Source organism: Hibiscus syriacus, unplaced genomic scaffold, assembly GCF_006381635.1.
Source record: "Hibiscus syriacus cultivar Baekdansim isolate YM2019G1 unplaced genomic scaffold, ASM638163v2 tig00110926_pilon, whole genome shotgun sequence".
In the NCBI taxonomy this organism is placed as follows: Eukaryota; Viridiplantae; Streptophyta; class Magnoliopsida; order Malvales; family Malvaceae; genus Hibiscus; species Hibiscus syriacus.
Window position 1 is genome coordinate 153948 of NW_024062913.1, and position 72089 is coordinate 226036.

The 72089-nt window shown below is 33.7% G+C and overlaps 1 protein-coding gene, 3 non-coding genes and 1 pseudogene across 5 annotated transcripts; all 5 read left to right on the top strand.

The window, feature by feature from the left end:
• The first annotated feature begins 21693 nt into the window (after positions 1 to 21693).
• LOC120146452 (small ubiquitin-related modifier 1-like) lies at positions 21694 to 38059 on the top strand. 2 transcript variants are annotated; one of them, XM_039160002.1, is made up of 6 exons: positions 21694 to 21698; positions 22918 to 22920; positions 36082 to 36159; positions 37522 to 37671; positions 37780 to 37868; positions 37903 to 38059. In XM_039160002.1, exons 3-5 carry the CDS (start codon positions 36082 to 36084, stop codon positions 37864 to 37866), a joined length of 315 nt encoding a protein of 104 aa, XP_039015933.1. In that variant the 5' UTR covers positions 21694 to 21698; positions 22918 to 22920; the 3' UTR covers positions 37867 to 37868; positions 37903 to 38059. The 2 variants fall into 2 exon arrangements, with proteins under 2 accessions (XP_039015933.1, XP_039015932.1); XM_039160001.1 differs by lacking the exons at positions 21694 to 21698; positions 22918 to 22920 and having other exon boundaries at positions 36013 to 36159.
• Positions 38060 to 39306: 1247 nt separating this feature from the next.
• Positions 39307 to 39371, top strand: LOC120146470. Its single transcript, XR_005518227.1, has one exon. It is a non-coding gene; the product is annotated as a small nucleolar RNA U49 (small nucleolar RNA).
• A 197-nt stretch (positions 39372 to 39568) lies between these two features.
• LOC120146469 lies at positions 39569 to 39715 on the top strand. The gene has a single exon (XR_005518226.1). It is a non-coding gene; the product is annotated as a small nucleolar RNA snoR2/U65 (small nucleolar RNA).
• Positions 39716 to 39734: 19 nt separating this feature from the next.
• Positions 39735 to 39825, top strand: LOC120146467. The gene has a single exon (XR_005518225.1). It is a non-coding gene; the product is annotated as a small nucleolar RNA snoR77Y (small nucleolar RNA).
• Positions 39826 to 45979: 6154 nt separating this feature from the next.
• Positions 45980 to 53078, top strand: LOC120146437 (annotated as a pseudogene).
• Positions 53079 to 72089: the final 19011 nt, after the last annotated feature.

A 72089-nucleotide genomic window follows, 5' to 3' on the forward strand; every position in this document is an offset into this window, starting at 1 on the left:
AAATAATAAATAGACAGGTTGGACTTTAATATCAAATTTATGTCAGGTTTGATTATATTATTGACATAAGAAAAAATGTTAATTTTAAAACATTTTTTTGAAAAGTTTTTTATACAGAAGTAACTTATTTTATTCAAAATATGAAATATCTCAAATTACAATAAAGATTTATAATCACAATCGTAAATTAAGCACATAATTAGGAAATTATTTCCTCTAATCATTTAAACAAACTAGCAATTTAAGATCACATAAGGACCATACAAGGAAATATTAAATCTAACCAAGAAATTCGAAAAATATAGATACAAATAGATCTAATCGTATTAACAAACGAACCACAAAAAGATATCAAGCTATTGAAAGACCACCTACAAACTACAAATTATACTCGAGCGACGTGAAAAACTATCCACTAATACAAATCAGGTATCCAAATCCAATATGATAGTCCAAAGCAGGGAAGATCAACAAAATATCATATAAACACCATATTAATCAATCATGGCGATACTAAATTAACCCTTAGAAAAATAATAAATAAAAAAATGATCAAAGAACCAAAAAAAAACATAAGAACATGTGTCATAAATGCAGATGAAAACATGTAACATAAACAAATTTATTGAAAATAAAAAAATAAAAGAAAATCAACATTAAAGTTGACGACGCCGTCGATCAACAAAGACGAAAAAGAAAAGAGATGAGTCGCACACTAATGAAAGAAAACTATGTTATTATCCAGAGTTTTTTTTAAATTTTTTGAAAATTTATTTTAAAACAATTAATCATAACATAATAAACAATTATATAAATTTAAAATTAAAATAAAAGGGAGTAAACAATGGAGTTTTTATCAAAATATCACCCTTAGACCCAATAATTACCTATCAGACACCTTCTCCCCAAATATTATTGATCTAGCATCCTTTCTGACACGATGCCAATAAAGCATGGATGACGTGGGATTATATCCAAGCTAGCGCCACGTAAGGTTTTGACACGTCATGATCCGCGTCTTCCGTTATGCATGTTGAATTAATAGTACTCCATTATTATCTGAGCCTGAAAACTTGGCTTTTAAACGCTCCCCCTCTCCTATAAATAACAACCCCTCTAAATGCAAACATCACCACACCAAAAGTACTTGCTTATTCTCACTTCTATCAATTCTTTATATCAAGCTAAGTAGATTTTGTTATTGTTTTTATAAGGTGAAATTTATTTTTTATTATATCATATTTATTTTATATTTAATTATTTGGACAAATTTTATTGTACTAATTATTTTATATTATTTTTTGCGGTTGTAAAATTGGAAAGCGAGATCATACCTTGATACATTTTGCCGATACAATAATAATATGAAATTGTGTTATTTAAATTATTGTGAAATTTTTTAAATTATTTTTTTGGATTAGTTTATATTTTAATTCATATATTATTTATTTATTTAGGCGTATTTCAACCATTAGTTTTGCAGATATAAGACTCTCAATCTTTCAAACTCTCAAAATGACGCATATTTCAACTATTGTTTAGTATGATGGAGAAATTCGAGAAGATGAAATCGATGTCATCTTCGCATCAAATCATTCTGTCATAATATCCTACAAGAGAAACATCACTCTTGAGGAGTTGATCACTAAAATTACAATTAAGGTTCATGTTGAAAGTACTAGAAGACTGTCCTCACTTGAGTACATATTTCTAACTGCAATATTTCTGTTAACTTATACATCGTTCGAACTCTCCAACGATGACGATGTTGTTATGATGGTTGATTCTCGAAATCAATATTCAGACACCGATACACAGATGTATGTGACATTTGTTGAAGTGTCTGTGGTTCGCGGTATGTCATTATGCTCACACACTCTCATGTCATAACAACTTGCTCTCATACCCGTAGGTTTTTTCAAGCTATGAAATATCCATGCTCCCATGTTATAACAGCATGCTCTCATATCCGTCAAGACTGTAATCGTTTTGTGGATCTTGTATACCGACTTTCAAAAGTATTTCAAAAGTATTTAAGGTATATGAATTTGAGTTCCCCCCATAAGTAATGAGAAAGACCCTGATGATGTTCAGAATTAATTTCCGATTGTATCAGATCCGTCCTTATTAAGGGAGCCTGGTCGTCCAAAATTCACTCGAATTCATTGTGATATGGATATTCGGGAGATGTCCAGAGAAAACAAAAGATGTGGGCATTGTAGAAACATAGGACACAATAGGAAAAAATGTCCATCTCTTTTGTCATCATGTAACTGTTGATGTTGTGATGATGTAATAGTTGTTTATGAAATCTAAATTTGTGTTATTTAATTAAAATTTACTTTTAATTAATGTCATTTGAGCATCACCGAGTAATGGGTTACTCAAGTGAAAATTAAATAAAAACATTACAAACTAAATATAAGAAAATGATACAATTCGAACAATTAAATAATAAAAATATTAATAAACAAAATAAATAAAAAGTCCATAATTAAATAAAAACTTTACAATAGTTGGTAAACAAACAAAAATTGAATGAAAACATTACAAACTAAACAATTCTATCGATGCATGCATCTTGAATGTGTTCCGTAGGGCGGTGGCTGTCTGTGTAGATGATGATTTCTTCGTATAACTTGTTCTTCCTCCTCACTCTCATCATCATCATCAGAAGCAACTACATTTTGTTGATGAGGGACGGATGACGATGTAGCACCTCCATAGAATAAGGACCCTGGAGATGTATGGCTGACTATCCCACTGCTCATAGAAAACTGTGAAAACTGCGAAAACACCGACATCAATGAGTGCGAAAGCTGCGTCGGAGGTGTATGTGTATGTAGTGCACCTTCACCCGCCAAATAAGCAGCACATGAACGCCACACTAGATCTACAAGCATGGAAGTATAATATCCGCCAGGAGGGATCATAAAACCCTACGGGGTGGCATCTGAATCAGCTGCGGTGTCATTTAACCCAGTTGCGGTGCCATATGAAACAAATATGGAATGTACACTGTTGTAGACGGTGGTTGTTGTGATGATTTCAGTATTGCTCAAATGACATTAATTGAAAGTAAAATACGCGTGTGTTTAAAATGACGAAATCTAAGTAACCGTTGATGTTGCTCAAATGACACGTAAATTTAAACAACATATATTCTTTGTTTAAATTAAATTAAGTGTGTTTAAAATTATTTAAAAATTAATTTAATAATAATTCATAAAAAATATAAGAAATAAATAGCATTGCTACTAAACATAAGACTAGAAACTAAATAACCAGAACTCCGCCGTATAACTGGAATCCTATGTATATCATGATAGCTTAATAATTGTGTTTGTGTTGGGGGAGGTTGACACCACATCTAAATTTGGGTAAATATTGTTTGAATAATTCATTTTTATTATTTACATAGATAGTACTTAAAAAATATTTAATAAAGTAACACCCTTTTTGATATATGGATAAAGGCCTGCTAATCTGTTATGTCCAGTTGTAATAATTTGGTCAATATTGCATGGTAAGAGTCAAAATGAAATCAATGTGAAAAATAGAGGTAAAAATATAGAATATATATATAAATATAGACATACACGGTTAGATGCCAAACGCACAAACATGAATACAAGTTAAATAATAGCAACAACAACAATTTTGTATAAGTAGTGTCTTCCATCATTATATAAATATTTACTTAAAAATATATATTAAACACTTAAAATTTTTTATATCTATATAATGTAATGTTTGAGAATCTTATGACAAAATTTACTAATATTGAGTTGTTAAAGATGATTCATAAACATGATTAAACCTGCATCAATACAAAAGTAAAAGATAATTATGAATATTGAGATTTCGAATATTTTCAATGCAACAATTGTCTTTGATACTTGTATACTGACACGAGTCTCAACAAATTCAGGACATTTATTTAACAATTTAAAATTATTAAGTTTGATTATGAGATTCTCAAAGTCTATATTATTTAGATATGTGTGTTTTAAGTATTTCAATATAATATTTTAACTATACATTGATTAAATGATTGAAGATAATGTCTATAGACACACATCATCCTTCTCGTCTTATGACCTAATGCTATGTGCTTGAATTTGTACAATTGTTTTTATAGTTTAGTTTTTTTTTCTCATTTTGTTCATTGGATTTCTTTGCGAATTTCTTTTTACGTTAGCAATGATGTGTCTTCTGAAAATGAGACTGACATGATGAATCTTATAAAAAATATTATTTTTTAAAAATTTCTAAATAATTTTTTTTGATAAAATTATAGTAAATTTGTGGAGTTAATAAAGAGTTAAGGTTGGAATTACGTGGAATTTGATGAAAGTAAAACCACGCTTCTTAATACAAGTAAAAATGAAACAAATAAACATACACAATTAAGGAAAAGGTGGTAAGATTTTTTAGCTTTACTATTGGAATATATTAGGTAACATGACTTGTTTTTTTTTTTTTTTTGTTGAAAGAGGGTACTTTGATTAAGTATATCAAGGTACACTACCCCAAGGACCTCATTAAAAAATCTCTCAAAACATATATAGAAGAAAAAGAGTAAACCTTGGGGTAGAAAGAAGGGTAACCAAAATCACCGGAGTCTTTGGAACGAAAAACCGATAACACAAACCACATTACAAACTACAAAACAACAACATGAACAACGCTCATCTAAACCTAGTGAAGAACCATGTAACAGTCCTCTAGCATAATACCGAGAAGCAAATGCTTGAGAAAGGTAGTAGACAAAAGCCAGAATACCACTCCAATAGTATAAGAAACTGCATCCACAACCCAGCTCCACTATGCGAGTCCCGGCTCAGCAATCACAGCAGAAAAACACAACAATAACCAGCGAATATATGCAGAACAATCTAAGCAGCAAGAATGAGACAATGGTGTAAACCTCAATGGCAAGACAGAACAATCAAGTCATGAAAGGACCATAATACCGGCCAAGGATCCAATAATAAACCAGAACCAAATCGCAGAAACAGAGAATCATAAACATAATTACAAACTGGAATGGCTATAGCTAGTGCCCGTAATAATACTGCACCAGTATTCTCCATTAGCGCACACCTCGAATGATAGCTTCCGGAATACGAATAAAATCCGACACCACTGGTAAAATATTCAGCCACAAGTAATTCACCCATATTCCTATCTGTAACATAGCTTTGAAGAAAATCTGATCCACCGAGAAAGCAGCATTGCTAAATCTGCAGTTATTTCTACAAATCCAAATAACCCAAATCAGACCAAAAAAACCGACACACCAAATCGGCCTTACTCTCCTCCTAACACTTTGCGAAAACCAGACCTCTAACAATTGATTAAAATACTTCAGAAACACAAAACTAACATTCCACACCGAGCACCATCTTTGCCAAACTTCCCAAACGACAGTGCAATGACATAAAACATGATTAATTGCTTCCGGTTCCAAATTAAAAAATAAACATCAAACTTGATCTATGCAATTAATGCCCCTTTTTATTAGCTCGACCATAACCGACAGCCTAAGGTGTACTGCTTTCCACACAAAAGCGGAGACTTTAGGAGGGACAAATTTAAGCCAAACTAGCCTCCACACAAGGTCTGCTGATAGACCTTCACAAGCCACTTTAGAGCAGAAAGCTTTAGGACTATAATTGTCGTCCCTCGATCCTGACCAAATTACCCTGTCAAGACCTTCAACAACACTCACCGCTCTGCTTAAAACCTGGCCGAATTCACTCCAAATAGGCTTTTCCCATTCAAAAAAATATCTTCTCAAATCAATCCTCCAATCCCATCTACCATTAACCCAACAACCAAACTCATTGATTTTACCGGATTTTTTAATTGCTAAGCTGAAAATTCTCGGAAAAGAATTTTTTAAAGAAATCTTTTCTGTCCAAAAATCAGTCCAGAAATATATGCTATTCCCATTACCCATAACACATCTCCAATCAGCAAGGACTTCAGACTCTAATGAGCGAGTAGGATTCACAATACTACGCCAAACCCAACAAGAAATTCTATTGTTTACAGCTTTAGGAATGATTGCGTCAAAATCATAATTATACTTAGCAATAATAATTTTCCTCCATAAGCTATCATTCTCCACACTAAACCTCCAGATCCATTTATTAAGCAAGGAACGATTTCTAATTTTCACATCAAAAATGCCCAACCCCCATGAGATTTAGGCTTACAAATACTATCCCATTTAATCCAGTGAATACTCCTGTCCGACTTTGAAGTCCAAATGAAATTAACTATGCATCGATTAATCTTATCAGCAATAGAATTTGGAATTGGGAAAATTGACATGTAATAAACAGGCAAGTTAGCTAGAACGGATTTGATAAGTGTAATCCTATCACCCAAAGAGAGCATTTTACCTTTCCAACTTTGAAGCCGATTAGAGACTTTGTCCATAATTTGATTCCAAATCGATTTTGAATTCTTCCTATGTCCTAGTGGCAAGCCCAAACATCGACGGAAGTTTTGCTCGGCAACAGTGAAAAAAATCAGCCCATCTCCTAACTCGACTTTCTTCCAAATTGATGCCAAATAACAAAGTTTTATTCTTGTTGAGTTTCAAGCCAGCTGCCACTTCAAAGATTTTTAGAATCCAGAAAAATTGGAAATAGACATTTCATTCGAATCCGAGAAAATGATCAAGTCATCTGCAAATTGGATGTGTGAAAGAGCAAAACCACCAGACCCAACATCCGCTCCACGATAAAATCCCAAGTCTGTTGCCTTCTTAATCATACCACTAAACGCCTCACCAACGATATTAAAGAGCACCGGCGACAACGGACAACCTTGCCTAAGACCCCTCTTGATTGAGAAACTATGAGACGGACATCCATTAACTAAAACTGCAATTGAAGGAGTAGAAATACAGAAGTTTACCCATTTTCTCCATCTTTTTCTGAACCCCATTTTCTTTCAAATTAAATTCAAAAACTGCCAATCAACCGTATCAAAAGCTTTGCTAAAATATGCCTTTACCAACACTGCTTGTCTCTTGCTTTTATATAACCCGTCAATCACTTCATTTGCAATCAAAATGCAGTCAGAAATTTGTTTACCAGCAATGAAAGCAAACTGATGCTCTCCAATCACCTCAGAGAGACAACTACCTAACCTCCTAGCCAATAAACGAGAAATAATCTTGTACATTCTGCCCACTAAGGAGATTGGTCTGAAATCATCAGGGGAGATAGCCTCTAATTTCTTCGAAATAAGCACAATGAAGGAATTGTTAAATGAGAGATTATTCACTTTGCCCCAATAGAAATCCTCCATAAAATTCATAAATTCCCCTTTAATATACTTCCAAAATCTCTTAAAAAAATCTAAGTTGAAACCATCCGGCCCTGGCGCCCTTGAGCCATCAAACGACTTCACTGTAAGCCATACCTCCTCTTCCAAAAAAGGACTCTCAATGAACCTTCTGGAAGCAGAGTTAATTCTCTTTAGAGGGATGTCAAATCTCTTCAGAGGAATTGTTTTCACCTCGTTATAGCCAACAGAAAAATAATTAACAAACACATGCTTAATTCCGACCTGATTCTTGAAAATTACATTTTGAAACTGCAGTTTATCAATCTGATTTTTCTGACCCCTTGAAACAGATAAGAGATGAAAGAATTTTGTATTTTCCCCCTCTTTAAACCACCTGAGTCTTGACTTTTGTAACCAATCGCGCTCCGCCTTCTTCGCAACAGCCCACATTCTAACCTTTAAGGAAGAAATCTCATGTTGCAATTGAAGATTACAAGGATCCGCCAACCACCTATCATCTAATGAATCAATCATTTTACCTATCACTTCCACAGAATCTGAATTCGATTCTCTAACTTCTCTCTCACGAAACTTAGTCACATTCTTAGCCAACAACAAAAATTTATTTATACCTATACCTTTATTCAACCGACTTAGATCACTGATTTTCTCTACCAGTATGGGGTCATCAGCCCAATGGTTAAACCATTTAAAAGGTCTAACAATTTTATTTGACTTCTTTGCTTTCAAAATAATCGATTTGTGATCAGATAAGCCCCTAGGCAAAGAGCATTACACCAACTCTGGGCACTGACTGAGAATATCAGAAGATAATAAGAATCTGTCGAGCCTACTAGCAATCACATTTCCACCACCTCTGAACCATGTGAACAAACTACCTTGGTTGGACACTTCAAGCAAATTACAATAAAAAATAAAATCTTCAAAAATCCTCGATGCGGTCACTTGAACCTGAGCTCCGGTTCTTTCGAAATTCCACCTGACACAATTAAAATCACCCCAACAATCACAGGAAAACTCAAATTTGAGATAAAAGATTTCAATTGATCGAAAAACTCTTAGACTTTTAAAGCATTTCTTTATACTAAAGTGATAATAAACTAAAGTGATAATAAAATAGTATATGTTTTAAACATTATCAACCATTTGACAATAAACGCGTAGTCACTCTTACTTTCTTTAATACCTAATAACTTAAGTATTATATTAAAAATATTTTTATCATAGAAAACTATAAGAAATACTTTAAAAGTCTAAGACATCTTGTTTTATTAAGTTTTGCATTGTCAAATATTATAGACTAAACAAATTATAAATCTTCAAGTTATCCGATTCAACTTCAATCTTTCAAAAATCCGAAATCCACACATACTTCAACTCATTATACAATGTCTAAAGTTTATAAAATGACGAACACACTCTCAAACTTCTCGAGAAATCAAAGATCTATTCACCTCGAGCAAGTAGATATAAATTTTTATATGATATTTAAACCAGATATAAACTCCTAAATCACAAGTTAATACAAACTTAAATACGTTTATTTTTATAAATTTTAAAATATTATAATAATAACTTGTAGGATTAAAATTTATAATTATGGGCACATATTTATAATATATATTGTTATTATAAAATATGACATAAATTAAGTGACCAATTATGTTATAAAATCATAAGGCATTAGAAGTGATTTGGAAATAAAAGTACAGATTCTATTAAAGTTGTATTTAGAATTTAATTAGGGCACAATTATAAGTACAAATAACAACTGATTTTTAAATAAGCTATATAAATGGGTTATGGTTCTTAAGAAATAGACAATCTCATATTTTCTCTTATCCTATCAGAGAGTTTATACTCAAGAGAATTTCATCTTCTTGGAAGATCACAACTAAATAAAGATTCAAGGATTTTAACATATCAATTAATTCAGGTATATTTCCATATCTAGTATTTTATTCTTGATGATTTGACATGATTAGATCCTGATTTGATTTCATAATTATTATGGTTTGGTTCTATCAAGTGGTATCATCGTCTCATTATGTTTAATCCTTGAGAATCAATTGGTATTAAGGTTTACAATTTTAAGGATTATCAAATTTAGGATTTAAGAAATTAGTTGTAATCGAATTTGATATTATATTCAAGGTATAAACCCTTAATTTTTGTGTTTCAATAATACTTTGTTGTGAGGGAGTACAATATGGATATGTTTCATATTGCTTCAAGACTTAAGGCATTTAAGATTGTGTTTTTCTGAAGAATTAGTTGTTCTTGTGATTTTCAATATTGCTTCATATGGAGTTTAATCAATTCAAAAAGAGAAATGAACTCTAACTAAGCTCATTTCTCATTATGTACAAGAGGAAGAAAGGTTTAAGCATAATAAGTTTGAAAGTACTCACTTGAAAAGTGCATATAAAGATAAAGGAAAAAAACAAAAATCAGAATGTAGTTGTTAGGGTCCAACTCAAAAGAGATAGCAATATGTTACAAAGGGTTGCTCTCTTTTGAGATAAGTTAGGACCTATGAGGAGAAATTGGATTCTAAAACATTGAGCAACTACTTTGGTTATTCTGAGCAATCTAGAGGCTATAAATTTTATGACCTCATAAATAGGAATATTTTTAAAATGAGATCTATAACAATATTTTTGAGGATGTCGAGTTTGGAGGGAAAAATAAGGTCTAAGGAATTACTTTTGAAGGGGAATTGAATTATAATTCAATTTCTATTATCACTTTTGATGATATCCATGTGTTCATATATGTCGTTAATCAAGAAGTGAATCTAAAACCTTAACAAGATGATATTGAACAACTCTCCATTTAAGAAGAACAAACTCAACAACCTCAAAGAACAAGTGTCATTAAGAAGATCCACGAGATGAGAGATATATTATTTTAGATTATTATGTTTTTACAAGAAATAAATATGATAGTGGAATGATGAAAGATGATCTAATCAACTTTTATCTTGTTATAAAACTTCTGACTCTTAAAAGTGGATTAATGTAATGTAAGAAGAGTATAAGTTCTATACAAAATAATAAAGTTCAAGCACTTATCTCATTACCTGAAGTTGCAAAGCTTATAGTTGCAAATAAATATTTAAAACCAAGATGAATGCAAATGGTGATGTTGATAGGTATAAGGTGTGTCTTGTATCTAAAGGATATACTCAAAAAGAATGTGTAACACCCCAACCCTATCCGACCCGAATACGAGTCTGAGATGTCATATTGACTTTTTGAAATAATATTCTCGTAATATAGCATATCATTTGAACTTATATTAAGAAAATACAATAAAATACTATTAAATTATGATTCATTATAAAAATTTGAAAAATATGTATTTATGAACAATATTATACAGTATGAACAATACCGTGACCAGTGAAAAATTTCGAATATAAATTGTGTATCGATGCACTACTACAGTGCATCGGCGCACTACTACAGTAACTTCGGCAAAATACGTATAAATTCATAAAAATCTAAGTTTTCATTCGTATAAAATTATCATTTACATATACACATTCAAACCATTACAAAACTCAATCATATGATTTTACAAAACAGATTAGAACATATCGGATTTAAACCTTTATTTACATGCCAACCACTATCTTTATTACAAAATACATTAAGTCGTTGACTTAATGAGGCATGAAAACATATGGTATTACTTTACTCATATCAATGCATAAATAATTAATACTATCATATCATATAAAAGTATATACCCTTAATAGTACTTATTAGTACTCATATTACTATCACTAATTCCTTTATATCATGTAAGCATATATTGAACCATTCTATACTTACCATCGGGCATCCATGTCATTTCATAACATAGCACACATAGTATCATATCAGGTAATTTATTATCTTTAAAGATCATGTATTAGCCCATGTATACTTTTGAGAACTTAAGGTATGTGAGTACATTGAGGTTGTGCACCACTATGCTGTCACCACAGCTCGTATAAATGTCCCAAATGACCAGTCCATATATTCCGAAGAACCTAGGTAATCAGTCCATATGTCCCAAAGAACATAGGTAAACAATTCATATATCCCGAAGAACATAGGTAAACAGTCCATATGTCCCGAAGAACATAGGTAAACAGTCCATAAGTCCCGAATAACATAGGTAAACAGTCCATATGTCCCGAAGAACATAGGTAAACCCTCAACCCTTGGCATGCCAACTATACCTCTAGCTCTCATATCACATAACATGAGCATTATCATTTATAACAGTTCACATATTTGTAGACACACTTGTTGTGATTGAAATAAACATATATTTATATATTGCATAAATATTATTATTTTATTAACACGTTTTACATTTTGTATCAGGCCCAACAACGCCTAATGGTCCAGACCCACAACAGGTTAGGGTTTCCATAAACCCTAGCCCACTCCACTCTTTTCCCAGCCACCAACAATGGAAACCGTTGGATCAAGGTGTGATCCAACGGTCCACAACACACAAAGGTTTCCAGAAACCCTAGCTTTCCATCCGGTTCTCACCCCAGCGCCGCATCACACGCTGAAGACTCCTCCGCGCCGAAGACCCCTTGTTCTTCACGTTTCCCTCGGCCGCATTTTACGCCAACTATCTCAAAGCAGTTGCAACACCAATCTCACCAAACAACCTACGAAGATAGCAAATAATCAATGTTGTAATCATGTTAGGACTCTAAAAATAGGTTATTTTTTTATAGTATAAATAGATGTAATCAGAACCCATTATAACACTACGGATTTTCATACTGAATACAAGCAAAAATTACTAGCAAATCACAACCAAACATTTAGAGTCATTTTGAAGGTTTCTTGAAAATATTTCGAAAAGAAAGGTAAAAAGTTCTTACCTTTGCGTGTTGTTCTTTCTTGTCTTGTGTCTTTGTTGTACTTTGGTTCGAAAGAAACCCAAAGAGAGCGTTTTTAGCATATGAACGGAGGGGCTTGGTCGGGATCTTCTTTTGTAGATTTAGCCCCCGAGGCTCATTTTCTATAAAAAAATATTTTTATTTTTGAAAACTAGATTTAAAAAGCTTTGGAAAACAAAGAAAAAAAATAGGGTTTTATTGCCGATTAACGGCGGCCGTCACCGTTCAACGGCGGCGGTGGTGAGGCAGCACAAGGAGGCCAACGGTCGGTTTCTAGAAAATGTCGCATGTGTTCTTCGTTTATGAAGAACAAGGCGGAGAGAAATGGGATAACATGAGAGGCTCTCGTGTAAATGAGAGAGCAAATGAAGTTTTTAAACAAAATTTAAGTTAAATACTCGACCCATAATACCCATTGGATCCGCGTGTTAGCCCGACTCGAGGCTCTGACACACGCATTTTCTATTTAAATAGGGTTAATACTCATTTCAGTCCCTTTGATTTTTAAAACGCGCATTATCCTCTTAATTTCTCATTCTGCCCTTCGTTTGACTTCGAATTTGACCTTACAATCTGGTTTTCCTTCCAATTTGGTCTCGTTATGATTATTTTTACTTTTTTGTTATTTTATATTTTTATTTATTTATTCATCCATATTTATTTTTACTACAACTATTATTATTACTATTTTTAATATTATTATTTCCTTGTTATATATTATATATATATATATATATATATATATATATATATATATATATATATATATATGTTAGCCCTAGTGTTTATTATATCGATGTATATATATTTTTTTTTTACATAATATATATATATATATATATATATATATATATATATATATATATATATATATATATATATATATATATTTACTATTTTTTCACCTATTTTGTTAAGTATTATATCTTACTATAGGTAAATTGCTTATATTCTTTTTTATTTTTTTTCCTTTTACATTTTTTGTTTACGTTTCTTTTCTATTTTCTCCTTGTTTTATTTGTTTTATTCTCATTTTATTTCACGTTTTTTTTATTTTTCTATTTCATTCGTTTTCCTCATATTCATGTTATTATCATTTTCATTTTTTTTTTGTTTATTATTTGTTTTTTCTTATCTTAATTCAATTCAGCTTTTTGTTTCTAACTTAATATTTGAGTCTTTTTAAGGGTCTACGTTCAATCAATCAGAGGTAAGTAATTCGGATCGCTATTTTACATTTCAATTTAAAGTTACATTTTTCTTAACTAAAGACAACTGGAAATTATATAGTACCGAAAGGGCAGTTCAAGGGTGCTAACCCTTCCTTGACTGTAATCGACTCCCGAATCCGACACATCACTGGCAAGACGCAGATCAGGTAAGAAATAAGGTATCCGATCTACCCATTTATCTTAAAATAAAAGATCGGTAGCGACTCCAATTTATTTAATCCAAGTCGAAGCCCAATTCAAGGCCCAACCGAAAGACGATTCCGACAGCTTGGCGACTCTGCGGGGGACACAGGTAACTGAGTCAGGCTAAGGTAATTTCCAATTGTCTTTTTAACGAAAAGGGTAACTTTAAATTTTAAGGTAACATTTCGATCCTTTTGACTTACTTTTGATTATATTTTCGAGTAAATAGTTGTACTAATCGTTTTCTCATGATTTCAGCCTTCAAAACTTTTTTCCCTTAAGGCTCTAAACCCGAGCTCCAAACCCATTTTAAGTGGGGGTGAAAGTGACACCTTCGTGTGAATTTATTCACCGTATGGGCCTATCAAGTAGCCTTCGGGATTCATATACCTTATGTCTTCGTGTGAATTTATTCTCCGTATGGGCATAAGGGAATGTGTCCTCTCGAGTTTAACTTAGTCCACACAAGCCTGTGATGAGTTTAGGACTAAGGGTTTGGCAAGCCCAAGGGGGCACCGGCAAGGAGAACTCGGGTACCATTTTTTAGAACCTAAACTGGGAGACTATGGAGAAATAGAGCCTACCCCAAAACCACATTTCAAACCCTAGGACATTTTTACCCTAACCATGTTTTTGTTCATTCTTACTCTTCTTATTTTTCTTTCTTCATTTCTTATTTATTTATATATGTTCATTTTACTAATGTTTTTGCCTTTGTGTTTGTTTTCTAGTATTTGCATCATTACAAGAGGCTATTGATCCCTAAAAAGAATTTTGTATACACAAAATAATTTGAATTAATGGACAAAGGTGTTGTAATGCAAGAGATTAAAAACCCTGAGGTACGACTATGGTCCGAGAAGACCCAGAAGGAAAAGGGAGACAGTCTTCAAGGAAGCTATGTGTCAGAGCTGGTTAATTATGCCACTATCAGCCTAAAACAGAACAATGTTCAAGAGCTTCGAGATATCTGGGACAGTTGGAAGAATGATTGAAAACAGAAGTTCAGCCAACGGTACGATGACATTGCACTTTTACTCCAGGTTAAGACTGATGAGCCCTTAATCAGAGCCTTGGTTCAGTTCTGGAACCCGGGATATAATTGTTTCACTTTTAACCGGGAGGACATGGTGCCCACCATTGAAGAATACACTACACTACTACATTGTGAAAACATCAGACTAGAGTGAGCCTACATTAAACACATTAAAAGTCAGCCTTTTAAGAATACATTAGCCAGGGTTGCAGGAGTAGACGAGAAATGGGTAATTGATCGGACTCAGCGCAGAGGCAACAGAGAAGAAATTGAATGGTTCCATATAAAGCAACTAATGAAAAACCACCCTAATGAGTGGAAGACTATAGACTTGTTTGCATTGGGTCTGTATAGTTTGGTTATCTTTTCGAAAGCCTTGGGGTGCATTGATGCATCCGTGGTGGAGCTGTTTGAACAACTTCCGAAACGAGTTAACCCAGCATCGACCATATTAGCTGAGACCTTTCGGTCTCTTAATCATTGTCGAAGATCTGGCGGAGGAAGGTTCATTGGGTGTGTTCAGCTCCTTCAAGTCTAGATTCACAGCCACTTTTAGAATACTAACAGGGTTTTCTACCACCGATTTAGCACCACATATTCACCTTTGGGAGAGTTCATCACAATGAAATGGCATGAAGGTGCTTCAAAGGAAAAGTGGATGAAAGTTTTTACACATCTTCAGGATCGGGATATTACCTGGAGAGCCCATTGGTTATTCCTCAGTGACGTTCTTTTCCGGTGTGGGGATTCTGATACTATGACTTTACTTGGACTTTGGGGTGCAGTTGGGTATGCTTTTTTGTTGGCACTGAGGCAGTATGGGGTACGTCAGTTTGTCCCCGTAACATACGAACTAATTAAATCAGAGTTTGTGTATAGCGGTGACAGTTATAAGAAGATGATCAAGAAAGCATTCGATTCATGGAAGAAAGTATTCTAGATGGTTGTTGTAGCTGCTAGATACATGCTTACTCCAAATTATATGGAGTGGCGAAGATTGAGAAAGAATGATAATGTCCCGGTGCCTGACTATGAAGACACCTGGACTATGGAAGAACATCTCAGGCATGTCTCTTCTGGACTTAAAATAGCCAAGGTAGAGTTTGAAGCTGTGAATAACGACCTGAAGCAGAGGATTAAGGAACTTAAAACTGAACGTTATCAATGGAAGCTAGATACCGACTATCAGAGAGACAGAGCAGACAAACTGGAAAGAGAACAGAAAAGAGTCTGTTTTGAGCTCGAAGACTTGAGAAAGGAGTATCAAGATAAAGTCAAGGATAACTCCAAGTTGAAAGTAACCTCTGAATACTGGAAAGATGAAGCTCACAGTCTGAAGAGGAAATTCGAGGGGCCTAATGAAAGAGCTTGGAAGGAACAGCTGAAGACTGCCGAAAGACGCTTGGCATACAGTCAACATCAGAACCAACGCTTGAGAATATGGATGGCTGACTTAGAGAAACAACATGAGAAAGATGGAAATACAATAGTTGAGTTAGAAGCTATTGTAGATGGGTTCAATAGGCAAGCAAACGAGCTTCAGATAGTGTCATTCGACGGAGAATTACAGTGACGTTTCCGTTGGGAGCAAGCACAACGAAGGGTGAGGGTCAGAGACGCAACCATCTGAGATTTCTTAGATCAAGTACAAAAAGTAGTCTGTCATCTTCACGGCCTGGCAAGGGAAGCTGGAGTGATTCGACAAGGCAGTCAACCAGTGACAGATGAAGGCCGAAGACTTGTTAACCTACTAGAAGCTGTTAGGGGTCTCAAGGATCTAGTCCGAATGTACCTCTAATTTTTTTATGTCTCTTAAAAGATAAAACATTTTTGTCTGAATAAGGATTATTTATAATAATGAACACTTTTCTGGATGAATGCCTCCAAATTATACATTATATATTGCATAATTTACATTTTATATTTCATTCTTGTTTTTTTATTTTTTATTTTCCATGTTTTTACATTCGTATTAACTAACAGAACATGTCTCAGACACCAAGATTACCACCGCAAGCATTAGATACACATCACCCTCACAACACTCGTGCAAAAAAAAAACAAATGGAGGCCAGAATCGAGAAGATCGAAGAGAACATGGCGAGGCTGCAGAAAAAATTAGAGGACAAAATGGCTCAGAATAGTCAAAGTACCATGGAGTCCATGAAGAAAAGCCAAGAATCTTTAGTTGACCAAATCATGGCTAAGTTGTTTGGTTTACAACCACAAGCAAGTGCACCTGGAGTAGGTGTTTCTGAGGGGGTAACCATTTCTCCGACCCCATAGCTGGTTATTTCACCCGGAATCTTGCCCGGACTGCAAGAAAACTCTTCCGCTACCAAAGGGAAAACATCATCTGCTGCGAAGGTGCAAACTTCCACAACCTGTCCTGACAACCATCCGGACGAGTACAATGTCCCGGATATCGATGAAGAGGACAAATCAAAGAAAATGGAAGAAAATATTAAGTTATTGGAAGACCAGATGAAGATGGTCCAAGAAAACCATGATTATTATGGAGTGGACGCAATGGAACTAAGCCTAGTTCCAGATTTGGTGCTTCCACCAAAGTTTAAGGTCCCTGAGTTTGAGAAGTTCAATGGGAATAGCTGCCCCTCAGCCCACATCACTATGTTCTGTCGGAAGATGACGGGATATGGGGGAAATGACCAACTCCTGATCCATTGCTTTCAGGAGAGCATGTCCGATTCAGCTATCCGGTGGTACAACCAGCTCTGCCGAACTCATATCAAGACGTGGAAAGACTTAGCCAAGTCTTTCTTAGAGCAGTACAAACATATCAATGACATGAGACCAAACCGAGTTATGCTGCAGAGTCTGGAAAAGAAGCATAACGAAAGTTTCTGATAGTACGCACAGAGATGGAGGGATTTATTTGTGCAAATTCATCCACCCTTGGATGAAAAAGAAACAAGGAAGCTGTTTGTACAGACCCTGAAGACACCTTACTTCGGGCACCTGGTGGCAATCACATCGGGAAGTTTCTTAGATCTGGTTATGGCTGGTGAGATGGTTGAACTGGCCATAAAGCAAGGAAAGATTGAGGGATGTGACTATAGTAGAAAGCCTCCCGTGAAGAGCAAGGACCGCGAGATCAACAATGTCAACACCTACAACGCTAGCAAATCTAAAGTTTAAAAACAACTATAGTTGTACCATCCGGTACTTCTAACCAAACTCAGAGAGAACCAAGAAGGGAAAGGGAACAATTCGATCCCATTCCCATGACATATAAAGAGTTATATCAACAACTCTTCGACACTCACGCGGTATCACCCTATCATATGGATCCGATAAAGCCCCCTATTTGAAATGGTTTGACGAGAACGCCCACTGTGAATATCATGGAGGTGTGCAGGGGCATTCAATTGAAAATTGTCTCGCATTCAAGAGAGTGGTACAATGAATGCGGAACAAAAATTGGATCCATTTCAACTCCGGAGCACCAAACGTTGCCCAGAATCCCTTGCCTAATCATCATGAGACATGAATCAACGCTATCACCACCGAGAATGGCAAGAGAGTCAAAACTTATGTTTCGGAAGTTAAAGCTCCTTTGGCTTGGATATGGAGCCAAATGGTAAAAGCGGGGCTTCTTGCACCCTAATCACGTACAACAAGGATTGAAGATGGTAACCATTGTTGTTACCACAATAAAGAAGGGCATAATGTGCAAGATTACCCCGAATTCAAGTCATTAGTCCATCTCATGATGGACCGGAAAGAGCTGGAGTTTTATGAGGAAATTCAAGATTCTTTAGAAGCAGAAGTTTGTGCTACCGGAGAATCGTCTGACAAAAAGTACGGCAGGAGTAGTCCTTTGATAATTACCCCTAAGGCAAATATGACAACAACAACACCAGCCAAGGTGGTGATCACAACACCTCGACTTTTTTAATACAAGGATAATCAGCAAGTGCCATGAAAGTACGAATGTCAGGTGAGTACTTCCAAAGAATGTGATAGCAAAGTGGGGAAAAGACCACTTGAGCCATTCAAAGAAGATGTGCTAGTTGTCAATGAACCTATAAGGGAGGAAGAAGCTAAAGAGTTCCTCAAAATCTTGAAGCAAAGTGAGTACAACATTGAAGAACAGCTCCACAGCTTACCCATGCGTACTTCAATGCTAGCACTATTTTTAAACTCAGAAGCACACTGAGAAGCACTGTTGAAGGTCCTTAATCAAACGTTCATGCCACAAGACATACCAGTCAGCAAGATAGATCGACTGGTGAACAATATTCAAGCTGATAATCTCATCTCGTTTTCAGATGATGAGATTCCATCCGGATGAAGAGGCCGAACAAAGGCACTGCCTATTACTACATATTACAAAGGGTACGCTTTACCGAGCGTATTGATTGACAACGGCTCGGCCCTGAATGTAATGCCTTTGGTGACATTGAAGAGGCTACCAATAGATACCTCTCATATGAGAGCCTGTCAGAACGTGGTCCGAGCATTTAACGGGACCAAACGAGATGTAGTCGGTAAGATCGAGGTACCTTTGACCATCGGACCAGTCACCTATGATGTTGAGTTCCTTGCGATGGATATCAATGCCATCCTATAGTTGTCTTTTGGGAAGGCCATGGATTCATCAAGCAGGTGCAATACCCTCCACACTGCACCAAAAAGTTAAGTTTGTTGGAAAGTGTGACCACAGAGGCCCCATACATCGAAGTAGATGAGGAAGCAGTGGAGTGCTCATTCCGCTCCTTAGAATTCGTGAATGCCACATTCGTGGCAGAAGGAAGAAAGATTCCTCAACCCCGACTCTCCCAGTGCACCAAGATGGAAATCAAGCAAACATTGGGACGAGACGCCAAGACCGGAAAAAGATTTGGGAAGTTGCTACAAGGAATGATCAATCCAGTCCTTCATATTTTGAAATTAGATCAGTTTGGGCTCGGTTTTCAGCCCAGTTACCATGAAAAGAGGAAGGAAGTCCAGAAGAACCGAGAAATGAGACTAGCCAGGTTAACTGGAGTTGAACTTCAACGGGAACCCATGGCATTCCCGCCTCTTTACCAAACATTCAAGTCAAGTGGTTATGTGTTTGAAACCACCATATCTGAATTAGAAGCGGCTCTAGAAGATCTAAGCATCAATACCGTGACCATAGAAGATGTTGACAACGAAGATAGATTCAGGATATGCCCCCTACCACCTGGGTTCGTGCCTAGCAGTTGGTCAATGGAAGAACTACATGTGGTTTACAAGAACCTTTCAGAGTAATATTCAAACTATCCCTATTTACCTATACCCGGGGCAATATGTGATCTTTTGTAAGAGTGAATAAATATTTGTTTAATTTCAATAAAAGATGCATTTTTTTCATATGTCCATGGCAAACAAATTTTATTTCTTTTTGGATTCATTGTCTATTTTCTACATTTCGGCCCTTCATTTATATTTTTCTTTCGAATTTGATTCTTGACTATTTTGTGTGGGATATTTCCTCTCACACACACATATCTTCTTTGTTCCTTCAGGACCCCAGATAACGATAATGTAGGCATTGATGATCTTGATCCGAAAGCGGATTTTGAATCAGCCATTTATCTCGAGGAATTTGATGAATGCGACACTGAAGAGGAGTGTAACTTGCCTACCGAATTATAGAGAATGGTAGAAAGAGAAGAGAAGCAAATACTACCACATGAGGAGGCGATCGAAATCTTGAATCTGGGCACTGAAGATGACTGAAAGGAGGTTAAAATCGGCACAACTCTCTCGGCTGAAGCAAGATAAAACCTGATAGTCTTACTTCAGGGGTATAGAGATGTGTTCGTCTGGTCATACCAAGACATGCCGGGACTAGACACAGATATGGTAGTTCATAAGCTACCAATTAAGCCAGAGTGCAAACACGTGCAACAGAAATTGAGAATGATGCAACCTGAGATGCTCCTTAGAATTAAAGAAGAAGTCAAGAAGTAATTCGATGCCGGTTTCCTTCAAGTGGCCAAGTATCCAGAGTGGGTGGCCAACATAGTACCAATATCGAAGAAAGACGGGAAGGTTCGCATGTGCGTCAATTACTGGTATCTTAACAAGGCGAGCCCTAAAGACAATTTTCCTCTACCTCACATTGACACGTTGGTGGACAATACAGTCGGGAATGCTTTCTTTTTATTCATGGATGGATTTTCAAGATATAATCAGATCAAGATACATACCGAAGACATGGAGAAGACCACGTTCGTCACAATGTGGGGAACTTTCTGCTACAAAGTAATGCCCTTCGGATTGAAGAATGATGGGGCAACATATCAGAGAGCTATGGTGACCCTGTTCCACGACCAAAATCTGTCTCCCCCACGAATACAGAAGGAGGTTCAAGGTTTTCTAGGTAGATTGAATTACATAGCACGATTTATATCTTAGTTAACCGACAAATGTGATCCAATCTTTCGTCTTCTCCGAAAGAACAACCCTAGAACGTGGGATGAAAAATGCCAAATTGCATTTGAGAAAGTGAAGGAGTATTTATCTCACTCTCCTGTCCTGATGTCCCCTATCCTGGGAAAACCTCTGTTCTTGTATCTTTCCATATTCGAGAACTCCATGGGGTGTGTCCTAGGTCAACATGACGAATCCGGGAAGAAGGAAAGATCCATATACTATTTAAGCAAGAAGTTCACCGATTGCGAGGTCAGATATCCTCCTATCAAGAAAGTTTGTTGTGTTTTAGTCTGGGCTACAAAAAAACTCCGACAATACATGTTGTATCATACCACTTGGCTGATTTCCAAGTTAGATCCCCTGAAGTACATTATGGGTGTACCTGCCCTATCTGGAAGGTTAGCCCGATAACATATGCTCTTGTCTGAATTTGACATCGAGTACTTAAGCCAAAAAGCAATCAAAGGAAGTGCCATATCGGAGTTCTTGGCAAGTAGAACCGATGAGAATTATGAGCCTTTGGACTTTGACTTCCCAGACGAAGAATTGATGGCTATATTCTTAGAAGAAGCGAGTACTTCAATGGATAGTTCCTGGAAAATGCATTTCGATGGTGCATCAAATGCATTAGGACATGTCATCGGGTCCTGATCTCTCCAGAAGGGAATCACTACCCATTTACCAGTAGACTGAACTTCGATTGCACCAATAACATGGCAGAGTATGAAGCCTGTGTCTTGGGAATCCGAGCTGCACTAGGGCAAAGCATAAAGACCTTGCGGATATACGAGGATTCAACGTTAGTAATCTATCAGCTTCGCGGAGAATGGGAAACCAAGGATACAAAGCTGATGGAATATCAGAGGCTAATATTGGATCTGCTTGAAGAATTCGATGAAGTCACCTTCCACTACGTGCCTAGAGAAGAAAATCAAATGGTTGACGCTTTAGCTACCTTGTCAGCCGCATTCAAGGCTGGCGGGGAGTCTGAAATGATATCAATCAACATGCAGTCGTATGAGTACCCGGCTCATTGTTACCAAATTGAAGAAGTGAAAGACACTAAGCCTTGGTACTATGATATTCTGCAGTATATTAAGCATCAGAGTTATCCAGAAGAAGCCACCGAAACTGATAAGAGAACCCTTCGAATGATGGCAGCTGGATACGTCCTTGACGGAGAGGTCTTATACAAGAATAGCCATAATCAAGTCCTGTTAAGGTACGCCGATGCTGAAGAGGCAAAAATGATAGTGGAAGAAGTACATGATGGAGTTTGTGGAGCACATGCAAATGGACATATGATGTCAAGACAAATAATGAGATACGGATATTTTTTGTCCATGCTGGAAAGTGATTGCATCAACTATGCTAGAAGATGTCATAAATGTCAGATTTATGGAGATAAAATCAATGTTCCACCTCATCCATTTCATGTAATGACGTCGCCCTGGTCTTTCTCAGTGTGGGGCATGGACGTTATCGGGCAAATTCATCCGAAGGCTTCGAATCATCACCGTTTCATTCTCGTAGCGATTGACTATTTCACGAAATGGGTAGAGGCTGCATAATATGCCAGTGTCACTCAATCCACTATTTACAAGTTCCTGAAAAAAGAAATCATATGTCGGTATGGTCTACCTGAAAGGATCATCACCGATAACGCTACAAACTTGAATAACAAAATGATGAATGCTGCTTATGAACTGTTCAACATAAAAAATCACAATTCCACTGCTTACAAACCAAAGATAAATGGAGCAGTAGAAGCAGCAAACAAAAACATTAAGAAGATAGTGGAGAAAATGACTGAAACTTACAAAGACTGGCATGAGAAGTTATCTTTTGCTTTGTTCGCTTATCGAACCTCGGTACAAACCTCAACTGGGGTAACTCCATTTTCACTAGCTTATGGAATGGAAGCAGTGCTACCCATTGAAGTAGAGATTCCGTCGCTCCGGGTCTTGACAGAGGTCAAACTGGATGATGCAGAATGGGTACAATCCAGATATGATCAGCTTAACCTGATAGATGAAAAGAGACTGAAAGTCATTCATCATGGTCAAATCTATCAGAAACGAATGATCCGAGCACATGACAAAATGGTGCGCTCGAGAATATTCCGCAAAGGAGATCTGGTACTAAAAAAAATTGGTCAGTCCAGAAAGATTTTCGAGGAAAATGGATGCCAAATTGGGAATGACCTTATGTCGTGAAAAAGGCCTTCTCCAGGGGAGCCCTTATACTGGTTGAAATGGACGTACCTGAACTGTCACATCCTATCAACTCGGATGCAGTCAAAAAGTACTTCGCTTAGGATGAAAACCCGAGATGACGACCTAAGTTAAAAAAAAAGAAAAAAAGAAAAAAGAAAAAAAGAAAAAAGAGAAAAAGAACAAAAGAAAAAGAAAAGAAAAATAAGGTGAGTTCAAGATGAAAACCCACAAAGGGCGTCTTGCAACCAAGGATGGATCCAAATTGAAAACCCGAAAGGGCGATTTGGATATCAGTTCAAGAAATCCAGACAGTGGAAGCATCCCGGCATCTGAATCTCCTACAAACTCAACAAGTCGGAGAAAGGTTGCACTCTCTAGAACGTTGTCGCATTTTCAAAGATCCCTTGGCAAAGGCTGTGTTCAAAGTCACCTGGCGGCTTTTCAGCTCAGAAGTGCCCACATTATCGAGATTTTATACTTCATCATGTATTCGTTTTCCAAAATGATTGTCATGTATTATTTGTTCTTTTTCTCCCTTATTAATAAAGACAATCTTTTTCTCTAAATCAATTCCTTTCGAGCATCTTGAATTGAACGTAAACTCAATGATTTATCTACTTATGCAACAGATAATCGCATATTACTGTACAAAGATTCATTGAAAAGTACAGGTACCCAGAAGCCGATCAAGGCTCATGCATATACTTGAGATGCTCGAGAAGTATTTCCCGGATCAAGGATAAAAAAACAAAATCTACACATCAGATTTTAACATTTGAAGAATTCAAGACCAGGGATCAGAATTTCAAGATTCCAGAATTAAGATTCCAGACAGGCAACTGGAGATTGAGATTTCTCTCCAGAGCCCCAAGATAACATATGTTGCATATGCATTTTGGGCACACCTAAGAACATTGCATTCATAGCATCACATATATGCATAACTTTTTCAGGTTTTATCTAGAGCCAATTTCAACTTCGCAGCGAAGGATATTGGACTCGAAACGACACAATTTGCTAGAGAGTAGATTTCAACTTCACGAAGAATGATATCTAGCTCGAAGTCAAACTTCACAATAAAGGGGTCATCCACGGTTTTAAATTCACGGCGAAGGGAATCATGTCCACCCGCAACATACAATACTTGGATTTCAACTTCACGACGAAGGATATCCAAGTCAAGGCTCAACTTCACGACGAAGGGGCCATCCGCGATTTCAACTCCACGATGGAGGATATCGTACCCACACATCCACGATTTCAACTCCACGACGGAGGATATCGTGCCATTCGGGGCTCAACTTCACGACGAATGGGCTTCATAATTTCAGAGCCAATTTCAACTTCATAACGAAGGGCAGCTGTAGACACACTTGTTGTGACTGAAATAAACATATATTTATATAGTACATAAATATTATTATTTTATTAACACATTTTACATTTTGTATCAGGCCCAACAACGCCTAATGGTCTAAACCCACAACAAGTTAGGGTTTCTAGAAACCCTAGCCCACTCCACTCTTTTCCCAGCCCCCAACAATGGAAATCGTTGGATCAAGGTGTGATCTAACGGTCCACAACACGCAAAGGTTTCCAAAAACCCTAGCTTTTCATTCGGTTCTCACCCCAATGCCACATCACACGCTGAAGACTCCTCCACACTGAATACCCCTTGTCCTTCACGTTTCCCTCGGCCGCATTTCACGCCAACTATCTAAAAGCAGTTGCAACACCAATCTCACCAAACAACCCACGAAGATAGAGAATAATCAGTGTTGTAATCATGTTAGGACTCTAAAAATAGGTTATTTTTTTAGAGTATAAATAGATGTAATCAGAACCCATTATAACACTACGGATTTTCATACTGAATACAAGAAAAATTACTAGCAAATCACAACCAAACATTCAGAGTCATTTAGAAGGTTTCTTGCAAATATTTCGAAAAGAAAGGTAAAAAGTTCATAACTTTGCATGTTGTTCTTTCTTGTCTTGTATCTTTGTTGTGCTTTGGTTCGAAAGAAACCCAAAGAGAGCGTTTTTAGCCGATGAACGGAGGGGCTTGGTCGGGATGTTCTTTTGTAGATCTAGCCCCCGAGGCTCATTTTTTATAAAAAAATATTTTGATTTTTGAAAACTATATTTAAAAAGATTTGGAAAACAAAGAAAAAATCGGGTTTTGCCGCCGATGAACAGTAGCCGTCGTCATTCAACAGCGGCGATGAGGCGGCGCGAGGAGGCTAACGGCTGGTTTCTGGAAAATGTCATCTGTGTTCTTCGTTTATAAAGAACAAGGCGGAGAGAAATGGGAGAACAAAAGAGGCTCTCGTGTAAATGAGAGAGAAAATGAAGTTTTTAATTTTTTTTAAGTTAAATACTCGACCCATAATACCCATTGGATCCGCGTGTTAGCCCGACCCGAGGCTCTGACCCGCGCGTTTTCCAATTAAATAGGGTTAATACTCATTTCAGTCCCTTTGATTTTTAAAACGTGCATTATCCTCATAATTTCTCATTCTGCCCTTCGCTTGACTTCGAATTTGACCCTACAATCTGGTTTTCCTTCCAATTTGGTCCTGTTATGATTATTTTTACTTTTTTGTTATTTTATATTTTTATTTATTTATCCATCCCTATTTATTTTTACTATAACTATTATTATTACTATTTTTAATATTATTATTTCCTTGTTATATATTGTATATATATATTATGTTAGCCCTAGTGTTTGTTATATATCCATGTATATATATTTACTTTTTTTATATATATATATATATATATATATATATATATATATATATATATATATCTTTACTATTTTTCACCTATTTTGTTAAGTACTATATCTTACTATAGGTATATTGCTTATATTCTTTTTTATTTTTTTTCTTTTACATTTTTGGTTTACGTTTCTTTTCTATTTTCTCCTTGTTTTATTTGTTTTATTCTCATTTTATTTCACGTTTTTTTTTATTTTTCTATTTCATTGGTTTTCCTCATATTCATGTTATTATCATTTTCATTTTTTTTGTTTTGTTTATTATTTGTTTTTCTTATCTTAATTCAATTCAGCTTTTTGTTTCTAACTTAATATTTGAGTCTTTTTAAGAGTCTACGTTCAATCAATCATAGGTAAGTAATTCGGATCGCTATTTTACCTTTCAATTTAAAGTTACATTTTTCTTAACTAAAGACAACTGGAAATTATATAGTACCAAAAGGGCAGTTCAAGGGTGCTAACCGTTCCTTGACTGTAACCGACTCCCGAATCCGACACATCACTGGCAAGACGCAGATCAGGTAAGAAATAAGGTATCCGATCTACCCATTTATCTTAAAATAAAAGATCGGTGGTGAATCTAATTCATTTAATCCAAGTCGAAGCCCAATTCAGGGCCCAACCGAAAGACGATTCCGAAAATATTCACATCACTTATTCATATCATTTCTCTTATAAACACATATCTCTTCTTTTCTGTCACATATCACATGTGCATATAATCACATAGTTTTCTTCCATGTAATTCATGTCACTTTTCATATGATTTCATAATCATATGTCACTTAGTTTATAACATTTCTCTTGTGTTCATATGACATGTAAATCATTATCATCTCTTGTTCTCATATGCTTCATATACATCACATATATTACATTCATATCACATATTCATATAGGCTCACAGTTTTATCACCAATCATGTTATTTCACATATACACTTTCATAGCACATAAACCCTCATCTTCGGATCCCATAGCTTCTTATTATATCATTCACCTCATATAACTTATTTTCATATAATCTCATTTTACCTTATCAATAAATACGACTTATTTTATCTCACATTTTCATTTATTTACATAAACCACATAGCATTCACAAGACCATATCCACTCATATAATTAATCATACATACATTTCATGTCATTCATTTCATTCATTTCATTCTCTATATCCTTATCACATAGCTTATTTTATTTCTCATGTTCTGGTAGTTCATTATCACCTATCACATATACATGTAAGCATGTAGATCATGTCACATATAATAACATATACTCATTTCCATATATTCATACACACATAAGAATCACATAGTGTATCTCATAGACATATCATTATCATACCTTTATCACATAGCACATATAACTTTTCCTACATATTCATGTCATATAATATATATGGTATGAACTCATATCATGTTTCATAATATGAAATGAATCATATATCAAAGTATTAAATCTAGACTTATCACAAGTCTAGAACTGAATATACTACTATAATCATGCTATACATATGCACTCACCTTAGCCTTGCTTTGATTTGATCCTAATTTTTTGATTGTTCTGGAACTTGTTTAGGCTCAATATCTATATAAACATAATTTCTGAGACGATTATCAGAAGCCTAAACCTTATAACTTGATGTTAATAACTCAGGCTAATTTAATAAACCAAATTTCAACTTTTCCTTTAGGAGTGTATCGATGCACTATGGGTTAGGTTCGAAATTTACATGCATCGATGCCTACCTGTATGCATCGATACACACTAAATAATTTCTAGAAATTTACCCTTGATGCATCGGTACATGTTGAATGTGTACCGATGCACACTAGTCTAGAATTCCCATTTATGCACGTAAATTACTTCTTTCTAATTTAATTGTGCCATATTTCAACCCCTTTCATATCCTTAACTCACATACACATGCTTAAACTCATTTATATCCATTTATCTCATCTTTAATCTCAAAGTTCCATCTTTCATATGGAAATCAATAATCATACAAAAATTTCAAGATATTCTAAATCCAATTCTATCACTTCATATCTCTTAATTAAGTTGATGACAAGTCAAATTTAGTTTCAAATTCAACTTATCAACTCTTTTCCAAAAATTCACTTAAAAACCCCATTTTCTTTAATCTTTCAGAACTTCTCCATCTTTTGATTTTAAGATAACTTAAGCTTTCCTTAATCTTATTTATCATCTAATGATCAAAATCCAACCTTTAAATCAACAAATGATCAACAAATTCAAAAACTTACCTTTGCAAGCTTGACTCTCTCTTTCTCTCGTACATGAAGAAGAATAAGATGAAGTGGAGAAAATATCTCTTCATCTTTATCCCCACATGCCTATATATCATTTATTATCATTTCCAAGTCAAATGACCATTTCACCCTTTAATTCTTTTAATAATTATTAACAACTTTCAGAAAATATCTCCACATAAATCATTGAACTATTCAACTATTCTACTTTAATCACCAAATTCTAAAATTTACAATTTGGTCACTAACCCGTAGTTTGGGATGTTACAAATCTCCCATCCTTTAAAGAAAATTCGTCCTCGAATTTTCATTGCACACATTGATAAGAACATATCTTCTAATGTTCTCATGTTGTTTCTTTTATTTAATATTTCCTTCCTTTAGTTATTCAACTAACTTTTTCCTTTATTCATTCATCTATTGTCGCTTATCATATAAACAGTAACCAGTAACCTCATCCATTTCTTTCTTTTCTCTTCTGTGATTCTACATTTTCCTTTGATCTTTCTAAAATTCATATAATGTTACTCATCACGTAGACAGTAATATTCATTCTCATCACTCCATATCATAAATCAATCTATTTCTTCATTAATCTCTAATTACTTATCACAATATCAAACTTTTATTCCATCATCATTTGACCAAAACACAAATTTAAATCTTCTTTAATTGTGATTAAACATATACTTTATGGAGTCAAACAATCTTTTCACATCATCTTGCACACTTTTCGTATTTCTATATCGAATTTATCATTTACACTTCCATATAACATCTATCATACTTAACCCCTTAATTTCATTTTTCATTTAATTTCCTTATCTCTTTACTCATCCACAAATCAAAATCTCCTTGTAACATATATCACATCTTTTCTTCTGGCTCTCATACTCTTTTCATATCGCTTATACTTATCACTGATTAGCGATCTTCATCGCATCTTTGTAACTTTGATAATTCTCTTTATTTATACAAAACATCTTCCTTTATCATCTCTTGTACTGATAATTTCTTCCTTAATCTTATACAAATACTTCTTTCCTTGTATACATCATATTTATATGATCAGAATACATAACCAAATCCAGATTTACAGCATTCTTGAACTCAGGTGCTCTTAACTCTTTTTACTATTTCGATACATTCATTCTATGAGTTAAACAAATATAAAATTGAAAACACATCAGAATATCATTCTACATCATAAAATATTCTCTAATCTTATACAGACACTCCTTGAGGTATTCGCTCTTCTCCCTGCCTGGCCAGGGCAGGTGAATTGCTATTGCCTTCATGTCTATCGCCTTGTATTTCACTTTGGAAGCTCTTATGATCATACATCTAATATAACATAGCATTTTAATTCTATTAGCAAGACAATACACTCCTTACACTGTCAGATCAGATTTTTTTTCACTTTGTGTTGGCATGTATACTTTTTAAAACACTTTTGACTTCATTTTTAGCCTACAATCGGCTAAACCATAGCTATGATACCATTAAATATAACACCCCAACCCGTATCTGACCCGAATACGAGTCTGAGATGTCACATTGACTTTTTGAAATAATATTCTTGTAATATAGAAAATCATTTGAACTTATATTAAGAAAATACAATAAAATACTATTAAATTATGCTTCATTATAAAAATTTGAAAAAAAAAATACATATTTATGAACAGTATTATATGGTATCAACAGTACCGTGAATAGTACCATGGCCAGTGAAAATTTTCGAATATAAATTGTGATGCACTGCTACAGTGCATCGATACACTGCTACAGTAACTTCGTCAAAATATGTATAAATTCATAAAAATCTAAGTTTTCATTCGTATAAAATTACCATTTACATATACACATTTAAATCATTACAAAACTCAATCATATGATTTTACAAAACCGATTAGAACATATCAGATTTAAACATTTATTTACATGCCAACCAATATCTTTATTACAAAATACATTATATACATTTCTTTTCTGATCTGATATTTGGAAATGAGAAATTGACCTGTCTTGCATAACTTTTACCAATCTTCATCTTCTCAGAACCTACGCGTGAAACAATCACACGCTAAGTCGTTGACTTAGTGAGGCATGAAAACATATGGTATTACTCTACTCATATCAATGCATAAACAATTAATATTATCATATCATATAAAAGCATATACCCTTAATAGTACTTATCAGTACTCATATTACTATCACTAATTCCTTTATATCATGTAAGCATATACTGAACTTTTCTATACTCACCATCGGGCTTCCATGTCATTTTATAACAGAGCACACATAGTATCATATCAAGTAATTTATTATATTTAAAGATCATGTATTAGCCCATGTATACTTTTGATAACTTAAGGTATATGAGTACATTGAGGTTGTGCACCACTATGCTGTCACCACAGCTCGTATAAATATCCCGAAGAACCAGTCCATAGATTCCGAAGAACCTAGGTAATCAGTCCATATGTCCTAAAGAACATAGGTAAACAGTCTATATGTCTCGAAGAATATAGGTAAACAGTCCATATATCCCGAAGAACATAGGTAAACTCTCGACCCTTAGCATGCCAACTATACCCCTAGCTCTCATATCACATAACATGGGCTTTATCATTTATAACAGTTCACATATTCACATCACTTATTCATATCATTTCTCTTATAAACACATATCTCTTCTTTTCTGTCACATATCACTTGTGCATATAATCATGTAGTTTTCTTTCATGTAATTCATATCACTTTTCATATGATTTCATAATCATTTGTCACTTAGTTTATAACACTTCTCTTGTGTTCATATGACATGTAAATCATTATCATCTCTTGTTCTCATATGCTTCATATAAATCACATATATCACATTCATATTACATATTCATATATGCTCACGTTTTATCACCTATCATGTTATTTCACATATACACTTTCATATCACATAAACCCACATCTTCTGATCTCATAGCTTCTTATTATATCATTCACCTCATATAACTTATTGACACATAATCTCCTTTTACCTTATCAATAAATACTACTTATTTTATCTCACCTTTCCATTTATTTACATAAACCATATAACATTTACAAGAACATATCCACTCATATAATCAAGCATACATACATTTCATGTCATTCATTTCATTCTCTATATCCTTATCACATAGCTTATTTTATTTCTCATATTCTGGTAGTTCATTATCACCTATCGCATATACATGTAAGCATGTAGATCATGTCACATATAATAACATATATCATTTCCATGTATTCATGCACACATAAGAATCAATAGTGTATCTCATAGACATATCATTTTCGTGCCTTTATCACATATCACATATAACTTTTCCTGCATATTCATGTCACATAATATATATGGTATGAACTCATATCATGTTTCATAATATGAAATGAATCATATATCAAAGTATTAAATCTAGACTTATCACAAGTCTAGAACTGAATATACTACTATAATCATGCTATGCATTTGCACTCACCTTAACCTTGCTTTGATTCGATCTTAATTCTGGAACTTGTTTAGGCTCAATATCTACATAAACATAATTTCTGAGACGATTATCAGAAGCCTAAACCTTATAACTTGATGTTAATAACTCAGGCTAATTTAATAAACCAAATTTCAGCTTTTCCTTTAGGAGTGTATCGATGCACCGATACCCAAATTAGGTTCGAAATTTCCATGCATCGATGCCTACCTGTATGCATCGATACACACTGAATAATTTCTGGAAATTTACCCTTGATGCATCGGTACATGTTGAATGTGTACTGATGCACACTAGTCCAGAATTCCCATTTATGCACGTAAATTACTTCCTTCTAATTTAATTGTGTCATATTTCAACCCCTTTCATATCCTTAACTCACATACACATGCTTAAACTCATTTATATCAATTTATCTCATCTTTAATCTCAAAATTCCATCTTTCATATGGAAATAAATAATCATACAAAAATTTCAAGATGTTCTAAATCCAATTCTATCACTTCATATCTCTTAATTAAGTTGATGACAAGTCAAATTTAGTTTCAAATTCAACTTATCAACTCTTTTCCAAAAATTCACTTAAAAAACTCATTTTCTTTAATCTTTCATAACTTCTCCATCTTTTGATTTTAAGATAACTTAAGCTTTCCTTAAGCTTAGTTATCATCTAATGATCAAAACCCAACCTTTAAATCGACAAATGATCAACAAATTTGAAAACTTACCTTTGTAAGCTTGGCTATCTCTTTCTCTCGTACATGAAGAAGAAGAAGATGAAGTGGAGAAAATATCTCCTCATCCTTATCCTCACATGCCTATATATCATTTTATTATCATTTCCAAGTCAAATGACCATTTTGCCCTTTAATTCTTTTAATAATTACTAACAACTTTCAGGAAATATCTCCACGTAAATCATTGAACTATTCAACTATTCTATTTTAATCACCAAATTATGAAATTTTACAATTTGGTTACTAACCCGTAGTTTGGGATGTTACAAAATGCATTAATTTCATATAAACTTTCTTTTTGGTTTCATTGAAAGACTCTTTCAGGATAATTGTGATACTTGTTGCTCATATTTGAATTTGAGTTACATAAGTTGGATTTCAAAATTGTGTTTCTCAATGGTAACATTGATGAAATATTTTATACGATGCAATTAGATAATTGTGTCAAATGATATAAAAATTAAAGAAATCCATTTATAAGTTCAAGTATTACTCTCGTTAATTGTATAGCACATTTCATCAAGTGATTATCTCGTTTGAGATAAATTTGGTTAACAACTGTATATATTGTAAGTGCAGTGGGAGTAAACCAAATAATACCCCTTATTGATAAAGAAAACAAGTTTAGTCTTAATCAACGCCCTAAGGATGATTATTAAACTAAGGAAATATTAAAGGTTCTTTATGCTTCAAAAATAAATAAGGAGTTTAATGTATACTCAGGTTCATACGCATTTGGACATAACATATAATTTTAGGATATTAAACAGATATTTAAGTAATTTGGATATGAATCATTGGATAGCAGCCAAAATGATTGATACGATACATTTAAGAACAAAAATATTACATGCTCACATATCGAAGGTCTAGTAAGAAAAAGATCACCATGTTTATGAACTCTGGCTTATTAGAATGTGGATGTAAATTTTTGTCACATGAACTGCTAATTATGGATTGATAAGAAATACCACGTGAGTTATTTTGTGACAATTAAGTTGCAATACTCTATTCTATATACAATAGAAACACCTTAAAGTCTAAGGATACATACATTATGTTTCTGGTTGTTAAAGAAAAATCAGAGTAATTATGTGTTTATAGAGCATGTTGGTACAAACTTATTACTGCATGTTTGCTAAAGAATTTGTCAACCTAGGTCTTTCATGAGCACACTACTCATACGAGTGTAATATCACATAAGGATATTCAGTTTTAGTGGGAGTTTGTAACTTTAAAAATGCTCGTTTGTTTTAAACATAAGATCAATTATTTTAGTTTAAGGATATTTATTTTAAGGTTATTTTATGTAAAAATAAAGTTTGTTTTGGTTTATCAACACTCTGATTTTGGTAAAATTTGATCTCGCTAATGTTTAAAGAGGATCAATTAGAAATAGACATGTGTGATTCACATTGCATTTAATTTCCATGCTATGCTCCATGATTGATCTATGTCATTTGAATGTGTCTGTATACGTGACCATTGATGGAGTCTAGTCATGATTGATATGGTAAAAGCCACTTTAATCTTTTATGAATATAGTTGATAGACGAGATTATTATAGAATACCTTTTGCATGATAACAAATTTTGAGATCATACAGTTATACATTTATCAAGAAACATATGTTGCCCAAGTGGGAGATTATTAGATTAAAATCCATAATTATGAACACATATTTATAATGTTTATTGTTATCATAAAATATAACATAAATTAAGTGACCAAATATGTTATAAAATCATAAGGTATTAGAAGTGTCACGGAAATAAAAGTATATATATAATTGAAGTTATATTTATAATTTGATGCGAGAGAAACTTATTAGTACAAACAAAAATTAATTCTTAAATCAGCTATATAAATGAGTTATGATTCCCAAGAAATAGAAAATCTCATATTTTCTTTTATCCCCTCAGAAAGTTTGTACTCAAGAGAATTTTATCTTATTGGAAGATCAAAACCAAAGAAAGATTCAATGATTTCAACATATCAATTAATTGTAATACATTTCCACATCTAATATTTTATTTCTGATGATTTGACATGACTAAATCTTGATTTGATTTTATAATTGTTATAGTTTGGTTCTATCACATTTATCCAATCAAATTAAGATTCCATTAGTACATATTAATATTATTCTTAAATTATAATTTTATTTATATCTAAAATAAAAGATAAAATAGAATTTAATATGAAAATTCAATAATTCACTAACTGATGAACTTTAAATTTTGATCATAAGAATATGTGCCATTATGTGGTTTTTTTTAGTAGTATAATATTGAAATATTACATAATCGAAAGATTATAAACGAAAATAATATTAAATTTAAAATTTAAAATAAAAATATTTAAAGATCAAAAAGACAAAATAATTTTTATCTCACAAAGTTAACATTGCTCCAGTAATAATTTAACACGCCATTAAATTTGTAAATTCGAGATTAAAAAACAATAGCTTGGTGTCTTGATCAAAACATGACTTAATACCAAAATAAGTGTTCAAACTATATCGTTTTTCTTAAATAGGTGTATACACTATTTTTTTTATTAATTCAGGTGCCTAACATTATAAATGTTACCCATTTAGGTACTCGGACCGTCAACGACGTTAATTTACTCCTTTAAGTGACATGTGTCACAATCTAGTGATTTTGAAATTTATTTTTAAAAAAATATTAAAATATTATATTTATAAAAAAAACTTTCTTATAATATAAAACAATCCCAAAATCCCAAATCCTAATCTTAATCCACTGCTGTCTTTTTCGACCACGACCACCGCCACCGACATAGTCCCTATCATCCTCCTATTCATATGTCGTCGTAGTTTTCATTGATTGACCATTAGAATTGTGTGGGATTGTGATATTCATCATATGGTTCGCGGGTTATAAAACTTTGATTTGTTGTCGACCAGTCACGATTTCATAGAGGTTTTGGTCATTGGGGAGAGGGGATGTCGGGTGGAGCTTCGTCGATGGCAAAAGATGGTGGTCGGCATGAGTTTAGGGGTTGAAATGAATGTTTTCAAAGTTTTCGGTTTATTTCAAAATTTATGTTTTCTTTTTAATATATATATATATAATTTTAATTTTTAATTTTAAATAAAAAATTTAAAATTATCAGATTGTGGCACGTGTCACTTAACAAATGAATTAATACCGTTGATAGCTCGGGCATCTGAATGGGTAATGTTAGGTATCGGGTGAATCAAAAAATAATTTACGCACCTATTTCAGAAAAGAGGAATAATTTGAGCACTTATTTTGATATTAAGCAACAAAGTGAAATCAGATATATCGAAAAGAAAACCTAATTCTATAATCGATAAAGAATCGAATTATTGCAGAATCGGAACCAGAAATCGCTGATGAGACCTAAACAACAACAAGATGTCGGAACCGCAAGAGGAAGATAAGAAGGCCGGCGACCAAACTGCCGCCCATATCAACCTCAAAGTCAAAGGCCAGGTCTTTAAAATTCTCATTTTTCACTTAATATTGGAAGATAAATTTTCTTCAATTTTCTGTTTAATTTGTTTGTTTGGTTGTTTTAAAAAAATTTCATCGCCACATAGAGAAGTATGCTAATATGGATCAATATTGATTTCATAATTCAAAAAATTATTATTATATTATTATTTTGTAATTTATGTGTTTGATGCTTTCGCTTTGTGATTAAATAAGATGTTGACGTGATTGCGATTGGCTAGATTTAAAGCTTGATATTTGTAATTCCTGTTATTTTTTTCATGGAGTTTAACAATTGAAATTTAAGTTACTTCTGTAATTCTTTTTTCGGGTTATCTATCTATTTCAAACCCTATTCACTCTGCCCATCCTCTTTTGTTATATGCTAATTTTTTTTTCGGTTTTTGCATGCTTTTGAGTTTAGATTGGCCTCGGTAACCTGATATTTAAAAAAAACGAATGAATGTATGTTTCTATTAGTATTAAAATTTACCATAATAAACATGTAATTATAAATTTCATGATATGGATTTGTTGAATCCTGTGTAATGGTGAATTCGGAGTACTTATAGGTATTTGTGAATTTCAATGTCATTTTGTTATATGTTTCAAGTATATTGGTAGTATAAAATGAATGTTAACTGGTTTTAACGTAATGGGCATTTTGCTCTTGCTATTTGTATAGCAAACCAAAGCCAGATACTGTCTCTCTAGTTCATCTAAGATGTTTAGGATATGTTATTTGGTTTGCTTTTTTCATTCTCATTGATTCTTTTGTTTACGTGATAATGACACCCTTTCCTTGGCAGAACGAAACACCATTGTTTCACTTTGACTTTGCTGGCTTCTTTATAATTTTCTTTCTTGAAGTCTTTTTAAGTTGGCTGACAAATTTGCATACATACCTCCCATTTGTACAACATCAATCTCGAAGTTATTTCTAGTCTTCTTGTGCTGCTTGTTATTTATTTTAATCCAATTTGGAAACACATAAAAGTGAGAGGTATGGGTAACGTGATGTTAATTATTTGTCAAGTTATGGGGCTTAGTAACGTCAAGGTTCAAATAATTTTGGGGTTTTTGTTGCGGCCTTGAACACACCTTCATTTGACTTATCTATCTTGAAACCATCTTTTTAAAGGCTACAGTTTGAATCAACTAAACAGAATTCTGGGTTTCCAACTTTGTTAATTTACTATTGAATGATATATATATTGCAAATCAGATCATCTTCCGAACTATCTTGGGTTAAGGTTCTCTTGCTGTTGAATTGAATTTGAGATTTATAATGACTTCTCAGACTAATGCTTCCTCTTCTAATTTGGACCAAATTCATCAATTTTTTTTGCCTGACAAGTATAGGACGGGAACGAAGTTTTCTTCAGGATTAAAAGAAGCACACAACTGAAGAAGCTTATGAATGCATATTGTGATAGACAGTCTGTGGATTTCAACTCGATTGCCTTCTTGTTTGATGGCCGCCGCCTTCGAGGCGAGCAAACTCCTGATGAGGTATCATTCCGTTCTCTCTCTGTTAAGCTAACAACCAGCTGTATTAATGAGTTGAATATATGTTCAAACGCATAATGAAAATTCCTGTTTGTTTCTTTTTTGGTTCAGCTGGAAATGGAGGATGGTGATGAGATCGATGCAATGCTGCACCAAACCGGTGGAACAAATGTTTTCACAATGTTCTCATTTGTCTGAAGGCATGTTTTAGCTTACTGTTCTTAGCACTTAAAGGTCACAATTATTGTCTGATTATGTAGATGTTGCATATATAGACATATGGCCACGGGGTGTTATGAACTTGGTCTGGTTCTGAAATATCCAGCTCTTTCTTCTAGAGCCTTTTATGGATGCTGTTTTGCTTAATGAGATGGGATTTGGACCTTCCTTTTTAAGTTACACCTTAGCTTTAATGGCTTTGTTTAGCACCTTTTAGCTATCCTATAAGTGATTATTGGTTGCTTTTGATGTGATTTGTTTTTTTTAAGATTTTATAAAAATGTTTACTTGAATTTAGTTTGCTGGTTTTATAAAAATGTTTATTTTAACAATTTTTTTATACAAACAGTAAAAAGGAAAATAATGGCTCCTTAAAGTTCTGGCTCCATTGGAAATCAGTAACAGCCGCTGTCAATGCACCATAATCAGTTGCAGCCTTCATTAGTAGTTCTTAAAATTGTTTATGCAGAAATCCGAATAAAATAGCCATTAGCAATGACATTAGATCTCTCTTTTTTGTTCACTAATGGAGCTAAAGCAACGAGCGACCTTCAAGGTAGAAGGCATAAACCCGTACTTGTTTTCAGCTTACTTTTATTTTTTGTATGGAAGAATATTTAAGTACTACGTCTATCAATGCTTTGACTTAGCATTATTTTTAATATTTATATATTTATGTTTGTAATTTTTAATTCCATTCTTAAAAGAACACATCAAATATGATTTATTTTTAATTAATTCCAACCAAAGTCCAATAAAGTGAAAGGTTTGAACTTGGTTAAAGAATAAAATATTAATTAAATAAGAACTTTATTAGTTAATTTTGTCTAACTATTAATATTTGATCTATTGGTCAGTTTTTTCATATCAGGTTTTGTAGAGACTCATTATGGAGATAATCTTCTTAACTCAGTTTACTTTATTTATAACATTAAGATTTTTTTCAAATCAGGTTTTGTAGAGGCTCATTATAGAGATAATCTTCTCAACTCAGTTTACTTTATTTGTAACAACAAAATTTAAGCTCTTAATTTTATTTAAGCAATCTAGTATCTCATCATAGTATATCATTGATTATTGGTTAATACTTTTAAACATAGGGAAATAATTGTGGCGGGGTTGTATCACCTACCACAAGCATTTTGGGCCTAATAATAACAAGCTTGAAGCCCATTTGGGGTTTGTTTCAAATATGAAAAATAAGCCCAAGTTAGCAAATTTAGCCTAATCCCTGAGTTTCAGTCTCCTCTTTAATAAGTCCACAGAAATCCAATTCAGAGATGTAGGGTTTCGCTCCAGCGCTCCCTATAAATACCTACCTAAACTGTTTTCATTCCAGTAATGTGTAATTCTAGGGTTTATCCGCGGACCTTTTTCTTTCTTTCTCTTCTTTCAGTGTTTTTGGTTTTAAATTGGAAATCCCGATGAGGAAGAATTCCCATAGATAGGAAGTGCCGTATGACATTTTAATCAGCAGCGGCAACACGCTAAGGAATGTTTCCGATTTCCCATCCGCCAATCCTCAGCCCTCTGATTTTTGTTCTTAGGTTCTTGATGGATGGCCGGGTATTCCGGGGCTTCCTGTAAGCTTGTTGCCCTGTGTGCGTGATTTGGAACGGGTCTCTGAGGGTTTCTTCTCTGATTTTTCTTTCAATTATTTTTTGTTTGATTTAAAGTGTTGGGTCCGATGCCACGTCGTCTGTAGCCAAAGAGCAGTGACCGGCGATGCTATTATCGGACCGAAATGAATATCATGTTTCGCCCGCTGATAGGAACCTGTGGATCTGATTAATTGTAGTCCTCGGTTCCGTTTTCGGCGATTACAGTTTTTATTCTTTTATTTGTGGAAGCCTATGAGGATTTGTTTTTATAGTTGGAATTACCGACTGAATTTTCATTTATTTTGATGTCAATTTCACTGGCTGTCTGAGGCTTCATATAATCACATCTTTATTTTGGGTTTTTATAATTGAAATTTTTAAATTGGTTTGGGTTAGGATTTGATTGTCAAATATCTATGGTGTCCATCTACATTCCTCATGTATTTTTTTTTTATTAATTCACGTAAGTATAAAATAATATCTATTTTAAGAATAATAATAATTTTTTATTAATAGTTTTGATTAATCAGTGTATATATATTTATATGCTCAACAACAGAAACATAAAACAGTATCCTTTAACGTTTACTGCTTATTTATTCACTAGCCTCAGTCAGGAAGAAATTTGTGCAATGGTGCATCTAATTTGATTCTTTGGATATGATTCGATTTGTTAAGGCCAACGACTTCCCCCCCTCCCCCCTTTCAACTGCTAATATGAACACTTGTACGAAACATGGCACTAAATATTCGAAGTAAGCGTTGAACCCTCGTTGACGATGGTGGTGAGGGTGAGGATTTTATTTTATTTAATGGAGATAGGATGAAGATTTTGTTTCATTTTTAACTTTTATTATTTCATAATAATATAAATAAAAAATCCATATCATTACACCATTTGTAATTTAATATGTAAACGGGAAAAAATAGTTACATCTAGGGTTGTAAAATCAGGTAATTTAGGTTTTAGTCGGATCTTGACAGGTCGAGTAAAATCTGTTACATGTTAATTCAGGTTGATTTGATACCATATCGGGTTCAGGTCATGTCAAATCAGTTCGAATTATTTTCAGGTTGATTTGACATCATATCCAGATCGGGTTCAGGTCGGGTCATTTTCAGTTTGGATCAATATCAGTTCATGTAAAAACAATTCAGGTCCGAAGCAGATAAAGACCAGGTTAATTTATGTTCGGGTTGACTTCAGTCGGATCTTGTTCAGATCGGGTCACAACATTGACAGATAAAATTCAGGTCGGATGTTTATCGGATACGGATTGAGTTCAGGTCGGGTCGTTTTATTTTTTTAGATTAATTATTTTGTCATATTTCGTGATTGTTGAATTGGAAGTTGTAATTGTATATGATTTCGAGTAAAATAAGAGAAAAATAAATATTCATAGATCAATTTTGTAAAAAACAAATAAAATTAATGACAAAATTAAAGAAATGTAAAATTACAAATAAAATCTTAAAATATAAATTAAACAACACACATAGGTAAGGGAATAAATTGAATACATATAAAAGTGAAAGACATAAAATTGAAATAAATTAAAAAACACAAAAAGATTAAATCGAAATAAATACAAAATGTAAAGAAATAATGAAAAATATAGTAAATTGCATTCATTTAAAAATTGAAAAAATAATATACATATATAATATAAATTTATATATAAACTATATTTATATTATAAACTATATAATTATTATAAGCTATATATATAAATTATGTTTATGTGAACTATATATATAAACTATATATGTATAAACGATAAAAAATATATAGTTTATAAATTATAATTTATATATATATATATATATTATTCAAAGTGAGTGGTAGGAGAAAGCTTTTTAAAAGAAATATTTTTTTTTGTGAACAATTTTGATTTTATTTGGGAATTTAGAGGAATTTGAGAAATTTAAAGAGAATAAAAAAAATTGGGAAGTTGGCGCTAATGATATTGTCCAACAAAATATTTTGGGTTAATTAGGCTCATGCTCCTCCAACAATCATCATTTTTCCACTTGTATTTGATTTTTAATTTCTTTCATTTTAGTCATGGTTTAATTGTAAATATCTTCTTGAATTTTCAATTCGATGCAATTTAATCTTGTATACATTCTAATTACTTTTAACTATATATATATATATATACATATATATAAACTATATATGTATAAAATATATAAAATATATAGTTTATAAATTATATTAATATAGTATATATATGTATGTTAACTAATATGAGTAATCTATAGATTATATAGAGAGAGAGAGAAAGAGAAACACTATGCATAAACTATATAAAGTAATAAAGTATATAGTTTATAGAAACCCTAAACTTTATACACTATATATGTATAGACAGTTGATAATTCATATATAGTTTATAACTTTATATAAACAATAGTTTATATAAATTATATATGTAACATTAACCTATAGTAAATAAACAATAGTCAATATATGTAACCTATAGTATATGTATACATGTAAACTATATATGTAACTTATATTACATGTATATAAACTATGTATAGTATATATAAAATATATGTATAAAGTAAATTACTTATATAGTTTATAGAAACACTATGCATAAACTATATAAAGTAATAAAATATATAGTTTATATAAACCCTAAAACCTTAAACCCTAAACAATATGCATAAACCCTAAATCATAAATCATACGCATTAAAATATAAACCCTAAATCATAAAACCTAAGCTATAAATCAAAAACCCTAAATTAACCCTAAACAATATACATAAACTCTAAATCCTAAATCTTAAACATTAAAATATAAACCCTAAATCATAAAACCCAAACCATAAATCAAAAACCCTAAACCCTAAATATTATGCATAAACAATAGTTAATATATGTAACCTATAATATATGTATACATGTAAACTATATATGTAACTTATAGTACATGTATGTATAAACTATGTATACTATATATAAACTATATATATATAACCTATAGTATATGTATATATACAATCTATTTATATGTTATATAAACTATATATGTAACTTATAGTTTATAAACAATAGTTTATATTAGTGTACTATATAATTTATATTTTATAACCTATAGTATATAATTTATAAACTATAGTTTATATTAATGTACTATATAGTTTATATTAATGTTAATTATCTTAACTATAATTTATATTAATATAGTATATAGTTTATAAACTATACTATATTAATATTAATTATATTAACTATAGTTTATAAACTATACTATATAATTTATAACATATAGTTTATATTAATATTAATATTAATTTTATAGACTATATTCTATATTATATTAATATAAGTTAATATTAATATTAATTAAATTAATATTAATTATAATATATAATTATTTTTATATTAATTATATTATATAATTATTATAATATTAATTATAAATACTCTATTAATATAAATTATATAAGGCGGTGACGTCAAATAACCAAACAAGAATTGTCATTTCCCTCCTATTTTTATTTTTCTTCTGCTCTTAATTATTTTCCTCTTTCCAAACAACCTATATAACACGGTGGCGCCAAATAACTAAACCATAATTATCATTTCCCTCATATTTTTATTTTTCTTCTGCTATTAATTGTTTTCCTCTCTCCAAACAACCCATCGCTCCAACGATATTTCTTCTCGCAAGAAGAAACCTTCTCTTTTTCATTATTTTCTCAGTGTTAAGTTGGAGAACAAAGAGGATGACAGGCGGATCTAAATCCAATCCACCAAAGCCTAGGAAGAGAGTCGACGCTGCTTCAACCGACGCTTCTACAGCCTCTCTTGTCCGCGCCAAAGATGGAAGTGCTTTTGTCAAATGGTAATCTCATTCACCCTCAACCTAGGCTTTTGTTTCGATTTCCTTTCTGGGTTTTTGCATCATTTTGAAAATTTGAGTGACAAAGTTGTCTGTATCATGGCTGATTTGCATGGTTGGACTTTAGAAATGCTGAAACTTTATGGTTGTAAGATCAGCGATGCTAGTTTGGGTGCGATTGCAGATAACTGTCAATTGCTCAATGACCTTGATGTCTCCGGGTGTGCTATCACTGATTCCGGAATTGCATCTCTAGCTCGTTCTAATCAGATCAATCTGCAGATCCTTTTTGTGTCTGGTTGCTCTAAGGTCTCCGACAGAAGTTTGCCTTCACTTGGAAAATTGGGTGAGACCCTAATCAGTTCAATCTGCAGATTCTAATCAGGAAATGGTATTGTTTTTTTTTTTTTGTAGAATGCAGAATCTGCATCGCTCATGGAACTTGTAGGTTCTGGTAACCGTGTCTTATAGTAGTATGGTTCTGAAGTTTTCTTTCTGTAATGTCTAATTACATTTCAATTAGGTATCATCTAAACTTCAATAACATTTATAGGGGTCATACCTTTAAAAAAACATTGATGGAGGTCATTGTTAAACATGTATTTGAGAATATAAATATTAGCAGTAATTAGATATTAAGGGCCCAACTTGCATGATGATTGTTGATGTTTTTCTTGAAGTGTTCAATACCTGTTGTAAGTGAATTAATGAATTGTCCATTCTTGGCTAAAAGCTTTTAGTGGACCGTACTGCTTGAACTTGAGGATAATAAAACTCAGGGAATGTGCAACAGGACAAACTAGTCAAATGTAACAGGAAATTTGCTTCTATTCTGAGTTATTATGCTTCTAATTATATCTTGTGATGTGTTCAGATTGAATATGGCGAGACTGATGCATGGTTATCTATGGAACTAATGTTTCATCTGAGTGTTCTTCCCCTTACCCGCCAGCTGACCAATATCAGTGGTAATCTATGGGAAAAGACTCTCCAGGTGAGTACCACTTGATTCCCTGTGTGCATTTGTTTCAATATCAGTTCATTGACTTGACATAAAAACGTTCCTTTTTAGGGTGCTAGGGCACAAAGAGTAGAGTATCTTTTGTTGCACGCATTTCATGCTAAAAAGTATATTTTCCCAGACAAGTTTTCACCTCACACTAAGGAAACAAAAGTTTTGAAAAGGAGAATAACTCATGGTGTTGAGGATGGGAATAGGGATGATGTGAATCTTGAAGAGGAAGCTCATAACGAACGAGGAAAAGACAAAAAGGGTCCTGCCTATGCAGGTGAATTGGTTTTGGAGCCAAAAAGAGACTGTATGACAAATATGTATTGTTACTGGATTTCAATAGCCTTTACCCATCCATAATTCAGGTTAAAATAACCACCTCATGTCTCTTATCTTTACAATCAGATTTTTTTGCCTCTTGTTCAAGGTTGTGGTCTTTTATGCTGTTGTATATTTTTCTAATTAGTATGAGCTACTAATTTGGTCCAACAGGAATACAATATATGCTTCACAACAGTTGAAAGATTTCCTGATGGATTAGTTCCTTGTTTGCCCTCTAGTAAAACAGTTGGGGTTCTACCTGAGGTATAATCTCCTCCTAGTTTTGCTTGATTTGAACAGCTGAATTTGCCAAGTTCTGTCGAAACTTTATTACAATCTGCTTCTTTATTTGTGTTATAGCTGTCCATATAGTTCTTTAAGTAAATGCTCCAATTGTCTGGAAGTGTGAATCCCCAATATAAATGCTCTAAGTTTAATGAGGATTGTTGCCTTTGCCTTTTAGACATTTTAACTGCATTGATGTTTGAATTTCTTCATAAGTTCACTTGTAAAGTGTCATGACCCTATGAAGGAGCACATGTGAACTTTTAATTGATACCTCGCTGTCGATTAGGTTACACCATCAAATTGTGAGGTCTTTTCTTGTGGATAAAACTGGTAGATTCGGTGTTATATGTGTTTGTATAGATAGGAATTGGTAGAACAGTGAGAACTCTTTGATCTAATTCTAATATTATGAAAGTTTTACATCAAAAATTCCTGTCATTTACTTTTTTTTACAGTATCACATGTGGTAGTATAGAAAGTGGGCATTAAAAGGTGTGTACTCTCTGTTTTTCATCACTTTTCCAACTATAAATCATCCTTCAAATCTTTCACTTTTCTTCGTCTTCAATCTCTTGTTCCTTACAGTTTTCTCTCTTACAAGATAAGCTAAAATCAAAATGAACTTGGGTTAGTCATTTAGTCTCCCAATTTCATTCATATTGTTGAAGTTAGGTTATGGGTTGTGGGCTTTTTCCTTATAGTTTTTACTTTATTTTCCTAATTTAGAGGCTCAAGTTATTTTATATAATATTATTTTTTCTTTAATATAAATTAAACTATATAAATTATATAAATTAAACTATATTAATTTTCCTTTACATTATTAATAATGTTTTATTTAATTTACATTTAAATAATTTTATTAAATAATTTTATATAATAGGTCTATTTATTAATATAATTATAATAATAAATATTTTATTATAACATTTAAAAAGTAATCATTTAATATTTTAATTACATCATAAGCTAAAAAACTGATAATTTTATTAAAATCTTATAATTTTGTCCATGGTAATATATAAGTCAGGTATCAGATCAGATCATTAACAAGTCAGATCATTTACAGGCCAGGTTAAAAACATATCAGGTTAAAAACAAGTCAGGTTAAAAACAAGTCAGGTTTAAAACAGGTCAGGTTAAAAATAGGTCAGGTTAAAAACAGGTCAGGTTGAAACAGGTCGGGTAATACCAGTTATTTATCAGGTCAATCTCGGGTTCGGGTTCATATCAGTCGGATGCAGTTCGGGTTCGGGTATCATATTTTCGGTTCAATTCGGGTTCAGGTTGTTCTCAGGTTGGATGCAGGTCGAGTTCGGATCCACAATTTTAGGTCCAAATCGGGTTCAGGTCAACACCAGTTCTGACTCGAGTCGGTTTCAGATCGTCACAGTGCAGGTCAAAAACAGTTTTGTCTTAGGTCGATTTCAGTCAGTTTTGTAGGTCGGGTCAGCTTTTTACAACTCTAGTTACATCTCCAACTTTTATTTTGAATCGACTGTTTCATGCCATTGTGACAACTAGGGCCTGGCAAAATGAGATGTTTTATTAAATGTAATGCAATTGTAGTTAATTAGTTAGATACTTCTGTCGATACGAAAATTGCTGTACTTGTGTTTTTTAAAAGATTTTTGTTTTAATTTATTAAATATATTTTGTTTTTATTTTAATGTAAAAATATATATTTTATCTTTATCATGACTTAAAAATTAAATATCTTAACTTGAAATATATTTAAATATTTTATTACTAATTTAATATAAAAATATATATATTTTACTCTTATTTTTTATTAAAAATATTTAATAATATGTCCTCCGCCTAATGAACAGTGTAAGTCCTCCGCCAAATATGTTAATATTAAAATATTAAATATTTTTAATTAAAAATGAGAGTAAAATTTATATTTTTATATTAATTTCTTATAGTAAAATATTTAAATATATTTAAGTTAAGATATTTAAAAATATATATTTTTAAGAGATGATAAAGATAAAATATATATTTTTACATTAAAATAAAGATAAAATATATTTAATAAATTAACACAAAATATATTATTAATTTTGAGTAAAATTTAAGATACTAAGAAACAAGAAATATATCATACTAAGAAACAAGAAATATATCATTTATTGTCCAAAATATTTTAAATGGTTGCCTTGGTTTAATGGTTTGACTTGTAATATTTCACTCCTATGTTCAAATCCCCGTTGCTTTATTTTCTTTCAATTAGAGCGTGACATATGTCACCCTCTAATTGGTAGAAATAAATATATTAAATTAAAAATAAATTAAAATAAATTTAGTATTCCAATCAAATGATAACATGTGTCGTGATAGTTGTGTAACCAATGACACATCCTGATTCGTAGGTAAATTTATTTTATTTATTAAATTATGATCAAATTGAAATAATATATAAATAATATGACTATTTGTGTAATTATATCATCTAGGTAAGTCTGTTAACGGCTTTTAACCGTCCACGTGTGTTTTCTATCACTCATAACAGCGAGTGACTAATTTATAACAAACAATACGTTAGTGACCAATTTGTGACTTTTAAAACATCAATGGTGAAAACAAAAACGTCCCAAAAATTAGTCACCATTAGAATAGTTTACCCTTCTTTTTTCTAATGGAATTGCAGGAATATTAAATTCCCAAAGAAAAGAGAGCTCCTTTTTTCCCACTTTATATTTGTTTTTGAAATCTCCATTGCTCTAATTTGTTGTAAAATGGCCGGTGGAGACTACATGCAAAACAACATTTCGCGGCTGAATCAATAATCTCGTGCCCGGTTAATTACCATCGATTAGTAAGCGTTTGGAACCTTGTTTTCTCCAAAATCACCATGGTTTAAGCTCCATTTTACACCCATGCTGGTTCTCTCCCCCGGGACCTTCCAGTGATAGTGAAAGACCATGGAGTAACAGATTCTTGCACCAAGTGACAGTGACCAAACGACACTGGTTGGCGATCTTCGTTCGGAAAACAGACATGAAAACGCTCTCCCCGGAATGAGAGGGTTGTGAGAGATAATGTAAGTTAGGAGATTTGGCTTTGTTATTATTTATAATAAAGATTAGATTGAGAGAGAAAATGTGAAAGAAAATCTGGGTTTCTAAAAAATAAAAAAAATCTGGGTTTGAAAGGAATCATAAGAAGAAGAAGAAGAAGAGAAGGAGAGAGAGAGAGTCAACAGAAGGTTACCTGCCACGTCAGCACGATCACAGCAGGGACAGAAATGAAAACGAAATAAAAGTTTACTGATGGTAATATAAGTTTTAAAAGTTAGATGACCAAAATGTATTTACCCTAAAAGTTTGGAGACTATTTATATAATTTGCCTTTTTTTGTTTCCTTCTTCTTTTCACCCAAACAGAAAACTGAAATCCCATTTAGATAGAGCAGAAGGAAGGATCGTAATTTCGTTACCCTTTTTATAGTATTTTTTTGTTTGCTAGGCGTTCTCTGATTTTTTTTCTCCTTTTGTTCTTTTTCTGTAGTATTTAGTTTTCTTCGTCTCTTTAATAGAATTTGTTTATAGGTTTTATATGATCATAGATCATTTTAGTGGCTTTAATTTCTCTTATTCTTTTTCCCTTCTCTTCCAGCTAGTTTCTTGCGCTTTTTGGATTTATTCAATTATTTAATCAATTGTAAGTTAAAAAAAAACTTGTCTTTTTTCGATTCCTTCATTTTTGTACCTGAGGTGGCGTTTGGTTCGCTGAAATGTTTCTAAGGGAATTAAATCTGTGAAGGAATTAAAATCTGTGAATGAATTGGAATCTGTTAGGAATTGGAATCCAATTCCATATTCTATTTGGTTGGCAAGAAATTGAATTGGAATCCAATTTCATATTCTATTTGGTTCGCAGACATGTCAGATGAATTTGATTTAAGTAATGTAAAATGACATGATTGTCCTTCTTGTTTTTTTGCTTAATTTTAATTTGTTTTATAAATTACATGTAGTAATATATATAAAAATTTAAAAAATATTAAATTTTAATTTTATTGATTGATTATTCATTTCAATAAATTATAAAAATTATGCTAATAAACATCATAAGTTAAAATCATCTCAATTAGGGATGATCATGGGTCGGGTTTTTTGTCCACTTGACCCGACCCGACCCGAGAACAAGGGAACTTCCATCCCAACCCGACCCGACCAAAATAAAGTTTCACCCGACCCGACCCGAATATATGAATTAGAAACCCGACCCGAAATAATAAAAAAATTATTTTTATTCAATAAAAACAGTGACTTAATTGAAAAAAAATTATATATAAAGGGATATTATTGTAATTATTCCTAAATATATAAGGTAAAATTATATATTTTTTCGGGTCGGGTTTTTTCACCCTAAACTCGAACCCGACCCGACCCGAATATCACACTTAAAAAAAACTGACCGACCCGACCAAAATAAAGTTTCACCCGACCCGACCCGAATATATGAATTAGAAACCCGACCCGACTCAACTCGAAATAATAATAAAATATTTTTATTCAATAAAACAGTGACTTAATTGAAAAAATATATATATATATATATATAGAGGGGTATTATTGTAATTATTCCTAAATATATAAGGTAAAATTATATATTTTTTCGGGTCAGTCGGGTTTTTTTCACCCTAAACCCGAACCCGACCCGACCCGAATATCACACTTAAAAAAACCGACCCGACCAAAATAAAGTTTCACCCGACCCGATCCGAATATATGAATTAAAAACCCTAACGACCCGACCCGAAATAATAAAAAAAATATTTTTATTCAATAAAAACAGTGATTTAATTGAAAAAAATTATATATATAGGGGTATTATTGTAATTATTCCTAAATATATAAGATAAAATTATATATTTTTTTCGGGTCGAGTCAGGTATTTTTCACCCTAAACCCGAACCCGACTCAACCCGAATATCATACTTAAAAAACCCGACCCGAACTCAATTTTTTTTAGAAAAAATTTCGGGTTCGGGTCCGAGTTGAGTGGCCATCCCTAATCCCAATTAAAATATGTTAATAATTAACAAAAGATTGACGAAGGTAGTATGATCAAATTTCACATTCCTCCAAGGGAATTGAATTCTATCATAGAATTGATAGAATTCACTTTTCCTCGTTTGTTGAAAAGTTGAAGTTATGAGGGATTCCAATTCCTTTGAAAACTAGAACCAAACATGAGAAATTGATGTAATTGGATTCAAATTCTCCCTAATTCCAATAAATTTCTACGAACCAAACGACACCTTAATGTTAATCCATAGAATCTTAATTTTAAAGGCATTAGATTCTGAGTAGATCTTCTGTTTTGTACATATTTCTTGCAGTGTTTTCTTTTAATTACAAATCTTCACTTTCCATTGCTTGGTTGTGTAAATGATGTATAAAAGAAATGTTTATAATTTGAAGTCTTCCATGTTGGAACCTTAGATAATATTGGATTTAGGTTTAGGGGTTTTGTAAATGTGATCAAACAGATATTCGGAAAGCTACCTCGAAAACCATCAAAATCATCCCATAATGATACAAATGGTGATGGAGGAGTCCATGGTAATTCCTCTTTGAATTCTTCTCTAGGTCCCAATTCTTTGAACAACTCAAAACCCGGTTCAGCTTCTTCAAAATCCTCCAGTTCATCACCTTCGAACAATGGTCCTCTTAATTCACATTCATCCAGTTCGAATGAATCGAATCATTGGAAGAAAACAGGTCCTCTTAAAAACCAAGGTGGTCTTGTATTAGCTGCAGGGGCTTATGAGGCTTTGCCTAGTTTCCGGGATGTCCCAAACTCGGAAAAGCATGGTCTTTTCCTTAGGAAGTTGGGCATGTGTTATGCGGTTTTTGATTTTAGTGATCCATCTAAGAACCTTAGAGAAAATGAAATAAAGAGGCAGACATTGTTGGAGCTTGTTGATTATGTATCATCTGTCTCAACCAAGTTCAATGAGGTTGCAATGCAAGAGATTACAATAATGGTGGCTGTTAATCTGTTAAGTACATTTCCATCCCCGAATCATGATAGCAAGATTCTAGAAATGTATGATGCGGAAGATGAAGAGCCGGCCATGGATCCTGCTTGGCCTCATCTTCAGATTGTCCATGAACTTTTTCTTAGATTTGTGGTTTCACCGGAGACTGATGCTAAGACTGCTAATAGATATATTGACCATCCATTTGTGTTGAAACTGTTGGATTTATTTGATTCGGATGATCAAAGAGAGAGGGAGTATCTAAAGACATTCTACATCGGATTTATGGGAAGTTCATGATTCATCGACCATACATTAGAAAAGCTATCAACAATGTCATCTACAGGTTTATTTTTGAGACAGAGAAACACAACGGAATTGCTGAATTGCTTGAAATCTTGGGGAGTATCATCAATGGGTTCGCTTTGCCTTTGAAGGAAGAGCACAAGCACTTCTTGGTCCGTGCTCTTATTCCTCTTCATAAGCCCAAGTGTGTTTCTAGGTATCATCAGCAACTTGCTTATTGTATTACCAGTTTTTTGAGAAAGACTTCAAGCTGGCTGATACGGTCATCCGAGGCCTTATAAAGTATTGGCCTGTAACTAATAGCTCGAAGGAGGTGATGTGACCCAGGCAGCAGAATTCCAACGCCGTATGGTTCCTCTTTTCCGTCGGATTGGTCGGTGCCTCAACAGCTCACATTTGCAGGTACTTATAGCATTTGCTTGTCAGACTTTGTTATAGCTTTTTGCCTTCTTCTATGACTAATTTCTACATACTTTAGTCACTGAGCAATGTATTGTTTTTCATTTTTTTGAGGTCTTTTATTCTATTTTTCTTCCCCAAAAGTTGATGTTGGAGTTTTTTGCTCACCTTAATGGAATGACGCTCCCCTCCAACTAGAGTTATTACACTTGGTACCTCATAGTTTGTTAGCGTAATATGATTCACTTGTCTTATCCTGATGAGATATTGACATATTGAGAAATCTCACTTGTCTTGGAAAGTAATGGATCTTAGCGTTTACAGTAAATGAGAGAAGGGGTTTAATTTCTGGGAGATGACGTGTATTTTATTACTGTCATCTAGCCCATGAATGACATTCATGAAGAATGCTCATCTGCTAATCTTCAACCTTTCTATACGTGAGAAATAATGCCAGATGTGTTTTGGTCAAATTCGTTAGAAGGCCACTGTACCATGTGCTTTTGGCTGACTTAGTCCCTTGACTATAATTTTTTATCATTTCTAGTCCTCTGCCTTTTCAAATATGTAACTTTAGTCTTGAGACCTACTTTGTCTGGGCAATTGCATCGAATATTTTGATGTGAAATATTTTTTAAAAGATATAATCTATGTCCAACTGTACAAAAAAGGACAAGGTGTATAGGTTACATCACAACGTCAAATTATTCAACAGAATGATGAAATTATAGTAAAGAGACTTAATCCTCTAAAACCTTCTGTACAATTTGACCATTTGTTTTAAACCAATAGTTGTTTACGTTGGAGTTAAGGGACTGGTGGTTATTTTGCTGTAGAAGAAGTCAATAAATTTGCTAATTAGTTATATACTATTTGTTCTACAATTTTGATCCTATTCTATTAGCTCTAAATGAATCGACAGCAATGAGTGCACAACTGTCACATGTGAGGGCTCATTTTTGCTTTAAATGAATGTTCTATGCTGGTGAATTTTGGTCTACAACCCTGCATTGAGTATTTTAATTTGTTATAACATGTTACTTTGGCAGGTAGCTGAACGTGCATTGTTCTTGTGGAACAATGATCACATAAGAAATCTCATCACTCAGAACCGCACGGTAATACTCCCTATAATCTTCCCGGCATTGGAGAGAAACACATGTGATCATTGGAATCCTGCTGTTCAGAGCCTTACAATAAATGTGCGGAAGATATTCTTGGATGCTGATCAAGCGCTCTTTGATGACTGTTTAGCCAGATTCCAAGAAAATGGAAAGAAGGAAAAGGAGATTCAGGAGAAGCGAGAACTAATCTGGAAGCAGTTTGAAGATGTGGCTGCATCTAAAGTAACGATGCTGTAGTGGTTTCAAGATCCATCTCTTACATTGCCATCAACACAAACCCTGAATGAGAGGTGCAACGGATGCAATTTGTAGGAAATCATTCAAATCCATCACAGTGAAATGATCCTCCAGTCCAGGGCGTTATTGAAATGGTGCAGCACCATTGGAATCGGTTGATGTTGCATTTGTTTTTAACAAGTCTTTAACCTCCTGAATGGCAAGTGGTGGGGTTCTCTGGCTATCAAGGTTACTTCTTCTTCTTCGGCTTTTTAAATGTGCTGGTTGGGTTTACTCATATTCTTTTATATTCCCCCTTCCTCCTCCCTCATCCTTGATAAGTTTAAGTTCGTGCATTGTGACATAAGGGATTTAGTTTAATGAGGGGGGAAAACATTTCTTTCTATTTACTATTATCATATATTGTTATTATTTTTATTTGTAATGATGCAAGGATATATATTTCTTCCTCTGTTTGTCCACTCCAGGGATTCAAAATCCATGATTCTTATATGAAGATGGTCTGAATTCACTGCAAGAGATTAGGGGTGTCCTAATAACTGTTTAAACTTAAAACACAATACGAATGTGACACAAAACAGTTGGTTGCAAATATTGCCTTGTTGCGGAAAGATGACTATCGGATAGAGCAAAATCGCAACTGATAATTTGAGAAAATAAAAATAAAGATAAAGAAGACACAAAATTTACGTGAGAAACCCCTAAATAATATAGGGTAAAAACCACGGGCAACGGTAAAAGAATTTCACTATGAAAAAATAGGAATTACAACATCTCTCGATCTACCAAGGAGAAAGCAATGATAATTTTCTCTTGATAAAAAGGAGAAAACAACTCTAAAAAAACTCTCTAAATTCTCTCTAGTATTGGAAGAAAGCTAAATGCTTTGGGATGGTTTTGAAGCTAAATGAGCTAGGGTATTTATAGTTGAAGCTTAAGAACTAATTGTAAATACCCTAAATTACAATAACTAAAAATGATTTTACCATTGCAAAAATTTCAACAAAAAAACTGTTGTAATTTGACAATTCCACCGCTTGGATTCGGTGCATTAATGCACCGAATTCTCCTTTGACTTTCAACAATCTCCCACTTGAAGATTTAATTAGAACAATCATATCTTCACACCATTCTTTCAACCTTGTACCATCATGTTGCCTACGTTTCTGACAGGCCATAAGAGGATCGACACCAAGTAAATTTATCGGCATTGATTGTCTTCGTCATGAAATATGTTATGTTGTCTTTGGTATGGATCTTCTGCATATATACCGTCCCTTCTTCCACCTTTTCATGAATGAAATGGTATTGAACTCGTATGTGCTTTGTCCTTGAATGAAATGTTGGATTCCTTGCTAGATGCAAGGTGCTTTGACTGTCACAAAACAGAGAAACATACTCTTGATTATGCCCAAGCTCATCCAATAGCATCTTCAACCAAATTGCTTCTTTACTGGCTTGTGTAGCTGCTACATATTCTGCTTCTATTGTTGGCGTAGCCACAACTGACTACAATTTTGAAACCCAACTTACAACTCCACCAGCAATTTTGAACACATATCCTGTAGTAGATTTGATTTTATCCAAATCCCCTGCATAGTCAGAATCTACATACCCATTGATTAGTAAGTTTGATCCTCCGTAACATAATGCAATATTTGAGGTCCCTTTGATGTATCTCAGGATCCTCTTTACTGTATTCCAATGCTCTTTGCATGGATTCGCCATGTACCGACTAACCACTCCCACTGCTTGTGTAATGTCTGGTCTTGTGCATATCATAGCGAACATTAAACTTCCCATTGCCGATGCATACGCTACTCGAGACATCTCCATCCTCTCTTCTTCACTGCTAGGAATCATACTGGAGGATAATTTGAAGTTAATAGGAAGATGGTAGAAATTGGCTTACAATCTTGCATGTTGAATCTTGACAAGATCTTCTTCAAGTAATTCTTTTATGAAAGCCAAATCTTCCTATTACTTCTATCTCGGTGAATTTGCATCCCTAGAATCTTGTTTGTTGATTCCAAGTCCTTCATTTCAAATTCCCTAGTCAGTTGTGCCTTCAATTCTTCAATATGATCTTTGTTGGGTCCTGCAACCAACATGTCATCCACATACAACAACATATAACAAAATCGTTATCACCAGACCTCTTGAAATAAGCACAAGGGTCTGCATTAAGTCTGTTGATCCAAGACACATAATGAAGAATCAAATCTTATACCAACACCTCAGCGTCTGCTTTAGATCGTACAGAGATTTGTTCAACCTGCAAACCAAGTTCTTCTTTCATTTTTCTTCAAAACCTTCAGGCTGAAACATGTAAATTTCTTCTTCAAGATTTCCATGAAGAAAAGTTGTTTTAACATCTAGCTGCTCTAGATGTAAGTTCAATGTAGCACACATTGCCAAGACTACTCGAACTGTTGTTAGTCGAACCACAGGAGAAAAAATTTCATTGAAATCAATACATTCTTTTTAGCATATCCTTTGACCACCAGTCTTGCACAATACCTCTCCAGTTGATCGTTACCATTTTCTTGATTTTGAAGACCCATTTGTTACCAATTGGATTCCTTCCTTGTGGTAGTGGCACAAGGTCTCATGTATTATTTTTATGAAGGGCTTCGATTTCTTCTTGTATCGCCATCATCCACAGTGAAACATCTGAGCAGTTTATTGCCTCCTGGAACGTTGATGGCACACCGTCCTATGTTAAAAGACAGTATGCAATATTACCTTCTATAACATAATCTGAGTGCCAATTGGAATGTCTTCTCACACGATCTAATTGACGAGTTGTTGGAGCTTCAGAACTCTCTGGTTCTTGTTCATCATGTGCTAGTTCTGCTTCAGAAGAATCTCATTGTTCAAGCTCCTTTTCCACATGTATCTGTGTAATCTTTGACTTTACAGCACTACCATTGTCTTTTTTTCTTTGTGGTTTATCTTCTACAAAGATAACATCCCTGCTGATGATCATTTTGCGGGCAGTGTGATCCCACAAGTGGTACCCCTTTACTCCATCAGCATACCCCAAGAATTTACATTTCCTGGATTTTGGATCTAACTTCGAAATTTCTTGGGAGTTGTACATCACATACACTATACTTCCAAATACATGGAGGTTTGAATAATCAGTTGGTTTACCATTCCACATCTCCATTGGTGTCTTCAGCTCTATTGCAGTTGATGGAGCTCGATTAACCAAATAACATGTGGTATTGACTGCTTCTGCCCAGAATGATTTTTCTAGGCCTGCATCCCTCAACATTGCTCTTGTTCTTTCTAATAAGGTTCTTTTCATCCGCTCTGCCACTCCATTTTGTTGAGGAGTGTTCGCCACTGTGAACTGTCTTTTGATGCCTTCTTTCCTGCAAAAATCATCAAATTCTTCACTTGTATATTCTCCTCCATTATCTGTTATGAAACACTTGATCTTATTTTCAGAATCAACTTCTACCCGCGCTTTGAAGTTTTTGAAAGTTGAAAACACATCTGGCTTCTTCTTAATAGGGTACACCCAACATCTACTGGAGTAGTCATCAATAAATGAGACAAAGTTTTTTGCTCCACCTAGGGATGTAACTGGTGCTTGCCATACGTCAGAGTGAACCAATTCTAGAACACTTTTGCCTCTAGAATTTGACGTGTTGAATTTCAATCAGTGCTACTTACTTGTTATGCAATGCTCACACAAAGTAAGTGATACCTTTGTTAAGCCTGGAAGTAGCTTTTACTCCACAATGACTTTCATTTCTTGTTCTGACATGTGTCCAAGTTTCTGATGCCATAGCATTGCAGAATCTGAACTACATAAGGCAACAGAGGCTTCTGCTTCTAGCAAAGTCTCTCATTTCACATGTAATAGTTTGCAACTATCTTTTCGCCTTTCAGCACCACAAGCGCTCCACAGAACACCTTCATGATTCCTTTTCGTGTTTCAATCTTGCTTGCATTATTATCCAACAATCTGTATGATGATAAATTTTTCTTTAGGCCTTCACGTGCCGCACATCTTGAACAACTTTAATTGTTCCATCATTCATCTTCAATTTGATGGTTCCCACGCCAACGATCTATAAGGCATGATCATTGCAACTATACACAGATCCTCCTGAGACAAGTTTATAATGATGAAACCATTCTCTTCTTGAGATCATGTGATATGTTACTCCCGAATCAATGAGCCATATATATGTATATCTCTTTCTACCTTCCACGGTGGTTGACGCTTCACAGCATAGAGCATCTCCATCATCTGAAGTGTTTGCGGTATTGCCTTGTGGATTGGAGTTTTTATTTAGACTCCAACAATCCTCTTCAAGTGACCCTTCTTTCCACAGTTGTAACACTTTAAATTCTTTTGCTCCTCGACTTCGATCTAACATGTTTGTGACTGCTGCTTTGGCCACGTTCTGTTAATCTCCCTCTCATCGTTGTCAACGCTTCTGATTATTGCAGATTTACTTGTCTGTCTTCCTTGTTCTTGCACGGTTTCTTCTTATAGAACACCAGCTGCAACGTCATCGAAGACTAGACTGATGACATTACTGTTTGTCAAGTTGATAATGAGTTGATCATACGAATCAGGTAGACTTTGAAGTAGAAGTTCAGCACGTTCTTGTTCTCCTATTGTACATCATAGTGATGTAAGCTGAGAAAATAAGGTGTTCAGCGTGTTTAAGTGCTCCGTCACTGAAGTAGATTCTGGCATACGGAGAGTGTACAATTTCCTCTTAAGGAAAATTTTATTGTGCAACGATGTGGCCTCGTACAATTTGGTGAGATGATCCCATATCTCCTTAGCTGTCTTCTTCTCCTCGATGCTTAACAATACTTCATCTGCTAATGCTAGATGAAAGTTTCCATAGCATTCCCATCCATCTCGATCCATTTGTTGTCATTTGTGAAATCTATCGGCCTTTCACTGATAGCTGCTAGACAACCGTCTTTCCTCAGGATGACCTTCATCTTCAATTTTCACAATGAGAAATTTCTCACATTGAATTTTTCAATATCAAATTTCGTTGCCAAAGCTTCTATTACGGATAGCTCCCACTATTTCACTATCGTGAATAGTTCTCTAGAACCTTCAAAGAATGAGTAATAACTTCTTACTTTCTTATGTTGGAGGATCCACCTTTTGGTGGCAACCACAAAGACAATAAGCATATATTACACACTCAAATCTGGCTCGGATACCAATTGTTGCGTTAGACGGCTATCAGATAGAGCAAAATCGCAACTGATAATTTGAGAAAATAAAAATAAAGATAAAGAAGACACAAAATTTACGTGGAAAACTCCTAAATAATATAGGGTAAAAACCACGGGCAACGGTAGAAGAATTTCACTATGAGAAAATAGGAATTACAACCTCTATCAATCTACCAAGGAGAAAACAATAATAATTCTCTCTTGATAAAAAGGAGAAAACAACTCTCAAGAAACTCTCTAAATTCTCTCTAGTATTGGAAGAAAGCTAGAATGTTTTGGGATGGTTTTGAAGCTAAATGAGTTAGGGTATTTATAGTTGAAGCTTAAGAACTAATTTGTAAATACCCTAAATTACAATGACTAAAAATGATTTTACCATTGTAAAAAATTCAACAAAAAAACTGTTGCAATTTGACAATTCCACCGCTTGGATTCGATGCATTAATGCACTGAATTCTCCTTTGACTTTCAACATGCCTAAGTGAACAAATGCAGAACAAACATGAAAGCATTTACTAGTCATCTTCGGAAGCTCAGAAATTATAGCGCTCTTGGTATTGACCATTGAAGTAAAGATCAGCTTCGAACCACTTGGGATAATGAACAAGGTCCTCGACAACAAATTGCACAAACCGATCACTACCTTCGGGGACAACCCTTACTTCCCCTTCCTCAATGTAAACCAGCTGATCAACCCATGGCAATTTACACCTGCCTGTCTTCCATACTAACCATCTCGAATCCCCAAGGTCTGTCAATCGCTATTTCGACACTTTTCTTTCAACCCTCGCACTGTAAAGTACCTCTAATGGTTTCTCCATTATCATTTAGGGATGGCAAACGGGAGGAACGGGTGTGAATACCTCTTCCCCATCCCTATACCCACCTAATATTTTCATATCCACCACCTACTCACCATCCACAACGAGTAAAATTTTTAAATCCACATCTGCCCACGCGGATAAATTCTTAAATCTACCTCACATCCTCTACCTAACTAGATATTCATCACCCATCTCGTACCCGTCTGTACCCACCTAGCAACAACTTCACATATTATATAAGCAACAAAATATCAAACAAACACATTCATTAAGAAGCATAATAAAATAAAGACTTGTATCATAAATATATAAAGTTATATTTTTAATCAAAAAAATACCTAAAGTGTTTTATATCAAAATATATAATAAACTATTCAAACTTTTTCAAGTAAGTTCTAAAAAAAGTTAATATGTGACATTAATTAAAGAATACTTTAGGTATTAGGATGAAAAAAATGAATGTTTTAGGTACCTATTTTGACCAAAAAGATAACTTTAAGTACTTATTTTGACCAAACAATACTTTAGGTACTTGAATGAAAAAGATGATATACCTTAGTATTTATTTGTTATATAACCTAGATAAACTAAGGATTAATTGAATTTATACCCTAACATTTGATTAAATTATAAGTCATTTTCTATGAAATCTTTATATTTATAGAATAGTCTCTAAATTATAACTAAATTCATAATGATTCAAAATTTATATAATAGGTAATTAGTGGGCGGGCGAATGCAGGGCAGATAAGGTTTTAAACTCGTCACCTATCCACGACCTACGACAGTATGATTTTTTACATCTACACCCATCCACTAGTCTCAATTAGAATAGGTATGATCCTAAATCTATGAAATTATACCGTACGCCATCCCTACTCGCATTGCTTTTACCCCAAAAGCAGAAGTTGCCCCAATTTCAACATCATTGCCGGACATGTTGGTTCTCTTGAAAGAGAGAAAACCAAGACTTGCAGTGTATATCATGCTTGACATGTTCTTTAATCTCCTACATGCAAATTTTAAGCATGGTCAACAATAACCATTATGAATCAATCCCAAATTGTTGTTGAACATGCAATGAGTTTTAGCGTTTATTGCATCATTAATTACTTCACGAAAGAGTTTTGGTATCTTATGGACGGGATTAATCTCTGTGCAGGGACACCCGGAGTTCATAAAGAAAGAAAATCTACAATATGCTAACAAAACCCAGATATCTAAGAACAAGAGGAAAATTGTTTTCAAAGATTTATCTCTTCGGTTGAATTGATTATAATATCACTTCAGCCAGCATTTCGTGAATAAACGAGTAAATTTCAGGTTCTTAAGTCCAATTTCCTTCAAATTTATTTCTTGGTTCGGATTGTTATAACCCATACACAAGATTGAAATGTTTTTTGCCTCCCCAATTTCCCAGATTTTCTTTGCCACCAAACACAGGAATAGAAGAGCATAGAACAACAAAGTCACAAGATAACCTAAAAGAAGAAGAAAGGCTAGGTTTTTTCACCTGTCGAAGTATTTACGTGGTAAAACTCGTACAGGCGAAGACAAAGATAAAGAAGAAGATAAGCAGCAGAGTGAAACTGTTTCTAAAACTCCTTTTGGGCTTCAGCTGAAAACATCTGATTATCCACAAAAAATGTAACTTATCTCTAAACGCACTGGAGGTGATCTTTTTCATTCTCACCAGAAAAAGACAACCATGAACGTGTCCACTAATTCTAGGGATGAGAATGGATTGGACCGGGTCAGAGTTTTTGCCAACCTAACTCTGACTTGAATATTGAACCATTTCACCTGAAATCTCCCCGCACCCGAAACTCAATTCAATTTTTTAAAGAAAAATACGACCCGACCCAACCATCAAAAACCATCCCTAAAATCATACAAAACCCCAAAATTAAGGTTCATTCGGAAATGAAATAAACTAAAAAATCAACAGATTCAAACCAAAAGAAATCCAATATTTAAAAATTCATTCCTATATATTTATCAAGTTATAATAAAATATAACTATTTATATTCCAAAAAATTCATAAAATATTAAATTAAAATATAAAAAAAGATTTTCAGAAAAGAAATATTGTTGAATCCATGGACTTGTAGTGAAAACTAAAAAGAAACATTTGATTTTGCAGTTAGAACTTTTGGTTGAACAACATGTTTGGATTTGAAATTCAAACTTTAGTTTCTAAGTTTTAGACCTTCAAATTCAATGAAAAAATGGTTAAAATAGAATAAATAAAAGAAGAAAGGAAGATGGAAAATAGAAGATGAATACATAGAAAGGAAAGTAAAAGGATTGAAGAAGAAAAAAACCCAGAAAGAAAGCATTGGAACAACCTAATATATACATATATATAGTGACATTTTTTGTAAATACATTAAAGAATATATATCGGGTTGGATCAAGTCGGATTTTTCATGTCAAATTCGTACCCAACCCAAACCCAATGACCACTCTCATAAAATCTGACTTGACCCAAACCTAAACTTTAAAACAAAAAATCTAACTTTATCGGATTGGATCGAGTCAAAACTCGTAGGATCCGAGTCTAATGTCCATCCCTATCCACTACTCTTACACATAACCTTCCCATTTTGTAAGGATTGGTGATTGAAAAAACAGAGAATTTTAGAAGTTATACATTATGTTTTGTAGAACCATGTCCATGATTATGGTTTCGTGAAATCCTTTAATGTGATATCTCCTTATTCCATCAAAGTGACTATTGGTTTACATAAACAGGAAAACAACTCTAAGGCATTAATAAATAAAAAACCTCAAAAAATCATGTATTGAAATAATAACCCTAAACAGATTGAAAAAACATCTTAAATTACACACGTAAAACTATCTCTCGTACTACAAAACACGTGTCGAGGCCTCATGTTATATAGGGCGCGAGACTGTCCAACGCGGAAACACTTTTCAGAGAACACAATTTAATATTTCCAAAAAATACCTCGTGTTCTATGTACTACGAGGTTCCCAAGATATTGAAACGTTTCGGTAATTTATTACGTTTTAAATTTAACAGTCCTCACGTTCTACATAACGCGAGTTATATAGATTTACAGCCCAAATCACAAGTGTTTATAGGCACATTCCAGGGGTATTTTAGGGTAGTTAATCTAATTTTTTTTTTCACAATTTACAAGATTAGAAACGTAGGACATGAATTTATCTTTAAGTTGAGGTCAATATCGACACATACGAGATATTGTAAGTGGGTTAAAAATCACGTTGAAAATGGTTTCAAAGCTTGTTTTGCGAATGAAAAAAGCTAAAATGGTTTGATAGGCATATTAAAAGGGTATTTTGGGTAGTTAATCTGAAATTTTTGTAATTTATAAGATTAAATGCATAGTATTGTAATTTATCTTTCAGTTGAGGGTAATATCGACACATACGAGACATTGTAAGTGAGGTTTTAAAGGCTATTAAACAAGATTAAAGGCTAGGATCGACACATACGAAACATTATAATAAAGGTTTTAAAACATTACTTAATTTTTCATTTCAAGTAGTTTAATGAAAAAGCACAATTAATCGATAGGGGGCGTGATCTATTAGGATATTTTTCTTTATGTGTCCGAGATTCCTACAAATAGAGCATAGCTTCGACTTTCCAGTTCTTTCTTAATGTTCAACCAAATCCTCGTTGATCATGGACGACCTTTTTTTCACGTCGTAGTGCGAAATCTGACCGTATTGTATGTTCATCATCAACTTTATCTGGATCTTTTCATTTCCAATGGGAGGAACTCATATTTATAAACATTGAATACGATTTAAAGTAAGTATATCGAATCAACAACTTACGTTTAGTCAATCCGTACAGAAGAACAAGCAGCAATGGTGTGCGTACACGAGTATTTGAACGTTTGGAATACTCTATAATTGTAGATTCTTTCTCGTAGATTAACCACATATGTATTGTATTGTATGACTTTCAATGGCCTCAAATATTCAGAAATACAAATTTTATTTTGTTCTTGAGAGATGTATGTCTCATTCATCGCATTTGAATGCCACACAAAGGTTATAAATCTTGTATGGTAGTCTGAGTAGACTGTGCAACCACTTGTCGTCTAGTCAACTGCTTGTTTCTCAATGTCACAAACAGGGTTACCAACCGATAATATATCGTTTTGACAATAGAAGTGATAGGAAAATGTCGCACTCTCTTCAATGATGAATTGATTGCCTCAATCAAGTTCGTTGTCATGTGACCATATCATCTACCCCTATCAAATGATCAAATCCATTTCTCCCTCATGATTTTAGCAAGGTAATTATGGCCCTGTTGAATCATGTGTCTCAATTCTTGAAACAACTCCTCAACCTCACATACGAAATGCAAGTGGCCTATTCATTAAAAATATAATAGTTAATTAGAAATAATATACGAGAAGATATCTTAAACCCGAAAGAGTGAAAGATATACTCATTCGAAGCACCATTATACGTTCATTATCGGCCTTTAACTTTTGAAAAGAATTCACAGCAATGTGGCATAAACAATACCGATGATAAATATTCAGAAGTTGCTAAGAAGGTCCCATACGTTGGATTACGTATTTGATCCCTGTGCCTCTGTCATAAATAAGACATATCTCATCATCTCTATCATATAAAACATGTGATAGAACATGTCTGCATAAGTTCTTAAGGAAAAATTCTCAAGAGTCTATGTCTTCATTTTCGACTATTGCAAATACGATGGGAATAATTTTCCTATTACCGTTTTGTGCAACTACTAATAATAGTATTTATGTGTATCTACGTACAACCAACTGTCGTTGATCTAAACCATCAACTTATAGTGACAGAATGCATTAACGCATTGTAGATATGTCCAAAATAGCTTGTGGAATTGGCGCACACCTTGTACAACACGAACATTTTCATACACTGGTACAATTTCCAATTCTACAATCATTCCCAGTATGTGTTTCTGTATCAATTTCAACCATGGTTGTAACTCTTTATACATTTATCTCATTGGCCATATAATTTTTGTTGAGTATGATACCTAGCATACCATGTTTTATGGTAGTTAATTGTGTAGTCGTATTGAGATGTAATTGTAACAATAAAGTTGACAATTGTTATACGTGGATTTACTTTGACAATTAGAATAAATACATAGCAAAGTACGTGAACATCCAAGTTAGGATGATCTTGACTGAGCCTGTTGACGGTGTATGTATGAGGTTGGTCATATTTGTCAACTTTCATAGGTTGTTCATTCTCTTCAAGCATGATACACAAACCCTCCAATTAATCCCTTCTACTTATGGGCACATTCAACATGTTCATGTCTTTTTTTCACAGTTTACATAACTAAGTGATGTATATTATATTTCTTAATGGCAACCACAACGATTTTTTTGTTATGAACAACACTCTAATATAAAGTTCACCATCTGTACATTGGTTGTATTGTTCAATACGTGGGAATTATGAAAATTCTGGAGCATTGAAAGCTTTCATATCAACCGTTGTGAAGTAGAATGGTGGTTGATAATAAGAAACAGAAGTCGCAATATGTGGAATTTTATGATCATTTGCTCTTACTGGCATGTCAAGGTCTTCTGGTTCTTCATTGAAGGGGCCTACCTGGTCACTATCGAGGTCGATCTCTCTTACAATTTTTGTCAGAAATATCCCCTAAAATTGGAATAGTTCTGCATCGTCGAATATGGAGATAACATGAGTAGCAGAGATTGCTCACGAGAACGCACACGAACCGTATTACCAATATCAAAGTCGATAGTACCAGTATAAGAATGTCTCCCTAAAGATGTTGAAAAATCATCCAATAGGTTAAACGATTCATGGTCTTGCAACCTCATGTCATGTTGAGAAGATAACACAACCACACTAATATTGTATGGATTATACGTTAAATGTTGCGTTGGTAACAGATTCAAGTCAAAGTCATGCTAGTTACGCAAGAATGCCTTGGCATCGAAGATGATAATGCGCCCAAGTCATTGTGTCCACTTGTGAATTAATAAGTTGAAGTCGTTACATAAATTAGTTATCAGACTATAAACACTAGGATCATAGTCAAAATCTACTCGTCTCTAATTTGAGACACCGATAACATCATTGTCATTGGAAAATTTGCATATAGCTCGACGGGCCCTTCTAATGAATACTGCAAGTGAGAATTGAGCATCATGTCCACATCACTATCGTCATCAACGTTGTATATTGAGTATGTTAATGGTTCTAACGATGTTGATAGTCGATATTTCAACTATTCAAGTTTTTTCCCACGACCATGTGGAACATTGTTTTTGAATTCCTCCATCAACTTCTTATACGCTAATTTCCTCGACAAAGTTATTGTCACAATATGTGGACTACAAAACGAAGCGGAAATATGCATTACAAATCATTTTACCATCATAGTATACCAAAGCAGTAATACTTCCTTTTCTCAACATATTTTGAAAATATCTAAGATCATGCAAAGAGAAGAACAAACATTAGCAAAATTATAATGAATGCAAACAATGTAATGACTACAATTTCACTTCCATTTTCATTGTCTTCATTTTTGTATGGTTTGTTGGTTTGCCTTCAATTGCTTGAAATAAAAATTCTAATGGAAGTCTCATTTTTCAATAAAAGAGATTTACTGGGATTCTTGACGTGAGGTGGCATGGACATAGGTTGCAAAGATTTTTGACTGGCAATGACCTTGCATTTTGTAGGTCGCGAGTTTTGCAGAGATTCCTGACGTGGCAACGAAGAATTTGACATGACACATTGATCTTACGTTATACACAATGTGAGATTCATTTCACCTTATGAGATTCTTGCCTATTTAAATTCCTTTTATTCCATCAAACTAAACTGAAACCTTATTCTTCCTTTATAAATGATTTATCACTTATCCAAACACTTGTAGTTTATAAAAATAATCCTTTTCTGATGGCATCTTCGAACGTCATCTGGGCTTTAAGGAAATTGTAATGAATTCAAAAAATGTAATGTGTAACATGTTCGTATCCGTTCATACAAGAAGGCATTCTCTTTTGGTGGCATCTATATTTCTACTTGGGCTTCTCGAGAAACTTCTCCTTTCATCAGTTAGAGTTAAGCGAACACCTTTTGGGAATAAACTCTAGTTTATTGGTATCTGCTGAGTTTTTTCCTTTTCATTTTATACTGACAATACTAAGAACACAAGTCTAAGACGAAGTTTATTATAAATTGCATCCTCTTGTGGTGGCAATGTCTACTTCTCCCCATGTTAAGGTAGTCCAACATGTGCAGCTTGGGGGTATTTTTCCAATTCATGTTGTTTAAGGGTATTATAAAAGGCTTAAAGCCATTTTTAATGTGATTTGTACCCCGCTTTTCAATTTCTTGTCTGTATCGATATCAATTTCAATGGAAGGGTCGCGACCGTCTTTCGGTTGGGCCCAAAATTGGGTTTTGACGTGAATAATTGGGTTAGAGTCGCCACCAATCATTTAAAAAACATTTAGGCTGATCGAACACCATCTTACCTGATCTATGTTATACCATAAATATGTCGGGTTCGGGAGTCGATTACGGTCAAAGAAGGATTAGCACCCTTGAACCGCCTTTTCGGTACCAATTAATTGGTCGGTTGTCTTAGTTACAAAAATTTAAATTTAAATTTAAATTTAAAACATCCGATTCAAATTATTTACCTTTGATTGATTGAAATTATCCCTAAAAAGTCAAAAATATTAGATAAAAATATTAAATAAATATTAAATAAATTAAGAGAAAAAATAATAATAAAAAACGGCCACGCTCTAATACAAGCAAGTCAACCATGGAATACAAGACAATAAATTACAAGTTACAATTCAAAATTAATAAAGATAATTAATGTTCTAATTATTCCAATTCATACCATAAAAAACCAAAGTCAATATGGAATTGTGTAACCCATTGGGAAATTGAGAGACACGTCTTATGGTTGTTCCACCTGCACCAATAACAAATCTTAATATTAATTCAATATTAAAACATACGAGGGAAAGTGATACTTGATAAGGATAATGTAAAGTTTTTTTCCCTTCTTGTCCTTGACCACACTTCCAAGTTGGAATAGTCTCTTTGGAACGTTTTCCTCGGGGTCTCTGCGCTAATCAACTCACTAAAAGCATCTCCCTTATCTCTTTCAGACAAGTCTTCAACCAAGTCCTCAGTGGCATCATTGCGCACAAGTTCACGTTCCCACTTCCGCTTTGCCAATCGTTGCAGTTCTCCCCATTCCAACTGCTTCTTTTTACGGGTAAGGTGCCAAATGCGCTAGCACATGTTCTCGAGCCTTGAACTCCGCCCTTATCAGCGCCTTGGATTCGTCGTGTTCGACTTCACCATGCTCTCTTCATGCTTCTTTAAATTTCATCGGCTCGCAAATGGACCGTATGTCCTTCTTAGAATTCGTCATCTTATCTTCCCTCTTCTCAGTCTCATCCTTAAGCTTTTTTGCTTCTTGGAGACCAATAGCAAAATACACTGATTTCACTTGATCTTCATGCAAATGATTTGAAATTTGATAGCCACAGTTTCAGCATGCTTATACGCAACTTATCTAAAACAGAAAATCTTGTCCTTGGCTTTGTAAATATGTCCGATGTTGTGCCTGCACCCTTCGAAAACTTATCTTCATCTCCAAAGCGTTTGAGTCTGGAGTATGGTGATTTCCATGGGGAATTCCATGGTGAAATATTCCAACTTCAGAACTTGGAGTATCTTTACCTGAGCTCCAACTCTTTGACAGGTTATCTCTCAAAGTACAATTGGAGTAGTTCCCCCATGATTTGTAGATCATCATCGGTTGAGATGGAAAACCACCTCCTGCTTTGCTCAACTCCAAGGTGAGTGTTAACACTTGCATATCGGGATTTATGTCACGATGAAGAAAACTACGAGAGTGCATGTAGTCAACTCCGTTAATTAACTGATCGGTCATTCTTTGACGAAGCATGTACAGCTTTGATTCGTAGAGAAGTTGGGGATGCTTGGAGAGAGAGTTAGGCCGGCACCAACATTTCTTCAATGGGAGAGCAAAAGGAAGCCCTGCAGCGCCTTGAAAAATGAATTTCATGGTTTCCTCAATTTGTTTAGCATCAGGTGATTCCCCATTCCAAAGCATTCCAGCAATAGTAGCTTGCTTGGAAACTTGGTTACCAATCTGGATAGCCTTAACCCACACCACTTTCTCCATGGAAGGAGGAGCTTGATCCAACATCTGCAATGTTAATGGATGGAATTGAGATGGGTTGTGAGTGCCCGATTCCCCCTCCTCTAGTCGTTAAGGCTCCTCTAATTATAGGGTTTCATCCGCTACTATTGCGCCGGGGCCGTCCAGGTCTCTCCAAGGTTGAGACATTTAAGGTCTTCGCTTCCGTTTTCCACGCCATTTGCACCCTGCTTGTTGCATGCACGTGGTAGTGGAGTAGGTGGGTTGGTGAGTTGATTTGTTGGAATGGTGGGTTGAATATCGGCCTATAAAAAAAATAAAAATAAAATAAAATATACTATATATATATATATATATATATATTTAAAAATTATTTTAAAACTATATATAATATATATTTCAAAAATATTTTCAAAACCATATATTATATAATTTTAAAAAAATGTTTTCAAACTATATGTTATATAGTTTTAAAAAATGTTTTAAAAATATATCATAGGTTCTCAAAAATGTTTTTTTAAAACTATATATTATACATATTTTAAAAATGTCTTTAAAATCTATAATATATATATATATATATATATATATATATATATATATCGGACGAAAATTCATGTATACAGAAATATAGTTGAAATACTACGCCTCTAAACTCATGATGTAGATGCTCGTTTTTGTCTGGGGCTAGGTCGCAGTAGACCCGAAGGAGAACAGTTGGAGGCCCAAACCAATGACCCGGCAGAGCAGCCCACGTGAAGCCCTGGAAAACCAAAAAAATAGTTATCATGAATTAACAACTAGAAACTGTAAATGGTGGTTTTAATTTTCAATTAACCACTAAAGAAAAGGGTTTTTTAGGGGAGGACAAAAAGAAAAAAGGGAGGGGATATTACGAAAGAAGGGAGACGATTTGAAGGGAGGGCACAAAAAATAAACAGTCATCATTTGCTTTTCTAGAAAAAGAGAACCACTAAAAAAAACACACATATTTTCTAAAGCAGGGGAGTTTATCAACTTAAAGGTTTATTCTTTTTTTAATTGTTCGAGATTCTTCATTCAAAATTTGTCAATTAACAGAGCAATAAGAGGTATTGAACATTTTCCAGCATTTATTTATTTATTTTATTTTTTGTTTCTCATATATGTATAGCAAAACAAAAGAAAAGTAGAGATATGGAAGATGAGTTAATTACCTTGCTCGGTTTCATTTGCTCACTTGCACTAGAAATATCTTAAGGTGGTTAATCGAGCGTCACCAAAGTTGGGTAAAATTGATGTGTGTCGTTAGAGCCCTTGCATGTTAATTTCAGGTTTGGTTATCGTCTATCGGGATTTCAAGATAAAAAAATAGAAATAAGTAAGATTTGAGTTTACCTTAACATTCGAGCACCACACTATCGTTGAGGGGTTGAGTGGAGAGAATGGAAAGGGGCTTAGTGTAGGGTGTGACTATGGTGGTCACCATGATTTTTGTTTGAAGTTACCATGATTTAGCGTAGAAGAAGGAGAAGAGTGGCTGAGCAATTGGGTGTTCCGGTGAGGCTTTTTGGAATTTGTTTTGGGTGTTTTAAACCTTGAATTAGAAGTTAAAAGAGTGAGATTAAGGTTAAGGTCTGTTAGGTGGTCGATTTAGGATACTAGGTCGTTGGGTATGGTGGCCGGAGAAGGCTTGGGGCTCCAAACGGCGGTAATGGCAGCTTGGGGAGGCAACGCCTTGCGTGGAAGGAAAGGAGAGTTGAAGAAGCTGAGAGAGAGTGGCAGGGAGTGATAAGTTAGCTTAGGTTTAGTTTAATTTAGCTTTTATATTAAGATATTTGGGTTAATTGGTGTTTAGCCATTAATACTTTAGGGTGAAACTATTATTTGGTTCATGTGTTGATTTTTTCTAGCTTCTGATTCCACCATTAATTTTTGTGCGTATTTAATTTTAGCCCTTGAATCTAATTGTTTTGAATTTTCATTTTTATACATTTATGATATTTATTTTGAGAATTACATTTTAGTCTAGCATGAGATTAGGGATTTATTTTAATTTCAGTACATGGAATGTGATAGTTTATATATTTGGACTTGATTTATATTAAATTTATGATTTTAATTTTAAAGTTATGTATCCATTTATTTTTTGTCCTTAGGTTATTATTATTATTATTTTGTCATGATAATATATGTATAAAGGTATTATGAAAAAAATAGTGTTTAATTAAATAGATTTCACATGGGTTTTAATAAATTATAATTATATTAAGTAATTTTTTAATAATTAAATAATTTGTAACATATATATATATATATATATTAATGGTTTTAATTTTTTTTAAATAAATTAACCTTACAGATATTAGCATTTCTTTTAAAAAGTCATTAGAATATTAAATTATATTGGTTTTTAATATATTTAATGTATTAAATATTATTTTCTTTCTTTTGTTTACTTATATCATTTTATTAATTAGTGGTATTGTAATTTGCATGTTAACCTCATTTGCATAACTCGACTTATAAATACATAATCGGACTAAGGGCAATACCCTTTTAATTTAAAATTATCCTGAGTGGCCTATCTTAACTGATTAGAGGGTCGTTTTGACAATTTTAAATTAAAAGTGTATCCTGAAAGTGAAATAAAAAAAATTGATTCGTCACCTAAAATTTGGGAACGAGAGAAAAGGAAATGTTCGTTTATTTAAATTTATCGAGAAAAGGTTGTTATAGCTTTAAGATCTGATCTCAATATTTGTAAATAATCGAACATTATTTATCTTTCTAAAACGACTTGGTAATTTTAATTTAATTTATTTGAGTGCTTTTGAATGTTTTTTTTTTAATTTACATCTTTGTTTTATGGGATCAAAAGCCAAATTAAGTTCAAATTTGTAAAGTTCATTGCAAAGACGTTAATTAATCGACTAGGTACCGATTTAGGGCATTGTGGGGGTGTTAATCATTCCCCACACGTAACCGACTCCCGAACTCATTTTTTGGTAACACAGACCTCAATTTGTTGTTTTAATTAAAATTAATTTTTATTTAAAATGACAAATCATTTTTGGGTGCCCAATCACCCTAATCAAATATTGATGGCGACTCTTCGAACCATATTTTTCGATCGTAAAGGAAATCTAAAATTTTTCGAAACGGGAGGTCTTTTAAATCGCATTTGTTTTTAAACTGAAAGAGGTAAATAAAAATTAATGTGGTTTTTAAAATCTCATTTTTTTCACCTTTAAGAAAAAATCGTTTCGACAGCTTGGCGACTCCGCTGGGGACTTTTTTTAGAGAGTCAGGCCTATAGTCGATTAATTAATCGTCTTTGCAATTGAAAATTATAAATTCATTTTAATTTGGTTTTTGATCCCTTGTTTGGTTTTTAATAAGTTTTGTTGGTATTTTGGTTTTTTAATTTAATTCGATTAACAATTAAATAGTTGTACTAATTGTTTGCTAATGGTTTCAGAATAATTGTGTGTTTTGGGATTTGATTTTGAGTGTTTTTATTGTTTGTTTTTTCTCTTTTCCTCACACACTACACAGCTGTATTTTCATGACATGAGCTAAAACCCCGCTCCGTTCAAATTAAGTAAGAGTGAGAGACTATGCCCTCGTGTGGTTTTCACCTCCGCATGGGATAGTGGATCGCTCCTGGAGCTCACGCCTTATGGTCCTCGTGATGGTATTCACCTCCGCACGGACATAAGGAGGTATGTTCCCTCGAAATTGAACTCGATCCCCTAAAGCCATGTGATGGGCCAGGATTGAGGGTTCTGCAGCCCAAGGGGGCACCGGCAAGGAC

Excerpts from the sequence above, each read along its gene's own strand:
- LOC120146452 (XM_039160002.1), top strand. The coding sequence starts at position 36,082 with ATGTCGGAACCGCAAGAGGAAGATAAGAAGGCCGGCGACCAAACTGCC. Across the intron at positions 36,160-37,521 it reads ACCTCAAAGTCAAAGGCCAG|GACGGGAACGAAGTTTTCTT; the intron begins GTCTTTAAAATT and ends TGACAAGTATAG. Across the intron at positions 37,672-37,779 it reads GCGAGCAAACTCCTGATGAG|CTGGAAATGGAGGATGGTGA; the intron begins GTATCATTCCGT and ends TTTTTGGTTCAG.